The sequence below is a fragment of the Trachurus japonicus genome, chromosome 11, assembly GCF_045865225.1.
Source record: "Trachurus japonicus isolate A0001 chromosome 11, Traja_1.0".
Taxonomy (NCBI): domain Eukaryota; kingdom Metazoa; phylum Chordata; class Actinopteri; order Carangiformes; family Carangidae; genus Trachurus; species Trachurus japonicus.
Window position 1 is genome coordinate 26,016,755 of NC_140917.1, and position 71,372 is coordinate 26,088,126.

General features: G+C 41.0%; 6 protein-coding genes and 1 long non-coding RNA gene across 8 annotated transcripts in view; 4 read left to right on the top strand and 3 right to left on the bottom strand.

Moving 5' to 3' along the window:
• Positions 1-10,033, top strand: part of rapgef5a (Rap guanine nucleotide exchange factor (GEF) 5a) — a 58,335-nt gene extending 48,302 nt beyond the window's left edge. Inside the window, exons 12-26 of one of the 2 annotated variants that reach the window (XM_085792012.1) lie at positions 250-328; positions 421-565; positions 2,223-2,314; positions 2,419-2,449; positions 2,763-2,841; positions 3,133-3,282; positions 4,464-4,573; positions 5,391-5,513; positions 6,597-6,775; positions 6,878-6,968; positions 7,059-7,109; positions 7,229-7,316; positions 7,431-7,495; positions 8,514-8,568; positions 9,803-10,032. In XM_085792012.1, the coding sequence (XP_085648138.1) occupies positions 250-328; positions 421-565; positions 2,223-2,314; positions 2,419-2,449; positions 2,763-2,841; positions 3,133-3,282; positions 4,464-4,573; positions 5,391-5,513; positions 6,597-6,775; positions 6,878-6,968; positions 7,059-7,109; positions 7,229-7,316; positions 7,431-7,495; positions 8,514-8,568; positions 9,803-9,921 (1,457 nt within the window). In that variant the 3' untranslated portion in view covers positions 9,922-10,032. Of the gene's footprint in view, positions 1-249; positions 329-420; positions 566-2,222; positions 2,315-2,418; positions 2,450-2,762; positions 2,842-3,132; positions 3,283-4,463; positions 4,574-5,390; positions 5,514-6,596; positions 6,776-6,877; positions 6,969-7,058; positions 7,110-7,228; positions 7,317-7,430; positions 7,496-8,513; positions 8,569-9,802 lie in introns of both variants that reach the window. The other variant, XM_085792013.1, reaches the window with a different exon arrangement.
• Positions 10,034-16,112: 6,079 nt separating this feature from the next.
• Positions 16,113-16,534, top strand: LOC146978947 (lactose-binding lectin l-2-like). The gene has a single exon (XM_085790239.1). The coding sequence runs from the start codon at positions 16,118-16,120 to the stop codon at positions 16,532-16,534; it is 417 nt and encodes a 138-aa protein (XP_085646365.1). The 5' UTR covers positions 16,113-16,117.
• Positions 16,535-22,121: 5,587 nt separating this feature from the next.
• LOC146978948 (uncharacterized) lies at positions 22,122-23,879 on the bottom strand. The gene is made up of 3 exons (XM_085790240.1): positions 23,769-23,879; positions 23,510-23,683; positions 22,122-22,775 (listed from the first exon to the last, which is right to left on the bottom strand). The coding sequence occupies exons 1-3, from the start codon at positions 23,826-23,828 to the stop codon at positions 22,122-22,124; spliced, it is 888 nt and encodes a 295-aa protein (XP_085646366.1). The 5' UTR covers positions 23,829-23,879.
• Positions 23,880-46,488: 22,609 nt separating this feature from the next.
• On the top strand, positions 46,489-46,941 carry LOC146978949 (lactose-binding lectin l-2-like). Its single transcript, XM_085790242.1, has one exon. It carries the CDS (start codon positions 46,525-46,527, stop codon positions 46,939-46,941), a length of 417 nt encoding a protein of 138 aa, XP_085646368.1. The 5' UTR covers positions 46,489-46,524.
• Positions 46,942-55,591: 8,650 nt separating this feature from the next.
• LOC146978950 (uncharacterized) lies at positions 55,592-57,347 on the bottom strand. Its single transcript, XM_085790243.1, has 3 exons — positions 57,237-57,347; positions 56,978-57,151; positions 55,592-56,245 (listed from the first exon to the last, which is right to left on the bottom strand). Exons 1-3 carry the CDS (start codon positions 57,294-57,296, stop codon positions 55,592-55,594), a joined length of 888 nt encoding a protein of 295 aa, XP_085646369.1. The 5' UTR covers positions 57,297-57,347.
• Positions 57,348-67,722: 10,375 nt separating this feature from the next.
• LOC146978951 (uncharacterized) lies at positions 67,723-68,422 on the bottom strand. The gene is made up of 3 exons (XR_015036978.1): positions 68,295-68,422; positions 68,041-68,214; positions 67,723-67,860 (listed from the first exon to the last, which is right to left on the bottom strand). It is a non-coding gene; the product is annotated as an uncharacterized LOC146978951 (long non-coding RNA).
• A 2,665-nt stretch (positions 68,423-71,087) lies between these two features.
• The window catches only part of LOC146978952 (galactose-specific lectin nattectin-like), a 617-nt gene continuing 332 nt past the window's right edge, over positions 71,088-71,372 (top strand). Inside the window, exon 1 of the mRNA XM_085792018.1 lies at positions 71,088-71,372. This exon is cut by the window's right edge and continues 332 nt beyond it. Within this exon, the coding sequence (XP_085648144.1) occupies positions 71,137-71,372 (236 nt within the window). The 5' untranslated portion in view covers positions 71,088-71,136.

Below are 71,372 nucleotides of genomic sequence, written 5' to 3' on the forward strand. Positions count from 1 at the left end.
AGAAAAATGTTGATTACTACTGTATGGCCAAAAATGAGTGTTGGATCAAAAAAACAAAGCAATGGACTGAAAGATGGTAAAATGATCCGTATAGCAACTCATTTTATCATCATAAATGTTTTTTACGTTGGTTGACATAAAGAGGAAACCATTCAATAGGCACAAAGAGGCAAAGACAGAAGATAAGAGACATCAGTGTGACTTAACTTCCACAACTAGACTAATCATCAAGTGTTTCCTGTGTTTCAGAAATGTTGCTGGATGACTTCCTGTTGACCTACCTGGTGTTCATGTCCACTAACGACCTCTGTCAGGCTCTGCTGGGACAATATCCTTACAGGCAAACGCTTACAAACATATCTCACACTCATCTTTTAAGTGTCCACCCTAAACCCATTTTGCCTCCTTGACCGCTCTCACCTATAGCAGCGCCCGCTGCAGGGGTCAGGAGGAGGGCAAGGACGCCCTCTTTAGGAAACGTAAAGTGCTGCAGCTGGTGTCCCACTGGAGCAGGCTTTACAAGGACTTCCTCAAGGAAGAGGAGCACGTCAGGAGCTTCATGAAGGTGCGTCACTACTGGTTTCATCAGCACATTTTTTTTAATCTCTTCTTTCTGTCCGTCTGTTGTATTTGAAACAATTCCTCTGGTGTCCTTTTCCACTGAAGAACATCAGAGGGGTCGTTCATCTTCATATGTATCTCTCTTGATCTGAAATGGGGTTTTGCACAACAGGACATCTGAGCTGCAAAGTGTGTGTATGTGTCTTCCCTGATCTCCTTGTTAGCTGCATCTCCTATTAAACTGAACAGTTTTGGAGCCGGCAGGGGGAACCTTGTTTTTATCTCATCCTCTGACAAAGGACCAAACAATAAGGCAGAGAAGGAAATCCAGACACTTTCATGATGTAGCTTATGAATAGTGAGGTTTGATCATTATATTTGGCTTCATGTTTTTCATGTCTGTGTGAAAACTCATAGTGTACCACTGATCATATCACTGATGTACAAAACACAGTATATACAGAGAACAAACATGCAGATTTTCACTGACACACACATGTATTTATTCTATATACTTAACATGATCACATGTGCACACATCCACACACTCACCCACTACAGCTGCATACACTCACCAGTCACTCTTCCCTCTGTAACCCGACAGCTCCATTGCTCAGTGCGGGGGTTGCCATGGAAACCAAAGTGCGAGGGTTGGCATGGGTATAATCTCATATGGAGTGTGTAACCCAGGTGATAGTTGCCTAGTAACAGAGGAATGAGAGGGGAATTGGGATGGGATGCTATGGTGGGTCAGTGACAGCGATAAGCAGGTGGAAGTGTCTTTGGTGTGTGTGTGTGTGTGTCTGTGTGTCTTCAAGTTGTTACTGTTTCTTCCCCCTGAGCTTTCATGTTACATACTAATGCTCTGCCATGCACACAGTCTAGCACAACACAGTGTGCCTACTCATTTAAGTACAAGGCACAAAATTTGTGTCATGTTTTTTTAATGTCATCAACCTACGCAGCACTTGACGGTACTCGGTAAATGAGCTGCTCAGAGTAGAATGTTAATGTCATGTCGTTTTGTTTTGTTGGTTCAGATCATCTTCTTAATCTCAATTGATGTAGTCTTTTCTTTTTTTGCATTTATTGCTCATAAAATGTGATCTGACGTCCATCGTCTTAGAAATATAGACAAGCTAATAAGACAAAAACGCACACAATCTTTCATATTTTTTTCAAATGCACCAGTTAAGCATTCCCAACACGAGGAAGTACCCGGTAATTGGACCCATGGACTTAATAACCGGTCGAATCTCCTTTGGCACCAATAACCAGTAGCTGCGCAAAGTTCAAACAGAATTTTTGACCATTTTTCAAAGCTACCTCAGCTCAGCCATATTTTGATGATGTCTGAATGTCTGCTGTGAACCTCTGGAGGGCAATCCATCCACAGAATCTCTTCTGGCCCAAAAGGCAAAATGTCTTTGTGGGAAATGATTTGAGTGAGCCAGGCCTGTAAAAAATGCTTGCCTGTTCAGATGTTTGTGCTATCCTACAGATTGTTGTACGAGATGGTTGTAATGAGCAGCTAGTCAGCTAGTATCTGTGGATCCAAAAGCTTAGAGCAGCCAAGGACCATTCAAATGTTTTTCATTTAGATTCTTTACTACTACTACACTCAGCAAATGTTAATCGATGTTTCTTTTCTTTTCTGTCAGACTCTGTACAGGTGTGTTTTAGAAGATCTGTATGAGTTCCCTACACTGGAGAAAGATCTGAAGGAGTTCCAGAAACTTCTGCGTCGCAGACAGTAAGTGGCTTTGTTTGTCTCTGCAAAGGGCCTTTGTTGACTCTTTTCTTCCCCATGCTGATTACTGTAACATCCCTCCTCACTGTTGTGCTTGTTCCCCATAGCACTGTGGATGACTGTCCTCCAAACCAAAAGGTAAGATGAAAAGAGTTGAAATTCTTGATTTCCTGTGTCTGCTGCAACAGTTTCTGTACTTAAATTAGTCATTCACGCTAATAGTAAAGTAATGGTTAAGAAAAGTATTAATATAAGTAGTTAGTATAGATAAGTATTTGTAGTCATAGTCATGCTTACAGTATAAAAGAGGCAACTTAAATCTATAGAGGTGCAACTATGATGATTACTGTAAGTTTGAGCTGTACAGGCGATGACAGTGATACTTTCAGTGCATTGCAAAATTCACTGCTATGCATCTTCATCTTCCCTCTGCTCTCTCTCTCTCTGTCAGAGCAAACAAATGTATCAGCAGTTGAGTCTGAAGGAAAACTGTTTACAGCTCCGAAGTCCACAGACTGAGACCAGAGATGGTGAGTAACAGACACAAGCACATGTGCACATATACATATACACATATACACACTGGCCAGCCCAGGATTGTACACAATTATGCATAATGACGGTCTGGAAGTTTTAATTTCAGCGCGCACATGCTAATTGTTTAAATACAGTGTGGCCAAGTTTCTTTGTGTGCTTGAGTACTTGACAAAAATGAACTCCAGTTTTTCTCAGTAAACACTTGAGTCTTCTCTGTCTCTGCTTCATTATTCAGCACGTGTGCTGTAAGCATTCACAGTGAATCTTTTCAATGTGTTTCTCAGTTATCTGTTGCGTTCACGTGAGCACCGACTCCTACCTGAGCGTCCACACGCAGCCATCACTGGAGGCCCACGAACTGCTGAGGATTGTGGGTCAGAAGATGGACAGACCGGAAGAAGACATGGTGCTCGCCGTGGTCTCACAAACTGGAGGTACAGTAGCCACACAGACAAATGCATGAACAAAGTAACATAGGTCTCCAGTTCCCTCATCATTTCTACACCAGTGGTTCATGTATACATATACATGCATTATATTGTCTTATGCTGCGTCATAACAACTCAGAGGTCGGAATTCCCAACTCGGAAATTTCCGATTTCCGACATCATTGCGTTCACGCTGCAGGAACTGTGAAGAAAAGAAACATGGATACCTGAAGGAAGTTTGGCGTATTGTGGCTCAAAGCTGAATACGAAAAATAAATGCAGCAGTAAATGATGTTTATTTTGGAGGAGAGGAGACGCTGCAGACGAGCACACATATAATGTTACAGCCTTGATAACAATTAAACTTTATTTCCGTCACATACGAGGAACACAATTTCACACCATACAACAATCACAGCTTAATAATAACATATTTCATATAGGCTACTGCAATAATACACAAAAAATATGCATTCAAACCTCAACAAATAACTTCAAATGTCTAAATTCTAACTGTTGAAGACGAGGGCCGCCATGTTTTGATGTTGTCGTGACGTCAAGTCGGAGCTCTGATATGATACCCGAGTTTCTGACCTGTAATTTCCGAGTTCGACGCCGTTCAATTCATTTTTTACAACTCGGAGCTCGTTTTTTTCCGACTTCCGAGTTGTCTTGAACGCAGCATTATTATAAAATGATGCTTGATCCCATTTAAGGAGCATAAAGCCGAGGTGGGGTCCACGCAGAGATCATGTTTTCACATGATCTCTGCATGGACCCCACCTCGGCCTCAGGCAGGGGCCTTCTGAACCCTTTGACCACCCCAATCCACCCCACCCCCCACTGCAGCATATATTCATTATTACCTGTAGCTACTAACCATTCATACACTGCTGTTAGCTATTTCAGTCATCACAATTATCTCTTTTTATTTATTATAGCCATTTAATACTTAGCTAACTGTTAAGGCTTCTCTGCTTACCTCCATTACTCATTTTAATGCACTCTCAATCAAAACTATAAATAGGTTTTTCTTTTTCTTTTTCACTAATCAAATTGTAATTTTTAGCCAGGTCAGTCAGTGGTTGTCATGCTCTTAGCAAGTGCTCCATTTTGGGACTCACTGTTGTACACTTTTGGGGCTAGCTTGTCATCATGATTCTGCTTCTCTTCTTTTCTTTATATAGTGGTCTCTGCAGAGCGGAGGGTGTTACAGCCCAGTGACTGTGTGTACTCAGAGTCTCTGACCCCACAGGGAAAGCTTGTGGCCTGTCGCAGGGATCTAACTGAGATCTTGGTATGTAAATGCACTGTTCTGTTTGTGCCTCTGTCATTCTGCAACATTTCATATTTCCACATGTATCATTTCCACTGTTAGAGGCAAAAGGTTCAACGTGGAGGCTTAAAGTAGACCACCATCTCAGATTATTTGAACGTTTGCTGTCTCTCATATCTTTAGCTGCTTTTTTATCATCTTCTGGCTAAATTCAGCATGAAAATAAATATTCAAATTCCCCAACTGACATATTTTCACAGTGTTACAATGAGTCATGCTCTATAAGCAAGCTGGAGAGACTCAGGGCAGGTGGTGATTCTTATTAACTTTGACTCAGTGGGAGAGAACGGGACGGCAGGATTGGATGGTGCTGTATCAGGGTCAAGTGTTACTCTGTAATGGCTGTTTTTTTCAGAGTGCAGCTTCAGTTGTGAATCTTAAAATAATTTTTACACTAATGGGCATTTGATAAACTGCATTTTAGGGATTTTGTTTATCTTTCTGGAGTTGGTGTCACTTATCAGACTAGCAGAATTGTTAATTTGATGACCTGTGAGCACAGTTAGACACAGGAATCAATGCTCTCCCCTCTGGTTTTAGTCCTACCTTTGTAGCTCTGTGTTTTATTCTTTCTTTTGAATGATGGATTGTGTTGGAAGCCTCCAACAGCCTCATTTTTCTGTAATTTATTATGACTGAGATGTTATTTATCATATTTTATCTGTAATTGGCCCTATTTCTGTGTACTGTGGACAGTACATGCGTGTGTGCAGTTTATATTCTTAACACACATGATACAGAGTTGACTTACATTTAACTTCTCTTTGTGTCCATGCAGCCTCCTTTAACAGACAGCGCTGAGCTAAGCAGGAGGCAGGTACGACTCTTAGGCATTAACACCTGGGACGTGGCAGCTGCTCTCACGCACCTGGACTGGAGCCTTTTCAAATCCGTCCACGAGGTAGGCACTGTCTCGCACACACAAATATATGCATGGGGTGTGTGTATATACGTACAGTAGGGTATTAAAAAATACATTCTCATGACAGATTGCTGGGACATAAGCATTAAAGATGCAAATGCTTTCCCAGACTTGGCGTGAGCGTGAGCACAGAAAGTCTCTTTGCAACAGAGTGGCTTCCAGGAAGAGCTGAATATTGTTTTGAAAAGCAGAGCAGAGCATATATGTTTGATGTCACTGCATCTTTAGGGAATCTAGAAAATGCTTTGTGCTGTTTCCTCTGTTTTATAAGATTGTGTTTTGATTTTGATTGGACAAAATGGGCGATATTATCGTGTCATGTGGGCCTCTGGGAATTTATAAGTACCATTTAATAATCACATACTTAAAGGTAGAATATGTAGGAATCCCCCCATCTAGCAGTGCGGTTGCATATCAAAACGTATTCTTGACGTTGCATTCAGGTGAAATCGGCCAGACGTCAGACAGACAACAGACGCTGCATGTAACAGGATAAACAAGCGTCTATGTAAACAAGTGGTCCGCCAGCACGAGGCAAAACAATACAGGTGACAATATGTTGTCATGGTGATGTGGTATTGTTTACCTGACCCACGTTTTACCATCTTTTGAGTAAAATGACATCCGGTTGGTTTGCCGACAGCCGACTGCCTGACTGCACCTGAATGCAACACCAGTGCCTCCGTCCTTCCTCACACTACACAGTGGTGACAGTTTTAACAGGCCGAGCCCACAGCTCCGCTGAGTTTCCGTGGTTACCTACGGTCACGCTGCCACTCAACGTAAAAAATGGCGATGCAACATGGCCGCCTCGGTTCGGTGCGCCCCCCTTTGTATATTTGTAACGACTTGTAACAACTCATTCTAAGGTACCAGAAAGCTTTCATTTGTATGCGGCTGTGATTCCACTTCAGTGAAATACGTATTTATGAAAGCAGTATTTGATTTTTGCTAATAAAAAGTGACATACTGGGGCTTTAAAGAGAGTAAGATGTTTTAGGGTGTGTTCCCGTGAAAAGCTTGCCATCTTTCACCCACACTTCACCGCTCTCTCCCACGCAGCAAGAGTTGGTGTATTACACTCTGAGCCGGGCTCCTGGTAGCGGCCACACGGCGGCGCTCTCAGTCCTGCTCCAGCGCTGCAACGAGGTCCAGCAGTGGGTCATGTCCGAGGTGCTCATGTGTGTGTCTCTCAACAAGAGAGTACAGCTGCTCAAGAAGTTCATCAAGATCGCTGCTCAGTAAGAACTCACACACACGCATGCACGCACACACTCCAACATGTCACCTTGATGTGTTTGTTAAATCCACTTGTGTATGCTGATGTGTTTTTATCCTTGTAGTTGTAAAGCCCAAAGAAATTTGAACTCTGCATTTGCCATCATCATGGGTCTTAACACAGCAGCTGTCAGCCGACTGAACCAAACCTGGGAGGTAAGTGTGTGAGTGTGTGTGGGCTTTTGTGTATTTATACACCCATGTTGTGTTTTGAATCTTAAACCTGACCAAACGTCTTCCTTTCAGAAATGTCCGGGCAAGTTCAAGAAGCTTTTCTCAGAGTTGGAGCTCATCACGGTGAGACAGAGTCAGAGATACAGCATCTGCACTCGCTCTTCGAACCTTTAGATTTCTAGTCCGTTTCTCATCCATTTCCTTTTACCCTGTTTTTTCTCTCTTCCTCCATCTTTCTCCAGGACCCATCTCTGAACCACAAAGCCTACAGAGAGGCCTTCAAGAGGATGAAACCTCCCAAGATCCCTTTCATGCCTCTTCTTCTGAAAGGTATCATCTCCAGCTCCTACACACACACACACACACACACACACATACAGCAAGACTTGTTTTTTTCTTTTTTCTTTTTGAATGACACAGCTGTCCCCTGCTCTAATATCTTAGATATCACCTTTATCCATGAGGGAAATAAGACCTTCCACGACAACCTGGTCAACTTTGAGAAGCTGGTGAGTGCACTCAGTTCTGGAGTGTTTGCGTTTTTGTTTCAAACTGTTTTTTAAATTTTACCATATCGTATTCATCTAGTAACTAAGTTGTATAGATGACAAGATGAGACAGTCACACTCTAAATTAAGTTAGTTTGATGATCAGTTGGAGATGCACAGTAGTCAGAAAATGGTCATAAAACCAGGGAAATACTGATCTATATGTAAGAGTATCCAGTCACCTGGTAAAGTAAATACTGCTTTTGTTATTGAAGCTTCAGCTAACTGTAGACAAATCTGCCAATGGCTTTCTCAGTCATTCAGTTCATTGTTTGGTGCATCAAGTCTCAGAAAACCACCCTTGAGAATTCCTCCCTCGCTCGACTTATTCATTTTCCAACTTTTATTTTACAAACAAAATCACATATTGGTGTACTGGACAAATCCTCACATTTGAGACGCTGGTATTGACTTTTCAACCTTTGGCTTTTTTTCCCCCTTTCTTGAAAAAATGATTAATCAGTCATGAAATTGATTTTCTAATCAGTTCAAATACATTAATCAACTACTGTGTGATACTGCAGATGTTTATTTTTTAATCTTCTCGTCATATTCAGCAGACACAATTTAAAAGCAGCCTTTTTGTTCAAATGTCTTTTTACCTTGGTTGAAACAATGAAGGTGATAGTTCAAATCTGTTTCAACAACTTTATCTGAAACAGGAGAATCACTGTGGGTGGTGTGGAGAGAAAGTGGATGATGCATTAAAAAAAAGAATAATTAAAATAAGTAGAGAGGGACACATGAATCAGTTACTAGTGACAGAGAGGAGGAGGAGGACGGTGCAGGTAGAGATTTAGGAGAAATACTGACTGTCATGTTTTTTTTGTTTTTTTTTAACCAGTCAACTCACAATCACTAGAAAACCGCTGATGCGCGTTGCGTTCAGGGACAGTTTTTCAGCAAGCAGACTCTGTATTTACTATGTATTTACCTTGAAAACGGCTCACGTTTCGTAACGTTCCATTTCCACCCATAGCACATGATCGCAGACACAGTGAGAATGATTCGCCACTGCCAAAGCGACCAACCAGGTCAGTCTTCTTGTATTTGATGAGTTTGATGGAGGGAAACCAAGAAATTCCTTTAGCCTCCACAATGATCAGTCACAGGGGTTGTTGAGCTGCGCTCCGCCGTTTTCTAAAAAGTTTTTATAGCTTACACCGACAAATAAAGGTAAACGAACAGTATGCTTTCAATGACTTATAACAGTCCATAACAAATGCTATGTTTGAAACAACCAACCTTTAAACATTCAATTACATTCACATCAGTGCAGTCATCACCCTGTCGTAACACCATTACATGTGAGAAAACGGTCCCATGACCTCTTGAAATTATCAACATCATCATTGATTCTGGCCAACATGTGTTCGTATGATACAACTTTTCTAACATTACGTCGAGAATCCATTTTTTGTGGAGAGGATGAGCTTTTCCACACTCTGAATTATTAAAATAGCTGTAACAGCCCCTAACTTTATCACCACAAGGTGACATTTTGGTATGTTAGGCAACTCTGTTTGGTGCAGGTAGAGATTTAGGAGAAATACTGACTGTCATGTTTTTTTTGTTTTTTTTTAACCAGTCAACTCACAATCACTAGAAATGATCACTGATGCATCTGTTTTCACACTTTCCATCAAATCCACTTTGATTATCATTTGTCATTAATTTGTCTTTTATCCCTCTGGCCTCCTTTATATGTTTTCCTGAGTGATGTAACGCGTTTTCTTTCCACCCAACAGCACATGATCGCAGACACAGTGAGAATGATTCGCCACTGCCAAAGCGACCAACCAGGTCAGTCTTCTTGTTTCTGAGTGAATGGAGTTGCTCCAAATGATCCTGACATCACACAATGATCAGTCACAGGGGTTGTTGAGCTTCATTGTCTCCCCTTTTCTGACACAATGTTGTGTGTTGATGTTTTTGGCCCTTTCATTGTGAGTAATCTACCGCCATCTGCAGCCGAGTCGGTGCACTGCAGCTGCGTCTCGTCTCTCCCACACAGTTCTCGGTTACAGTTTCCAAGCAACCGTTTCCAGACAGTCTTTTTTTTTCTTTATATGACCATAATAGAGTCTGTGTTTATAGCCCACGTGTGTGTGTGTGTGTGTGTGTGTGTGTGTGTGTGTGTGTGTGTGTGTGTGTGTGTGTGTGTGTGTGTGTGTGTGTGTGTGTGTGTGTGTGTGTGTGTGTGTGTGAACGAGTGTGTTCCGGAATCTGTGTGACTGACGCACATGTTTTGTGTCTTCCGTCTCTCAGGCAACGAGGTTATCGGGGTCGACAGTGCGGAGGTGAGGGCGAGTGTTAACTACCTGCACATCATCGACAATCAGCAGACTCTTTTCGAACTGTCACACAAACTGGAGCCACGTGCTTGAACGCACACATACACACATACACACACGCTCACAAACACACACACACTGGACACCGGAATGGAAATGCTAGCAGAGGACGCTTTGTACAGCAGAAATACCATGCACTCACACACACACACACACACACAGCAACAAAATCACACTATGAGCAGTGGTGCCAAGTGGACAATGAGATGCCATGTGCTCAGACCAACCCACAAAGACACAGAGCTGCATGCTGCCTGTTCTCTGAAGGCTTTATGGCACTGAAACATGTGCTCACAAAGGATTTCTAAACTCCATACACGCTCTGAAAACTGTCTACAGGAAGAGATTCTGCACAGCAAGACTGAGATTTGCCAAACTGAGATGGAGAGTAAAGGAGGCTGTAATTAGTTTGTACAGTATCTATTGGACTGAATATGCCCTTGGTTTTTGTTCTCGTGATGAGCCTTTGGTTATTTATAAGCCTGTTCAGCAGGTTGAATGTTCCTTTTTTCCTTTCAGTCTCATCCATCCCCCTGTGGTCAACAAGGACTTCATATCCTCGTCATCATTTCAGTTACAAACACAAAAAACAAACAACCGTGGTGGAGTTTGACACATTTCTCAACCTGATGGCTGAAATCTGCACCCATAGACGGTCTCATATTATTTCAGCTGCATACCACGTATCTGCCTCTTGACGCATGTATAAGCAGGGTACATGCTCTAGTGATGTGGGTGTATGATGTGGAGCTTTTTTTTTTTTTTTTTTTGGTTATTGTGCCGTAACATTATTATGTAACACAAGCAGCAGCCAGCACTGGAGCAGTGTCATACCTACAACGTTTTTTTACCTTTTGTCACCGAGCCGCCACCGAGTGACTAACGATGAGCAGCCTCGGTGAGCGACGAGAGGTTTGACAGCAACGGTGTGTTGTAGGTGACAGGTGAAGGAAGCACAGCGAGGGGTTTTCACCGACTGACTGTGAGGTTTGAAACACTACAGCTCTCCTCAACGTGCCAGAGTTCAAAAGCTGTGGATCAATAGTGAATAGTTATTCCGTTTTAAAGTCCTGGTCGACTTTTAGCCAAACACTCCTCGTGCACTCTTCTTCTCTATGATGTTTTTGTGAGAATAGATAATGATTATTTTACATTGTGTATATAATATGGACCTATACATTTTTCAGTGCCAAATGTCACAATGATCTGACAGCATAGATGTGCTGTACTTCACTGGTCTTGGTTTGTTCAGGGGTCTTTTTTTGTTGTTGTTGTTGATGTTGTTGATGATGTTGTTGATGATCACAGAGTTTCTGGAATGAAGTGTGGTCTTTGATCATGTAAAGCATTCCACCCATCCTAGGTTGCTACGGAAACACAGCCGCATCATACACACAGACTTTTCTTTTTTAAACCGTAACTTCTGTATATTAACAGATTGTCAGAGCACTGCACCACAGAGCTTTAAGTAATAGCTTTATTCTACAAAACCATGTCCATGAGTAGACGCCATCACTGATGATTTGTTCCTTCTGACTGAAAAGATATCTTCTTTCAAAAGTGGTTGTGTTTAAAACGAGGTGATCCACCTCAAGGGGCTTTTCCTTTAAATAAAGTTGATACAAACTGTCTGTAAAAACTACCACAGGGTGTGGACAGAATAATGGAAGCACAGGCACACAGACTTCAGCCACTGTTATTTAAGTAACATGCTGGTGAGAATTTCACAGCTTTGGTCAATTATCATCAATTATTCAACTTTGGGTCTTGTGATTTTTGGCCCGTATAGGAAAAATGTTCTTTCTTGAATCCAACCTGGCAACATATTCATCTGTAATACCCAGTCTTAATACAACTCATTCTCTGAATCATTCAGAAACTATAAATGACAAATTAAAGAAAAGAAAAGATATCCGAGAGAACCATGAGCACACACTCTGTGTTTGAAGGACCGTATTAGTGTTTGTATTATTTTGTCTTTGCCCTATATCAGTTCATGCAGTCACTTTGGTGGTACATTTCTAACTGAGTAGGAGGAGCCATGCAAGGGTGGGATTCCTAAATGTGATGTAGTGATGCATGACTCGCATTGTTTAGATAGTGATAACGCATGGGGGGTGGGGGGTGGGGGATGTAATGTGCAATACAGTAGAATTGCTGTTACCACAAGTGTTTGTCGTCATGGTCATCACTTCAACACTAAGCCTTTCTGAGCACAGACCATAGTGATTGAGTAACATAAGGGAAAGCCTGAATTTTACAAACTCTCCTAGTGCCAAAAGCATCTTCAGCTCATTACAAGAAGGGATATATGATGAGCTCTATGTGAGGACTCACTTCAAACTTGTTTTGTGTGTTTGTATGTGTTACCAATAGCTTAGTCATTGCCTCTGCATTAAAAACTCTTTCAAAGACAAACTGTAACCCACTGTTGTTAACAACACTTTGTGCAGGTGCTGTGATACTGAATGTGCAGCCATATAGTCAACCACATTGATGAGTTCAAACAAGTAATAATATTAATACTACAAACTACTATTCATATTACATAAATCATTTAAAGATTAAAAAAGAAGAAAAAAAAGATATTCAAATCTGATCATGGTTTTCTCCTTTGAAGAACGACGCCTATGTGAGTGGTGGATTAAAAAAGTGCATTCATTCATGCTTTTCTGTTTCTAAGAAAGTTGTTTAAAATTTACAGTGGATTTGGTTTTAAAACCACTTTTGGAAACAGTAATGGGATGTTGTGTTTATTGTCTGGTATTTACAATACAGCTTTATAGTTGCGTAACGTTTGCCAATGTTAGCTAAATCTGACCAGACAGAATGAGAAGGAGTGGACTGAATTCATCAACATGTCTCATTTCTTGTATTGTTATTAGGAACACTAATTCTCTACAAGTGGCATTTTAAAGATGCTTAAAATGTGCTTCTTAAGCAGTGAAAGCTGATACAACAGGAGCTGTGGTCTGTTCATATTCAGTGTCATAGGAAGGCCTTGTGGTTGTCGTTTTTACTATAAACTTGAACAAGACACACATGCACAGACACATCTCTGCTCATTGTGTCCTAACAGTAGATTACTTATGCTATATTAGTTATTTATTGTTTATTTATATATTTCTGAGGTGACAGAAGGCCTCAGTTTAAGGTTCCCCCGTGTGGAGGTGAACATGAGGAGAAAAGATGTTTGTGGGTTGAGGCTGCACTGCTGGAATGTACAAGTACCTGTTGTTGTGTTTTGTGGCCACTAGAAGGCAGCAAATGAGTGAGTCAATGTGATGACGCTCATCTTTTACTGCTGGTGTCAAACACTTCAAACAAGTCAACAGGAGGCTGGACTAGGTGTTTAATCAGCCATTGTCATGACTGTGTAAAGTTGTGGGGTTTTTTTGTTTTTGTTTTTTTTAAAAGAAATGTTTAAATTTTGTTTGCATGTTAAATAAAATTTAAAAAAAAAGTTCACAATGAGAAAGAGGTAATATTGAAGGCTTTGTACTATTGTAATATTGTTGATGTGTAAATACATGCCAATGTTGGTATGTTGTTATTTATCTGTTGTAAATGGAAAAAAAAAATCAATCACAAAGCAATATGTCTCCCCTTGTGTCCCCTCGACCTTCGAACAGCTGAAGCCACATGTCTTTTCTAAAGCTGCGTTTTACTATGTCAAGATTTTACTGAAAATGAATAAATTATAGGTTTTATGTGACATCTCCAGGTGAGTTGATGTTTTTCTTTTTCCTTGGATTGTGTTCAGATAGTGTGTGTTGGTTCCCTGTGCGTCTCATCAGTGATATCAGCAACAGTTCAGTTAAAGAAGCATTAACTGGGGACACTGTTATCTTTATAAATAAAACTTAACCTACTGTTCTGGAAGGTCCTGAAATAACAAAAGTATAATGACCCCAGTCTAGTATCAGCCCATGCAGCATAATATATGACAACAATTCTAAAGTGCAGTATTATTTATAGTGAGAAAATGCAGTAATGAAAATTCTCTGTGACACATTAGTCTCTAGTTTCTCATTAGGTTTTTCCACTGAAGCTTTCAGTGCATTGAAAGTCCAATGAAGAACAGTTCTTACTGCTCTTTGTTTTCTTGTTTTCATTCTGGTTAACATGGAGCCACACTCACCAGCTATTTCAGAGCTGTAGGGAGGTGAGACTAAGGGCCCTAGTTTCTTGGCGCAGCGCAGGTGGCGCAAGGTAGCGCAGCTGGTCTAATGCAAGTTTCGACCAGCGCAGCCTAGCGCAAAGTCAGATTGGAAGATTGGCAGATCACGCTGCGCTGAGATAGGCGTGGCCGCGCAGCAGGGGGAGGCGTCACAGATTCAGCTTGGTGCAGTGGAAGTTTTGTGCGAAAATGTCCCGCCGAGGTTGCGCTGAAAGCTCGCCACCTCCAACCAGGTCTACTCTCAGCGCAGGGCGAAGCGCAGCAGGTGCAGTGGAAGTTTGGCTGACTGACCTGCAGTGCACACACGTCACCAAGACCTCACAGGCAGATCTCCACAGTTCCAGACACATTTCAATGCAATAAATATCCACAATAACCACTATTTAATGCAACTAATGGAATCAACACGTGAATTTATATCTATATAGATTGTCCCGTCACATCTGACGTCAGATCAAAGCAGAGATCAAAGGCTGTCGGTGCTTAAAGGAAACTCCACCTGAATTAACACAGCAGGGACGAACTGGCACTGAAAAGCAGCTGTGGATGTCCCAAGCAGGACTGTGAGGGTGGATGACTGCATGTCGCTGCCATACCACTCTGCCCTTGTCATGATCCCCTTTATTTATTTATTTATTTACTTATTAATTCATTAGCGCGTGCGACCGCATCACACAGCCGTAATGAAAAACAAAACACAAATCATTATCTCTCTTAGTCCACCACAACAGCCTCGGTATCAGATAGTCAGTATATAGCCTACTACAGTATACTCAGCATCTCTATCACAGAAAAAAAAGAGAAAAAAAGAGACGGACAGAGAGAGAGAGAGGGAGAGAGAGAGCGTCCTTTACGCTGATTTCATGGTGTTTGTTCATGTTGTGATTAGTGTAGCCTACACCTCTCATCTTGCTTACACAGGGTTTGAATAAATGTGAGTTTCTTTATTAGTTTATTAGTTGTTGTTTCTTACATTGGGCAGCCGTTCTCAGTGTATCAGATCAATCCTGGTTAAGTATATTAGTAAACTCATTATTCGGTCACTCTGAGCTCGGACCTCCGGACCAAAACAGCTGTTTCCTCCTGGGAGAGGTTCGGCCTCTGGCGTCGCTGTCTCCTCCGTCCATGTCCAAGTATAAAATGACAAACTTGCAGCGCGCATCACCCGCCGCGCAGTTAAAGGTGAGGAGAGGAGCTCCTTTGATTGGTGAAGATCTGACTCGGCTGTGTCAAACCCACTCCACGCCTTTCTCTCCTCCTCCTGTCTCCCTCCCGCCCTCTCTCCTCCCTCTTTGCCATTTGCGCCGGTGGGAGGGACGAGGGGAGGTCTTGCGCTGGTCTAAGTCTGACTGCGCGGCCCACCAATCTTGCGAAATGGACCTGGGCCACACCCCGTTGGCATGGCGAAGCTGCGCTGATGTTAGACTTCACCTGGTCTAAGAAACTAGGGCCCTAAGTGCTGAACAAGTAGAGAGATCACACAGGAATGGGTATAGTAGATACTGTATTAAATAGTCCAACTCTGTCCTCCTGATGTCTTCAAAGCCAGGTGTTCACAGTCCCAGTAGAGATCTATCCTTTATTTGTTGAATAAACAGGAAAGCCAGATCAGCCTATGAAACCTGACTGAATGTGTCCAGTCCCTGAGGTTGGCAACCCAATAATCACAAACAGTTGGGCCTTTGTCCAAGCCAAATCTTTTAGTGATTAATGCTGTAACTTTATGGAATGACACACTTACATTGACATTTCCAATACTACTGACCTGCTCACATACTTGAATTTCTTGTGACGAACCTTTGAGCAAGATTATGATAGAGGTCATTTGAGGTGAGCAAATGAGCAAGTATCAACATGTTATCGTATGTTCTGATACCGTGTGGTTCTGCACAGATGACAGTTTTTGGCAAGTATACTTGACCAATAACATCGCAGCAAAATGTCAGACACCCTCTTGAAAAAGCATATAAAAGAAAGCGGCCTGTCAGCGGTGCAGATCAACTCCAACCAACACATCAACTCCTCGATCTGCTCCAAGGAGATGCCATCATGATCCTGCTCCTCTTCCTGTTTGGTCTGGCTCTGGGTGCTGAGTCTCCTTCAGGTGAACCTGAAGTGAAGCTCCATCGTGGAAGCTGTCCCATGTTCTGGTACAGCTTCAAAGACCGCTGCTACCAGTACGTTGCCTCACGTATGACCTGGGCTGATGCAGAGCTCCACTGTTTGTCAGAGGGAACCAACCTGGTGTCCATCCACAGTCAGGATGAAGATGATTTCGTCAAATCCTTGATCAAGAACTTTGATCCTGCTCAGGGACTCACCTGGATTGGACTCAGTGACACACAGAAGGAAGGGTCATGGATGTGGTCTGATGGGACTAATAGGCTATATTATTTCAAAGGCAGAATGAACAGTCGTGCTCAGGTGCATTTCACTGGTCTGGCTAATCCACCAGACCTGACATAGAGGGCCCTAGTTTCTTGGCGCAGCGCAGGTGGCGCAAGGTAGCGCAGCCGGTCTAATGCAAGTTTTGACCAGCGCAGCCTAGCGCAAAGTCAGATTGGAAGATTGGCAGATTGCGCTGCGCTGAGATAGGCGTGGCCGCGCAGCAGGGGGAGGCGTCACAGATTCAGCTTGGTGCAGTGGAAGTTTTGTGCGAAAATGTCCCGCCGAGGTTGCGCTGAAAGCTCGCCACCTCCAACCAGGTCTACTCTCAGCGCAGGGCGGAGCGCAGCAGGTGCAGTGGAAGTTTGGCTGACTGACCTGCAGTGCACACACGTCACCAAGACCTCACAGGCAGATCTCCACAGTTCCAGGCACATTTCAATGCAATAAATATCCACAATAACCACTATTTAATGCAACTAATGGAATCAACACGTGAATTTATATCTATATAGATTGTCCCGTCACATCTGACGTCAGATCAAAGCAGAGATCAAAGGCTGTCGATGCGTAAAGGAAACTCCACCTGAATTAACACAGCAGGGACGAACTGGCACTGAAAAGCAGCTGTGGATGTCCCAAGCAGGACTGAGGGTGGATGACTGCATGTCGCTGCCGTGTTGAGATACCACTCTGCCCTTGTGATGATCGCTTTATTTGTTTATTTACTTATTAATTCATGCGAGCGACCGCATCACGCAGCCGTAATGAAAAACAAAACACAAATCTTCATCTCTCTTAGTCCACCACAACAGCCTCGGTATCAGATAGTCAGTATATAGCCTACTACAGTATACTCAGCATCTCTATCACAGAGAAAAAAGAGACGGACAGAGAGAGAGAGAGAGAGAGAGAGAGATAGAGAGAGAGAGAGCGCGTCCTTTACACTGATTTCATCCCGCATGTTTGTTTATGTTGTGATTAGTGTAGCCTACACCTCTCATCTTGCTTACACAGGGTTTGAATAAATGTGAGTTTCTTTATTAGTTTATTAGTTGTTGTTTCTTACATTGGGCAGGGGTTCTCAGTGTATCAGATCAATCCTGGTTAAGTATATTAGTAAACTCATTATTCGGCCACTCTGAGCTCGGACCTCCGGACCAAAACAGCTGTTTCCTCCTGGGAGAGGTTCGGCCTCTGGCGTCGCTGTCTCCTCCGTCCATGTCCAAGTATAAAATGACAAACTTGCAGCGCGCATCACCCGCCGCACAGTTAAAGGTGAGGAGAGGAGCTCATTTGATTGGTGAAGATCTGACTCGGCTGTGTCAAACCCACTCCACGCCTTTCTCTCCTCCTCCTGTCTCCCTCCCGCCCTCTCTCCTCCCTCTTTGCCATTTGCGCCGGTGGGAGGGACGAGGGGAGGGGCTGCGCTGGTCTAAGTCTGACTGCGCGGCCCACCAATCTTGCGAAATGGACCTGGGCCACACCCCGTTGGCGTGGCGAAGCTGCGCTGATGTTAGACTTCACCTGGTCTAAGAAACTAGGGCCCAAAGACTTAATCCAGGTTTCAATGGATAGACACTGTGTCTGTGCTGCTCTACCTACAAAGAAGTTCAGTTAAAACCATTTTGTCAAACATTCCAACATAAATTTGGTCACTTGCATTTAGCTACCTCCAGTGGCTCATCAGTGGCTTACGATTATGAATGCTTTTGACTAATGCTTTTGACTTTTCCTTAGTGGAGGCAGTATTTGTTTAAATGCTAACATAAATGAATATGTGATATAATATATACAACTTGAAAATTTCCTCTGGGAAATTTTGATTGGGCCACAAGGGGCTACTGCTGGGCATAACATCTCTGTCAACATGGGAATCAAACCCACGACCTTAAGGTCAAGACAGAGCTGATCAGACACATGATCATCTTTCACTGAGCTCTGATATGGAGAAGCTGTGTGTGTGTGTGTGTGTGTGTGTGTGTGTGTGTGTGTGTGTATCTATTTAATCACATGATGTTACCTGTGTGTGTCAGTGTGTGTGGGAGTGTGGGAGAGGAGTGCGTGCATACGCGCGCATGTGTATGTTACCTGTGTGTTTTGGTGTGTGTGTCTGTGTTACGGCCCCAAAGCAAAAGAAACAAAGGCTCAAACCGAAAACAGGACCACCGGTTACCTACACCCCAAACTAAAATGACAAAGGCCAGCGGTACACTACCACATGAAGGGGGAAAATACATTTACATTTACATTTACATTTACATGCATGCTGCTCTCTCTACATTGAAACCCCTGGATGCACTTTATCACTCCTCTCTTCGTTTTATTACTGGAGATGTGCTCCGAACCCATCACTGTGTTCTTTATAATAAGGTTGGCTGGCCATCCTTTAGTGTAAGGAGGGAACACCATTGCATGGTTTTTATTTACAAAGCTTTACTTGAAATATTACCTGTTTATCTTACTAGCTTAATCTCACTTAGAATTTGTAACTTGCACACTCGTTCACAGGACACCTTGGTTTTACAAATTCCCAGTATCAGGACAGAATTGGGGAAGACTGCCTTTCAGTTTTATGCCCCCCAAAAGTGGAATAACCTACAAAATTGTCTTAAACTGGATCATCTTATTTCCTTAGATAGTTTAAAAAACTTATTATCGAATGTTTTACAACCTGTATGTAATTGTGAATCATGACCTTGTATATTGTATAATTGCGTTTTTGTAATCAGGGCGTCATTGAAAAAGAGAGCTCGCTCTCAATTGACCTTCCCTGAATAAATAAAGGAGAAATGAAAAAAAAAACGCTTGGAACGAAACGCAGAACGGAAAACAAAAGAAAATCTCCTCCCGCCGTGATCATGTGGGTGTGTGTGACCCTCTAAATACTCCCTCCCCTCCACTGAGTGGAAACAGCGCTCAGGTGTGTGTGGCATCCACACAGGAGGAGGAGCCGACAGAGAGAAGAAGGCCAGGACGCGCAACATAGGAGACAAGGGCACATGATTCTCTCCCTCAGCCTGGGGGGCTATCGTCACTGGCAACCACCTCAAATTGCTGTGGTAACCTCTGAGCCTCAGGCCAGAGCTCATTAAAGGGATAGTTCACCCAAAATTCAAATTTCACTCATTATCTACTCACCCTCATGTCGACTAAGGAGAAGGCACGGAGGACTCTGAAACTTCTCTCAGCCTTCTCTGAGTTACAGCGGGGCTCCGTGCAGCACTGCATGTCCATATGACGGTTGCGAATGGGCCTCACTTTTCTTCTTCCAAAAAGACACACCAAAAAAACATCCAAATACCTCCATACTGCTCGTCTGTAATGTCCCTCTTGTATTGAAGCCCCAACATGAGAAATCGTTCCGGAAAAAAATTAAATAAGTAGGTTTTAAGCTTGTTTGTACCAGAAGCTCCCAGTGTCTCAGTTCACTGCTTTGCCTGTGTCTGTTCATGGCTCCGCAAATCGCGTGAGATTTGCACAGACACGTTGCTGTCAGTGACTCAATGTGGGACATCCTCAGATACAGCTACACCTGTGCACATCATTAAATCCAGACACTTCAAACACTTCAGAGCACAGTGATCATATTGCACAACCAGCCTTGCCTTGATATCAGTAGCAGTAAGAAGAGGAACAAGCTAAATCATTTCATTTAATGCCACACAGAGCTGTGCAACTTTTTGACTACGGTGATTTCTGTTGCTGAAGACGTATGACGCTCATCTTTTCTTCTGCACAACATCAGAATCTGAAAAAAATAAGATGAAATGAAATGAATAAACTAGTGATGATTGTAATATATCAGGTGCTCTGTGATCAACACCGTGACATCACCTAAGTCTGTGTAAATAATCAGTATGATTGAACTAGCAGGCATCTGTGATATTTTTGTTAGGATAATAATAAACACTGAAAGAGCTTGAAGACACTGAAGTTATTCACCAGGCTCCACACAGACAGAAACAATCAGTCTTTTTTATTTTTTTTCCTGCTTGCCTGAGCAAAGAGAACATGGTGTTAACAGGTACCTGACTGCAGACATCCTGGTTCTCTGTCACATAAAAAGAAGAAAAAAAGCAGTGATGGAAAAGGGTCAAAAAGTAAAAGCATTAAAGAGTCTTCAAGTATACTGTATCTCTCTCTCTCTAACTTTAACAAACTCAAACTGCAAAACTATACTAAACTAGACAAAAACAACAATCAAATATTTCTTCTGAAAACCCCACAGGTTGAAACCATTATCAAATATTTAGTCAAGAAGAGGGAAAACTGTAAAGGACACATACTGTAGCCTACAGGCCTGCAGGTAAACGTGTCTTTTTAAAAGGTCTACACACATCAGCATTTGATGTTAACGACACAAATGTTAATCGAATGTGTACGTGCACAAAATAAGATCACAACCCTTGTGTTTCTGAAGACTGGATAAATAGGCCTAAATGATGGCTACTTGTGCGCACTGGGGAAAGAAAAGGGAAAAAAACACATTTTCCCCCCAAATTGAGGAAAGAAACACACAGGCCTAATCTAAGAGGCTAGATGTCATTAGGCTTAATAGCCTAATCGAGCATTAATCTTCATAATTGAGTTTCTGTATTTTTATTTATTTATTTTTAACTGTAGACCTAAAAAAATGATATTGACAATATGCTATTGGTAGTCAGTCGTGAACTGCTGCACCTTTGTGACTAAATAACAAGGCTGTCACCAGATAAATGGCTGCGTAAAAATAGCTAGGCTACAATATAGAAGAAGACGATGGATTAACAGTGTAACATAAATGGCGCTGTGATCCTCAAGTTCCTTCTCAAACAGTCTGTTGATTACAGTCAGTTAACTCTTACAATTCATTTATAATTATAGACTACAGCTTTAGCCTATTTCTTTGCTCTGGGTTAAAATGGCCCAATATTGTGAGTCTATCACAGTACATACCACCTACATTATGTCATTTGACCAAACCACAATGAATTTGGCTACTCGAATAACTAAAAAAAAAAAAAAAGTAGGCTTTTTAAGTGCTGAGCCAACACGACACTGTTCCCAAACAACCTCAAACAGAAATAAATAGCCTATTATAAAAATACCAGTCACACCACAGACTCATCAAGCTCCCATCAGACATAATAAATGTTAATAAAACCCGATGATTAGTATCTCAGACCTGAATACAAGAGTAGTGTAGCACTGTTTTCTCATCAGCTATGATGATGATGATGATGATGATGTGAGGAGGCCAAAGTAAACTCCTGTTTGATTTATTTTATTGCTATCCATCCTGAGTGTGAATCCTTCCATTTACCAGGCTGCTGTGATAGTTCATATCTGATCTGAGGTGAGTTTGCGATAAGTAAAACATCATCAACAAATCATCAACTTTGGTTTAGTTTTATTATCATCAACATGATCAACATAGTTTTTAAATCATCCATTTGCTTCATTAAAGACGTTAACACACATTTAGTTTATAACCACTGACATGGTCTTCACTGTTAGTGAGTACATGAGTTCACATCACATGTAGCTGGAGCAGCAGTGATCTATCAGTGGAGGATCTTTTATGATTGATTGACTGACTGATTGGTTATATTGACTGACAGCTATATCAGACCACTTTATACTATAGAGATCACAGTCAGTTAACTTCAGTATTCCTTTAGACTATTCATTCTGTGGAGTAGTAGGTCGGAGTGCGCCATTCCTTGAATTGAACTGTACGTAGTGTTTCTTTAAGGTATTCAATCATACTCTCTCTGTTCTTTTGCCTGTTCTGAGGTGTGTACTCAAAATCTTCTCTTCTGGTTTGTTTTTTAACTTCTTGCTCATTCTTAAGTAGATTGCTCAGGCTCTCAGCTTCAGCACAGTTGCCATAAACCCAGCCTTTTATTTCATAAGTCCGCAAACCAAACAATTCCCCACATGATTTGCAAGGATCCATTTTATCTCCAGTGGACAGACTATAGGCCTGGCATTTGACACCCTCTTTAAGTGTGATTGTCCCATCAAAATATCCATTGTCATCTGTCCCTTTCCCTTTTCCTTTCTTTTTTTCTCTCTCTTTCTTTTCCCTTGAGTAGGCCATCACTGCTTCAGCTACATAATCATCCCAGTTGCTCAAACAGGCAGCAGCTATCACAATTCTTCCAGGATTTGGACCTGTAGTGGACATGGAGACTCCGTAGTACTTGTTAGCACTGTTGGGAGGCTGAGAGACACACATGGTGGAGGAGACCGGAAACGTTGGTTTCAGCATGCGGGCGATGTTCATCAGCCTCTGCTTTATTTGGTTTTCATTCTTTGGTCTCTCCATCTTCACAATCTGGAAGTAGTTACACATATGACGATTTTTACACAAGACTAATGGAGGGTCTTTTTTCATGTTTTTCTTCTGTCACAAAACTCAACGACTCAGCAGCAACAACAACAACAAAAAACATATTAAATATTAATCATATTTTAAGGCTCAAATAAAGAAATTAGCCACAAATTAAAAGTAAAAAGAACAAAAATGTGAGTAAAAAAACAAAACAACTTTGTGCCTACAGTAGATTGTCTGTGGATATTTTGGTGTTTCCTTTAACCTGCGTTGTGTAGGCATTTTAGCTAAATTTTTATCAAACTTTCATTTGATAATCATTTTTGGAGGTTTTGACAGTCAGATATTAATATTGTTCACACATGTGTAAGTCTGGTAAAAAAAAAAAAAAAAAAGAAGAAGAAAGAAAAGAAAAGAAAAAAAAGGTGACCAGTAATGACTTTTCAATAGAGCTAAATGTGTTGCTGTTCATTTCAAGTTTGCACCACTTTACATACTGTTACCATATGTGTCAATCAGTCTGAGCTGTGGAAGGTTATTAATGATGTAGGTTTGCAAGCATCTGATAGTGAATTGTTTTGATATCTGTTGTTAGCCTCTCAGTCTTCTGTAAACTACTTTATATTTTATTTACTTGTATAAAAGGTGCTGTACAAATGATGTCTGATTACTGTAAAAGGCAGGAAAAATGAAGTTCTACAGTGTAACACACAGTCCATACTAGATCAATATCTTACCATGTCCATGACACAGGAGAATGGACTCCGCTTAGGGAGCTGAGTGGAGTAAAACTGAAGAGGCTGAGGGTATTTCTTCTTCAACTCTGCCAATATGTCGTTGTCATTGATGAATTCCTCTGGGGTGTAGCGGATCTTGTTGACTTGTCCCAGGAAGAAGATGCAGTGAAGTATCTGTTTAGCGACACACGTATTTAATGACACTTAATAATCATAAATTGACATATGAAATTTAAAAATAAAATCCCAATTTACCCACCTCATCCACTAAATGTTTACTTCTTGGAGTTTGGTTACACAAATCCACCATCATGTCCATGATGTTGAAGGAATTTTCTCTAACAGCATTTTGATCTGTCAGGAATTCTTCTTCTCTAAAAAATGACAATCGACTTTCAGTATAGTGTTGAAGAGCCATAAACATGTTAGAGCAGTAAGAACTTTGAGTGTCAATCAGCTCACTCACCTTGTTGGCTGTGCCGTTGCCTTCAGTCATCAGGGGAAAATACATGACAACGATAAAATAAAGACAGAAATAGACAGAAATAAAGTCAGGATTGTATCACAGAGTTTAGTGGTGACAGTGTCAGTGCCAGGAAAAATCTGCTACTCACCATTGCTGCAGTGTAAGAATGAAAGAGAAAGTAAAGTCAGTGCTGTATGAGGCAGCGCCCTACACTGATACCATGTTATCCCAGTAACACAACCAGCTAGGCTATATACTGACAAACCAGGACTTTGACATGTGATAAGCATTCTTAGGAGAAGTTCAGTTAAACCCCAAACATGCATTTGATTAAAGGTCTTCTCTGCTCTGTTTCTTTTGGCCCAGTACAATGCCATTATCTGTGGTAACAGCTTTCCTGTGTTGATCCTATTATACAGTACTGTAGAGGCTAAACCTAAAGCTTAAAGCCACTGAGGGCTGCTAGAACGGGTTAACTTAAGATTGACGCGCTTGCCGGCCACTGAAGGAGACAGACGACTTCCTGGTTGGGTACTTTGCAATGCTTCTTTATTTTTCTCACCATAACGATCATACGCAACATCCATTACCGGTGTGAACAAAAGTCCATCATGCACCATTTCCCAAGCTGACTCGCCTGCCGTAGCGTGGCGGAGCAGAGCGGTCGAAAACTGTTAGCTCTTCCGACTAGCAACACCTGAACCCGGAAACACTAGTTCCCACCTTTGTAACCCCTCTTCCTGGTGCACTGAGGACACCTACTGGCCCCTCACAGACACACCCCCAAACACAGAAATGGCTCATACATACCGGCCCCTATTGTAATGGCTAACAGACATACAATTCTTTCCAAATACACATTAATGAGCCATAAAAAATGAATACAATAAGCACAATTTACCCAATATAGTTTCATGTAACTCATTCAAGGCCATAGATCTATTACTCTTTAACCTCGTGCAGCAAACAAAGTTTTGTCACAGGACGCTCAATAACACTGGACTTTGTCTGCAGACGCACTGAGCGCACCAGTCCCCTCTTGTCACGAAAAGCCTCCAAGACCTTTCCTAGTGGCCATGAACCTCGTGGAGCTGTAGTATCCATTATGACCACAATATCCCCAGGCTTGAGATTCTTCTTTTCCTGGTTCCATTTTTGCCTCTCCTGCAACAAAGGTAAGTACTCCCGTACCCATCGTTTCCAGAAAAGGTCGGATATGTATTGAACCTGTCTCCATCTTCTTTTTACATAGAGATCATGTGGTTCAAACAGTCCAGGGGGTAAAGACGGTTTCCCTTTAAGGAGCAGAATATGATTGGGAGTGAGCGGCTCCAGATCGTTTGGATCGTCCGAGAGTTTGGTGATGGGCCGGTCGTTCAAAATGGCCTCGGCTTCGCACATTACAGTTTGAAGCCCATCGTCGTCCAATCTCTGCTGTTTAAGCACGGAACTCAAAATCCTCCTCACGATGCGGATAACCCGCTCCCAGACTCCACCATGATGTGAACCTGCTGGTACATTGAAACACCAATTAACTCCATCTTTCCGCAAAGCTCCTTGAATTTGCCCATGATTCAATGACGCCAGAGCCTCCCTTAACTCTCTCTCTGCTCCGATGAAGTTGGTCCCGTTGTCGGATCGGATGAGAGTGACTTGACCTCTCCTGCAGATGAAACGGCGAAGGGCATTAATACATGCATCTGTATCCAAAGAATTAGCCACTTCCAAGTGGACAGCTCTGCAGGCGAGACAGGTGAAAATCACACCATAACGTTTAGCTGTTCCTCTTCCTTTACTCACAGCAATAGGTCCGAAATAGTCGACCCCGACATTGGTAAATGGTGGATGGTCCGGCAGAATCCTTTCCTTTGGCAAATCTGCCATCTTTTGCTCCATCGCTCTTCCATTGTACCTCCTGCAGAAACCACATTCCGTTATGACCTTTCTCACGGCTGCGTTGGCGCTTGTGACCCAATACTTTCTTCTCATTGTAGACAGCGTGTGATTACGGCCACTGTGACCAAGCTGCTTGTGAATGTACTTTATAATGAGAGTGGCAACCTGCTGATCCTTGGGGAGGATAAGTGGATGTTTTGTTTCCTCCGGCAAGGAGCCTCTCGTCAGCCGCCCTCCAACTCTCAAAACCCCCTTGTCCAGATATGGATCCAGCCTGTAGATAACACTCTGCCTGCTCACAGTAGCTCCACCAGATGACAGTGCAGCAATCTCCTCTGCAAATCCTTGTTGCTGGGAGTACTGGATGATAGCAAGCTCCGCCTCCCAGAGATCCTTTGCCGACAGAACTTGTCCTGCTGGTGACTGAGGTCTTGATTTGGTGGAATTGGAGGCGTCTGCCTGTCTCCTCCTGCTCTGCCTTTCCAAGAGAACGCCCTTCAGCTTAAGAAACCAGGCGACAGACACTTTCAGCTTCATCCAATCTGAAAAATATGCCATCAGCCGTCCAGTGGCCCCAGGCGAATCTTCCACATGGATGACATTCACCATGGCTTCCTTTTTTACCTCTATGTCATCTAGAGCTATCACAGTCTCTACAACACTTGCTGGCCACTCGTCCTCCGGTCTGCACAAGAAGCTTGGACCCTTCATCCAACTGTTGCTTTGTATGAACTCTCCAACTCTTGCCCCTCTGGATGCAACATCGGCGGGGTTTTCCTTAGTGCTTACATACCGCCACTGCGTAGCTTTAGTGGCTCCTCTGATAGCCGAAATCCTATTGGCCACAAACGTATGGAAGCGCTTGTCCTCATTTCTGATATATTTCAGCACCGAGGTGCTATCCGTCCAGAACGCTGATTCTTGAAGCTGGAGCTTTAACTCTGCTTTCAGCATGAGGTCAACACGAACCGCCAGAACTGCAGCAGTCAACTCCAGCCGAGGAATAGTGATGGTCTTTAAAGGTGTAACTCTCGCCTTTCCCAGTAGGAATGCAACATGGATGTCATTTCTGTTGTTCTGAATCCTGAGGTAAGTGACGGCTCCATACCCTGCTTCGCTGGCATCCGAAAAATGATGTAGCTGAGCATGCGTAGGATGTCCAAAGCCCTTAGGTTTAACACACCTCTCAACCTTAAACCCAGACAGCGCATCCAGGTCCTCCATCCATCTAGTCCACTGATGCAAAATGTCCTGGGGTATGGTCTCATCCCATCCAACTTTCCTCCTACAAAGCTCCTGCATCATGATTTTGGCGGGCAAAACAACTGGTGCAAGAAATCCGAGAGGATCGTACACCGAACTGGAGACAGATAACATTCCTCTTCTGGTGCAAGTCTTTTGCTGGATCTCCATCCTGAAGTTAAATGCATCTGTCTCAACACACCACTGCAGGCCGAGAGCTCTCTCCACTGGAAGTTTATCCCTATCCAGGTTAAGCTCACTCAGCTCTTTAGCTCTGTGTTCCTCTGGCAGAGTTTGCAGCATGGTGCGATTGTTGCCGATCCACTTGGTGAGTGTGAAACCTCCCCTTTGACAGAGCGACATCAGATCCTTGACCATGGTACTGGCTTCCTCTTCAGAGCCCATGCTCTTCAGACAATCGTCAACGTAAAAGTTTTCCTTGACTGTTTGAGCCACCGCAGCTGGAAAGTCGGACTGATTGTCCTCTGCTGTTTTTCTCAAAGCGAAGCTGGCACAGCTTGGAGAGGACACCGCGCCGAACAGATGAACAGTCATCCGAAACTCGGCCACCTGCTTGGTTAAATCTCCGTTTGGCCACCACAAGAAACGCAAAAAATCTCTGTCCTCCTCCACGACCTTGACCTGGTGGAACATTGATTGTATGTCGCCCATAATTGCCACTGGTTCCTGTCTGAACCTTATGAGGACTCCAAGCAATGTACTTGTAAGATTTGGGCCTTGCAAGAGCTGCTTATTCAGTGATGTTCCCTTGAATGCCGCACCACAGTCGAAAACCACCCGCAGAGCCTTCTTCCTTGGATGATATACGCCGTGGTGGGGGAGATACCAAATCTTGCCACTGGCCCTTTCAAGCTGCTGTGCAGGTACTTGTTCTGCATAACCTTTGCTGATCATCCCATCCAGGTAGGTTTTATACTCCTCATAAAACTCCTCATTCTTAAGGAACTTCCTCTTCAGACTCAGCAACCTTTGTTTCACCACAGAGAAGTTGTTGGGCAGAGACACGACGTCCTTCTTAAAGGGCAGCCTTAAGCTGTAGTGACCTTTGTTGAGCGATGCAGAATTTTCCGCCATCTCCATGAACTTAACGTCCTCTCTTGAGAGTCCCTTCTCCTCTGTGGCTCTCTCGTTAAAGTCATGGTTGTACTGCTCACTCAACATTTGTTCCAACCGGCTCACCGAAATCCTGTTGACGCTTACTGAAGGGTGCTTGACTTCCAAGCTGCTGCCGTTTCCATGCACAGGACCATTAATGACCCAACCCAGCGCTGTTCTTATAGCGTATGGGCCTTCCCCTTGGCTATTTACGACCTCCCAGGGCTCCAACATCCTGGGAGCGTTGCTACCAATCAACAAATCGACGTTAGCCATTAAACTGGGGATTTTTACCTCTGACAGGTATGGCCATTTTGCCAGATCCTCTTCCTTCACAATGTTGTCCAGACTTACAGGCATCTTCTTCTGAGTCAGGACTTCAGGCAGTTTATAGAAAAGGTTGTTTTCCAAGCCAGATACCTCCAGGCTAGACAGTGAATAAGCTGGGACGACCCTTTCCTGTCCCATGGTTTGAAGGAGAAAACTGGTTCGTCGACCAGCAATGTTGAGTCTTTGCATGAGGTGCTCCGAACAAAAGGTGGCTGTGCTGCCAGGATCCAAAAAAGCGTATGTGCTGATTACACGATCACCTTTGACAGACTTAACTTGGACTGGAAGGATGGAAAGAAAACAGCGATCGTCTCCGGCCCCTGTATGTCCACATGTTTGATGAGATGCTGATGTCACAGGCTCCTTGAACCTTGAATTCGCTCTGTCTTTGTCCCTTTTGTCAACATGGAGCACACTGGGATGATTCTGGCCACAAACCCTGCAGACCAAACGTTTGTCGCACTGTCGGCTCAAGTGCCCAGCACATAAACAGCCGAAACAAAGCCCCTGTTCCTTTAGGAAGCTTATTCTATCTCTGTGCTTCTTTCTTGTAAACTGTTGACATTTTTCCAATAAATGATTTCCAGAACAAAACACACAGGTTGACTTCATTAAAGAGCCATGTGATGATGTACCTCCCTTTAAATCCCTGGAGCTCTCAGCTGATTGCACAGGTACAATTGTGGTGGCAAAACTATTTCCTCTGATTTTGTTTAGTGGTTGCGATTTCATCCTGCTGATGGCTTTGATGCTAGATGATCCAGATGCCACATCACGAATGTCGCCGAAAAGAGGGTCAGATATGATTTTAACCTGTTTTTCAATAAATGCAACCAGGTCTTTAAAAATTGCTCTTTGTCCAGAATTTTCCAATATGTCATGTGCGACGATCCTCCACCGCTCCCTCAGTTTGTATGGCAATTTAGACATGACAGCTCTCATGTTAGTTGGAATATCCAATTCTCGAACGTACTTTAGCTTCTCCATGACGTTACAACATGACCGCAGGAACAGAGAATAGTTTTGCAGTGTATTTACATCCTCTGCCTTTACTGTAGGCCAGGCCAAGACCTTTTCAATGTATGCGGTGGCGATCTTAAACTCATTACCGAAGTGTTGTTGAAGTAACAGTTTTGCCTGAGAATAACCATACTCTGGAGCCATATGCTGGCAACTTCGAACCAGTTCCCGTGGCTGTCCTCTTGTAAATTGTTCGAGGTAATACAGACAATCACCTCTGCTGACCTTCTGCTCCACACCTTGCTCGAATGCTCTCTGGAAGGAAATGAACGTAAGAGGGTCTCCGTCAAATACGGGAATGTCTCTTGCTGGCAATAGCATTAAACGTTGCTGGTATACGAGGGCTGATGTTATTTCGTTCTGCTTTTCCATTATAGCACAAATGCTTCCAAATTGTCTTTCTTCCAGTGGCTGAGCGTTCAACAGTGTGTGTCCCAAAGGCTGTGTAGATGCATTTAATGGAGTTGTGGAATAAACATCTTGCACGTTTGGATCCATCCACCCACTGGTGCATTGCTGGCTAGCCTCCCTTGCTAGCATAGCGGCTGGTGCTGGGTTGAATGTTGGCAATGACCAATCCTGTGACAGCTGTTTATTCTGATTTACAGGTCTGTATGCCTTGGCCATTGGGTTGAGCTTGGTAAGTGTCGTTTTGGTTTTCTTGTCCAGGTAGGAATTCATTGCATTTGTTGATGACTTAGAAACACTTTGGATGTCAGAGGCCTGCAAGACTGCTAGCTTAGCAGTGGATGCGGCTAGCTTGGTTTCCAACTCGAGCTGTTCCTTTTTCCTTTTGAGCTGTTGTTCTTGTTCCTCCAGAGCATGCATTTTCTGTAATGCTGCAGCTTGAGCGAGCAACGCAGCTCTTTCGGCCTCTGCTTTAACTCTTGTTGAAGAGGCGGTGCTTGACCTTCCACTCCTTGAGCTTTTTCTGCTTGAGTGTTTGCTTGCCACATTTGAAATACTGTCCTCTGGGTTCACATCATCTTTGTCATCATCGTTGTAAACCTTTAATGTATGAGCAGCACCTGGTAATGTTTGCTCAACACCTGATAACCATTTGTTCACATTAGAAATAAATTCATCATTGCATATCATTTTTGCTTTGAACCATATGTCATGTTTTTCTTTTTCATCCTCTGGTAAAATACCCATCAAAGAACCATGAATACCCTTGGCTTCATCACACAAATCAACAAGATCATGAAGAACATATTGTACCTTTAATTTATCCTTGTTTTGCATGAGCATTTGCATATCTTCTCTTAATTTACCCGCTTTGTTTAGTTTAGCTTTCCGAGTTTTTTGCAACCTTTCAAGCTTTTCGGCAAAAGCCTTTGCAGTTAATGTTACAACACGTTTTTCTTTGTCTTTTAGCACACCAACGCCATCACTGTTAATGTTTATTTCAGCTGGATGCATGATGGCCTCAATGGGCTCTTCCGATGTTTGATCCATGATGCTTTCCCCAAGAAACAAAGTTTTTAAGTTCGAGTTAATTACCCTCCCTCTTTGACCACCAATGCATTGGATTTACGCCCCTGGGATATAGTAAACAGCTGTGCGCAAAAACATAAATGGCCATTCATAAATTTGTAGCGCTACTACTCACGGTGGGCGCCATGGTGATCCCGTTGTGGTTGTGCTGCGCTGCCGGCGTATGGAGCTCTCAGCTCCCGGTGTCCTCGGTGTAGCTGCTCCAACGGCGACAGGTGCTGGATGCTAACAGCGTTAGCATGCGACGGCGTCCTCCGGCCGGTCCCCGGTGTCCTCGCGCTGGCTTGGCGTGGCTCCAAACAAAGCAGATGCTGTGGCTAACAGCGTTAGCATGCGACGGCGACCTCTGGTCGGTCCCCGGTGTCCTCGCCTTGGCGTGGCTCCAAACGAAGCGAGTGCTGGGTGCTAACAGCGTTAGCGGATGTCGACTTCATTCCTGTCATGCAGCGGCGCCCTCTCGCCGCTTCGGATGACAACAGGTAGGCTCACGTAGGTGCAATGTTCGGTAATTAGATGCTTGTGGCTTCTCTTTCCAGGGCGATGAAGCACGATCATTAGCAAGTTTTCGACTTAAATGTAGAGGCTAAACCTAAAGCTTAAAGCCACTGAGGGCTGCTAGAACGGGTTAACTTAAGATTGACGCGCTTGCCGGCCACTGAAGGAGACAGACGACTTCCTGGTTGGGTACTTTGCAATGCTTCTTTATTTTTCTCACCATAACGATCATACGCAACATCCATTACCGGTGTGAACAAAAGTCCATCATGCACCATTTCCCAAGCTGACTCGCCTGCCGTAGCGTGGCGGAGCAGAGCGGTCGAAAACTGTTAGCTCTTCCGACTAGCAACACCTGAACCCGGAAACACTAGTTCCCACCTTTGTAACCCCTCTTCCTGGTGCACTGAGGACACCTACTGGCCCCTCACAGACACACCCCCAAACACAGAAATGGCTCATACAAGTACAGTGATTCTATCAATTTTGATCAGATCCAACTACACCCTAGGCCTCCTATCAGCTCCAGCATGGTCAGTATAAACTCAGTGTAAAGTATTTGGATGCTGTTGAAATCAGACAGAGATAAAATGTAACTTCATCATTGTTAAGTGGAATACGTCTCTGCTGTGGTATCACAGTGTATTGAGTAAATCACTGTCAACCAAAAAGTTCTTTCTATGCAAACATTTTTCTTTTAAATGCATCACTTAAACAGTAACACCATTGGGTGTATTCATTTTCTGTAAGTTTAACAAAATGAAACTATCAAGTTTTACCTCTGGCCACAGTGCTGCCCGTTTGTGATTGGCTCAACACTCAATTCAAGGCTGTGCTTGTCCGTTGGGGGTTACGGATAAAGTTGCGGCATTTTCTTATTTTCACAGAGTAATTTAAGGTCTTTGCACTTTGTATGCTCCTTGGACAATACATTTTCTGCCTGCATTATTCTGTTTTTCACAGGCTTTCAAAGGACATTTGCCTGCAGTAACTCTTCTAGTTCAAAATGTGTACATTTGAATGTGCGAATTTGAGGTTGACTTAGGTGAACAGTGAACATTTGACAATAAAAGTTGTGTTTTAGAGTATCTCTACTTGTGTGTTTTTTACATACAGTTTTGCAACAGTATTTCTTTGTTCTACATTTAATTGTGTGTTCTACCTCTTTGCAGAGCACTGAGCAAACAGCCGACTGTCGATGCTTTGTCCTGAGAGGACTTCCAGTCATTCTTGGGGATGATGTTCTTTAAGAGCAGTTTGATGAGTGATGTTTTTTGGTTAGTGTTTGAATTTCACATACTGTATCACACTGTCCAATACACTACCTACTATCACAACATGGGATCTACACCACAATAGTCACCTACATGAACACACACACAAAATAGGCTCTAACAGTTTGATTACACAACATTACCTTAAATAAAACCATACTGAATTATAAAAATCACAGTATCAAAGAAGGCCATACAGCTGATTGTAGACAAATTGCTGTTAACCTGAATAACCTCTTTTTGTCTTGTTTCTCCCACTATGTTCATAGTGTCTTACAGTAATGAGGGAGACTTGTGGACGTTTCAATGGGAATCCTCTGCTATGAGGCTCTTCAAGTCAGTATCTCTTTATTCAAGCAGTGCACAGGATCTCACACAGAGCCGGCCCAAGGCATAAGCAAACTAAGCACCTGTTTAGGGCCCAGTGACTATTGGGGGCCCCCAAAAGGCAAGTAACTTTTTAAAATTGTAGTGCCTAACTTTTGTCGATCCTTAGAGAAACACTGCGTAATTACAAAAAACCTTAATTATTGTTGCATTTCAAATTGTTGTTGCACTTTTCTGTTGCTTGCAGTGTATTTAGTAAAACCAAAAAATTTAAAAAGCAGATGATGTGTTTACAGTAAATGCATTGTCTGTTGGTTTATTTTGTTACTTTTAGTCGACCTAGCTGACATTCAGTATCCCAGTATTATATCAATTTGCAGATAAAATGTAAATCAACCCCAGGCTTCACTTTTAGCTGAATTTGGTGCCATTTCAGAATAAAAACCTTAGATGGGTAAAAACCTTCCAGGATATGATGATTCGTAATGGCAGAGTAAAAAATGAAATAGTATTATTGACAGTAGAGGGCACCTATTGGCTATCTTAGTTATAGTAGGCCATATATTTGCCTGAAATGTCTTTAAAAAAAAATCTCTGCTTGAAAAAGGTCCTGTGGACCGAAACGTTGTCTTTTGCAAGTGACTTGACAGTGTGCGGGAGACCCTTTTTTCCTTTGTTCACTCCTAACCTATGCTCCAACGCACCTGTTTTTCAAGATTTTTTAGGTGTGCATCAGCCTCCACACCTTGACAGTAGAGGGCACCAAAATAAAGATTTTGCTTAGGGCCCCATGGAGGCTTGGGCTACATGGTCGTGGGAGAGGAACTCCACAAACAAAGAAATCTCTTACCAATTAAAACTGGACAAAGCCTTCTCACACAACTTCTCTGCAAAACAAGACATATAATTTACAAGAACATGAACATGTCATATTTTTCCATCAGAGGACAACAGAGCTGCAAGCCCAGCATCGCCACAACTAAACCCCTCAGGAATAGGAATCATCCTAGAGGGCAGCCTTGTCATGGAAGCACTCAACAATGTGCCTCAAGTAATGTGCCTCTTGTTTGGTTTTACCTAGGCACCCCACACTGCTAAATTTAGGTTGAAGTATACCTCTAAAGGTTCGAAAGCTGAAGAATGAGCTTGTAGTGTAAGACATGTCTGCTCATGGCACAACTCTTCATGTGTCCATGTCTGGATTTTTGCACAAATACATTGCACTGACTGGAGCAAATAGTTGCAGTTGCTTCTTTGTATGCGATTCTTCTTGTAGCACCAACTCTGGTGTTCTCAATGCTGCTCTTCTTAATGCCTGCTTTATTGTGCGACAAATAAAACATACAGTTTTTCCTTTTGCACTTGCAGTATGCTTAGTATTGTTGTTTTTTCCGAACTTGAAAATTGTTCGCGGAGCAAACAATAAAAAAAAAAAACTGTGCACACAGGAAGAATTTGAAAACAGAGAATAGGCAACCTAGCCTAGCCACCCACAGCAGCATAAACATGGCATTCTGAGGCGACACATTGCACAGCCTTCAGTAAATGAATAAATACATATTAATTGGAGTGGAGTGCCATTTACACTATATTTTAGCATTAAGAGTCCTGATGGAAGTTGGAAGTCATAATGGACAATGTGGGTTGGGTCAGACACTATTTTCTTCCCCTGTCTGGTAATACTGTAGACATTTTGGTCATTTTATGAAAACAAGGCCTTACTGTTATTTTCATCTGGTATTTCACACAGAGCATCATTTTACATATTTGTTGCTTTGTGTTTCAATAAAATAAATGAAATGTACTGCGTTGTGTGGTCATTGACAAAACAAACAAACAAACTAGAATGTGTATACAGGTAATAACTCAGAAAATTAGAATATCGTGAAAAAGTTCATTCACTTCCCCATGATTGCGAACTGTACTGAACCAGACAGAGAGCTTTTAAAGGCTCAGGAACCCTTTGCAGGTGTTTTGGATTAATTGGCTGACGAGGCTGTGACAATTTGAACTACAACATTGAACTTTTTCACGATATTCTAATTTTTTGAGACTCTGATTTTGGGGTTTTCATAAGCTGTAAGCCATAATAATCAAAATTCTAACAAATAAAAGCTTGAAATATCTTGCAATGCCTGTTATGAGTCTAAATAATATATTCATTTCACCTTTTAAGTTGAAATACTTATATTCTAATTTTCTGAGTATTACCTGTATGTAAGTATTTGACTTTTAATGTTGACTATACTTGAAAAAAATATTTTTTGCTACTGTCAGTTACTTAAACCATTTGAGGCAATTGCTTGACACAAATGGTGTATCAGCTAATATCCAGGTTCACAGTAAGCAGGTGTTATAGAAGTAGAGGAGAAAAAAAGAAAAGACATTGGAGAAAATTGTGTAGATCAAGACAAGGACACAGACACAAATAGGTCTTAATTATTTTTTGTAGTTTAAGTCAGCACATGCCAGTGTGAGTATATGGCACAAAATAAGCAGCAAAGTTTCTGAACAGCAGGAATTCAAATTTCAATGACATGAAGCCAGTTTTGTCAGTGAGGCAGTTTTTTATTTTCATGTGGGTAGTGTTTTCCTGCTTCCCTTGTAGTCAGTGTTCTCTGGCTTTTTTGTCACAGTCCATAGAAATACACATTCACTCACTTGCAAATTACACATGTTTAGCCCTGTGTTAGCCAGAGGCAGGTGGAAATGTCAAACTGTTGATGAGGGACTCAACCCTTATTTACAGTGGCAAACATTACTGTATCAAACCTTTATCAATTTTGCCAAAACATTTTTTTTCATCATCTGACAAAATAAAGTATCACATGCAGGATTGGAAAATGTGACATTTCATACAGAGAATGCATTTGATTTTGATTATATCTGTTGATTGCCTTTTAAATGAGGAATGATGAAGTCTTTGGAAGCACATCCTTTATTTTGGGTAACACCAGAAGCTATAGAGAAAAAAAAAGAAAAGAAATGATCACATGTATATCAGGTATTCACTATATGAGGCTGTTTGTCTCTATATCTTTGGGCCTTTGTAAGTGACTTAAGATTTTTGAGCACTTCATTTCACTTTAGGAATTATGCTTTAATTTTTAATACTATAATGTCGATATCTAGTATCACATCCAAACACCCACCTATCTGTGTCAATCAATCAATCAATCAATCAATTTGTTTATTTCGGGCATGTCAATTTAAATCATCATCATCACACCTCATCATCAAATAATACAATACATGGCCGAAAGGGAAAAGCGGGAGAAGCAAAAGCTTATCTAGTCCCGCCCCCATTACCCACAGAATAAGAATATTTGTCATACATACATATCTTTTTGCTTTTTTCTTCTTTTCTTATTATTATATATATATATATATATACATACATACATACATATATATATATATATACATACATACACACACACTACATTTTGATGTAACATTCTTTTACTTATGACATTTTGACATAACATGTTACGGTAGTAGATAGTATACAGATCATAACATAAATTTTTTTTTTTTTTTACATTTTGATATAACATACTTTTACTTATGACATTTGACATGACATGTCATGACGTGTCCTGCTCCTTTGAGATTTGCCAAGAACGCAGACTTTTTTGATTTCACCAGTTTTTGATGGTCTTGCTCCAGCTTCCTTCCCACTGGGCCCTTCTTCACCTTTTCCCAGTCCTCCTGAGTCTAGATCACAGCAGAAACATAAACATTTGTCAGCACAGGCGATCAGTCATTTTCATGAGTCCCTGTGAATGATGTAACTTCTCACCATATTTTTGAAGGCCTCTCCACGGTAATAGTTTGTGGATGATGGATACTCCATTCCCTCATCAAACAGCTGCTTCAGGCCTGAAGCCACCAGATGCAGGGCCTCTCCATCGTAGGCGTACACCTTTTTGTCCTCACAGGTCATCACAACAAGCTGCTCACATGAACATAAGGTGCCCCCCACCACACCTAAAACCTCCATCTTTACTACAGTGGGGAGGAAGAACTTCCCCCACGCGTTCACCTCATCATGGTTCCCTCTGTACATGGTGTCTTTAAGCTCTGCTTTCTTCAATACAGCACCAGCTGGCTTCTTTAGTTTTATAGTAATCTCGTCTGTCTGTCTGGTCATCAGTCTCGCGTAAGCTGCTTCTGCAACATGAGAAGAGAAATATGTGAAATAATGAATTATGAGCAACGGAGGTATCATGATGTGTGGGTAAAAAAAAAAAAGTGTAGTCAACCTTCTGCTCCATCTCCCCGAAGACGATCAGGCACACTGAAGGATGGAAGAGACAGGAGGTAAAAAAAAAAAAATTAAAAAAAGTGGAGACAGTGAACAAGATGTAAAAGTAGCCTATAGCATGTCAAGCATGAGTTACAGCCTCTACAAGGAAACTCCATAACTTCGAAGTCTGAGTGGATTCTCTTTTTTACAGTCAACCAGATATATCATGGCCTTTTCTATTTCACAGGAGAAATATACAGGTACATCCATTTTAACTTCAGTTAATCCCACATACATTTACAGAACACTTTTCGTTTGAGGAGAACATATGAATTTCTGTGGTGGTGACAAAGAAGTCTGGTGAGGTATCTTCATAATATCAAACAAATTATTTACACAACAGCTGTGTTTTTATCTGGTTCAGACAAACTGACCCATTAAGGATGAGTATCAATTTGTGATCTTCCATAATTCATTTAAGTTCCTGCATGAGGTTTAATTATTACAAGTAGCTAGTGGTTCTGTTGGGCCACCAAATATTCGCAGGTGAATGTTGTTTTGATGTGCCCGTTTTTATTTGTTTCCCTGAATAAAGAGAAAATGGTTTTTACAAGTACCTGACTCCAGCCATCCTGAATGGGTCACCTAGAAAAAAACAAACAAAAAACAAATCAATGATGGAAAAAAGGTCAAATATTTAATCTGACTAGTGCTGCTGTTAGAATTAACTTGATCAACTCCGTAAACTGCATCACTTCATCACCTACCACAGCTTCCTACAGAGCCTCTACCAGAGATAAACCAAGAGGAGTTCACGGACCGACGGCAGAACACACTGTTCATTAGACTCACCCTTCACAGAGTTAAATAGTGTTGCTCCGAGTGACGACGACGCTCCGCACCGTGAGTCGGCGATGTTCGACTGTTTCCGCTGCAGCTTCGTCTACTCTGTTTTCCACGTTTTATTTTTTTCGATAGAATCACGTGATTGATGACAACCCAAACTGCTCACATGATAGAAGGCTGATAAGCTATCCCACCTATGACAGCAGCTGTATTTTTGTCTCTTTTAAACAACATGACAATGTAAAAGAGGGCCTGTCGTCTTCACCAGAGATGGCAAAAGTACCCAGATTCTTTACTTGAGTGGAAGTAAAAGTACCTGTGTAAAAAACGACTTAAGTAAAAGTTAAAGTACTGATCCAAAAAGTAAAAAGTAGGCTACAGGCTCTGAAATTTACTCAAAAGTAAAAAGTATTTCCATTACACGATTCACTGCAAAGCAAATAACCACATGATAATTCATCTTGAATCCATTTCATCAATGTTATTGTTTAAACAAAAATTGTTCACATAGCCTAAGTTTACCTGCCGGACACAAAATGTATCCTAATGTAGCTACTTCACTAATGGTCAATCGTAGGCATTTGTATTGTAGCTACACTTCAGGTTTACACATCACACTTATGAACATTACATTTTGGACCAGGACTGGCTTCTAAACTGTGGTGTCACAAATCATGCTCGTAGTCCCAATTAATAATCTTGTGGATTGAGACACTTTAGGGGGGTTATTATTTATGGCCCTTTTCCACTAGCGCGACTCGGCTCGACACGTCTATTAGATTTGTTTGGGGTTTTTTGTTGGGTTTTTTTGGCTTTTCCACTTGAACTCAGCTCAAGTCGAGCTGTAATTTTATTTTGCCGTAAATTTATTTTGCCATGGAAACCCTGATATATTAAAAAAAAGTAACGAGCATTTTGGGGAAATGTAAGGAGTAGAAAGTACCGATATTTGCGTTAAAAATTTACTGAGTAAAAGTAAAAAGTTGTCAGAAAAATAAATACTTCTAAAAGTACAAAGTACCTGACAATTCTACTTAAGTACAGTAACGAAGTATTTGTACTTTGTTACTTGCCATCACTGCTCTTCACATAGTCACATCTCTGTTAAGGGGTTTCTTGGGAGTTTTTCCTCAGTCGTGGTAGGGCAGAGGATGTTGTTATGATGCTCTTTGAGACAAACTGTTTGTTAAAAAATGTGTGTCTGGTGAAACGAAATGTAAATGATCATGTGAAGAAGATTACCCTAGAGGGACAATAAAATGTCTAAAGTCAAAAGTCAAAATTGTTGTGAACAGTAAACATTGAAAATAATAGTGACAGGTAGAATATCCAATAATTAACTACACATCTTGACAGCTGTACTTTCAGATAGGCCTACACTAAACTCTCATCTCTGGAACAATAAAGTTCCCACATTATGGAAAGAATCCACTATTGTTCGTGGGGCAAAGGTCCCATGAAATGATTATCGTCCTGTGGCCCTCACCTCAGTGGTGATGAAGAGCTTTGAGCGTATAGTGAAAAAGAGCTTGCTTGCTTTTTTTTTTTTAAAACATGTTTTTATTTGAAGAAATGAACATTGATCACAGATATTCAACATACAACATTTTTCTTATTTTCTTTCCTCCCACCCATCCCCATCGTGCTGCCAATATGAAAAAATAAATTAAATAAATGAATAAAATAATGAAAATAAACTTGTGAGTGAGAAGCACACCTCAAATGTTATACTAAGAAAGTTATAGGTATGAAAATATATACACGATTAAAATAATACTGTAATACAAAATAAATAAATAAAGATAAAGAAAAATAAATGAAATAAAATAAGAAGCAAATAAAAACAAATCAATAAGGGAAAAAGTGGACATCAAGACAGTACAAATAGGTTATTTTCCTTTTTAAAACTTGTAATCTTGTGGGAGAACTGCAAGTTTCTCAAAATAAGATAATAGAGGGGCAAGAGCTTGCTTGCTATGACGCAGACTGTGATCGATCCACTTCAGTTTGCCTACCAACCCAGGAAAGGGGTGCAGGTGACATTGAATTTAGTTGTCAGGCACCTGGAAGGCAGGAAAACACACATACAGTATGTCTGTATGTTTTTCTGATTTTTCATCAGCCTTCAACTGTATGCAGCCTCTTGTCCTTACTCACAGGCTTTCAGAAATACCCAGTGTTGATTTAGGATGCTGGTTAGTTGATTTTCTGACGACTAGGCCTCAGAGAACTTAGTGTGTCTGACTCTGAACTTTTGCTGCAAACCAAGTTGCCCTCCGGGGACATTAAAGATTTTCAAATCAAATCAAATCAATGGAGGTTTCGCCCAGACTGGAACAAACTACTTTGTATTGTGCCTTTGATTATTTGTAACTGAATCAATCACCTATAATTGAATTTGATCATGTGATGGCTCTCTCTCTTCTCTATCTTTAGTGTTTTCTTAACACCTCCTATCAGCATACTGTACTGTAGGCCCACAGAGCACAATGTGGATCCCCTGGAGATGTTCCACGTCTGATGGTCTCAGTGCAAAGTACAAAGGTTTAATTTGTTCATTGTCATGTGAAATACCATGTAACATCCCTATTGATGTCATGTGTGATTTAGAAGTGTCTTCGTTCTGGTTGGATATTCAAGGGAAAGAGGAATGGCCTGACCTTTGAATTGATCTGTTTACCACAACTCCCAATGGTCGAGTGTTGTCTGTTTCTCAAGAATTGTTACTATTCACTATAGTTTGCTCACGTTGTATGTCACAATAAACTGGAATCTTAACCACTCGTTTCTAATATTGCCTTGTTCAGAGTTTTATTCTTGTATACACACACATACACACACACACACACACACACACACACACACACACACACACACACACACACACACGCACATATAGTTGATTTATGTATTTCTGAGATAACAAAACGTTGTTCAGCCATGTGGAGGTGCTCATGTGAGAATAAAAATGTTTGTGGGTTGAGGCTGCACCGCTGGAATGTATGTATGTGTTGTTATATTTTATGGCCACTAGAGGGCAGCAGACGAGTGAGTCAGTGTGATGATGCTAATCTTTTCCTTTGGTTCCTTTGCATTTCCGTTGTCACATTTTTATCTGAATAGTAACTGTTTCTGATCTCTGATGAGTGTCAGGGATGTTCAAGATGAAATTCTATGAAATACTATGCTTATGGCACTAGAAGAGGTATTGATATCCCAGATTCCCAGCATTAGCTATCATCAACAAAATGCTCTATCATCTACATCTATTGATTGTTTATTATGTTTTGTGTCAACTCATTGTTGTCAACTAATATTTTCATTAAGTCTTTTACTTAGGTTTTAATGTTGTTCTTTATCTTATAATGGTCCTTTATTAATGTCATTCTTAGTTATACTGATGTTTTAAGTAGGGATGCACCGATGCATCGGCTGAACATCGACATCGGCCGATGTTCGGCTCGTTGACTGCCATCGGCCATCGGCAAAAAAAGATGACATTCACCGATGGCAGTGGCCGATGTTTATGTTGGTTTAAATGCCGCATGAACGCTGTGCTCGGGAGGAACCTTTCTTTTTTCTTCCTTTTTTGGGGGGGGAAGATATCTGTTCGGATCAATATCTTCAGTTCGGCACACATGTGATCCGCGGATTGATTTTTGAAAAAAGAGTTGCGCGCATGTTTAATAAACACACTTGTTAAGTGCAGCGCGGTCATGGCGAGCGGAGGAACGGAGGATCTTGAACGCCCCTCGTCATTTAAATCCCCTGTATACACCCGTTAGAGAGGAACTCGTCTGGTCGCTTTTTTTTCCTCTAACCTCCGCCTGGCCACGTGTTTGTGTTTACACCAGTTTACACCGACGCCAGCGAGAAATCAATAAACGGAGCGGTGGATTACGTAACTGTCATAAACATTACGTTACGCAGCGCGTCTGTGTCGCGGTGCCACAGAGACCAGAGCTGGGACACGGGGGGCGGCCAGGTAGACTACTACACTGATGTTGCAACGAGAGAGACGCCAGGTGAAGGCAGAGAGCCTCCGTTCTCACTCGTTACCAGTCACAAGTCATGTAGTTAACTATCACAATTACTCTGGGGCTTTTTAATTGAGGTAAACATGTAGCATAGCCACAGGAGAAATCCTGATTAGTTCCTCTTTCAGTGTATACAGAAAGTTTTAGTTCATCAACCGTTTGAAAAAAAAACCTTTCATCATTCTGTCTCTGTGTTACTGCAGATAAAGGGGGTCAGGGAGAGAAGTCTAAGTAATTTGACATATTTGAGCATTTTATATAAAAAAAATAATGCTATAGTTACTTTTCCTGGTAACTACTTTTACCATATAGCAACTCTAATACTAACTCTAGGCCACTGTAAGTGTTTTAAGGTTATGTCAACTAAAAATTGTTTCATAAATTTGTCTAACTGAATTTGTGCTCATTAAATAATAATATGATGAAGAGCTGAAAGACTTTTAAAATAGTTCAGTAGGCTAATGTTTCTGTGGCACCAAATACGGAATAAATAACAAAAAGAAAAAACATCGGCATCGGCATCGGCCATCGGCCAAGTTGTTATTTTAAACATCGGTATCGGCATCGGCCCAGAATTTCACAATCGGTGCATCCCTAGTTTTAAGGTCATTTTTTGTCTTGACTCTAGTCTTTTGCTTATGTTTTTTATTGTAATTTACTGTCCGGCATTTAAGTCGGAGGATCTGGGTTCAAACCCCTGACCACACCACAGTCCAAACACATTAGGGTTGAATGAATGAATGCGCTGCCATCTAGTGGTGAACAGGAAGCAGCTACCACAATGATTAGCAGAAATGGAGGCTCTGTAGTACCTAACAGGGAGATTGGGAGGCTGAGAGACACAGATCTTGGTGGAGACCAGAAACTTTGGTTTCAGCTCTCTGAGGATAGCCATCAGACTCTGCTTTATTTGGTTTTCATTCTCTTGTCCTTTCTGCTGGACGACCTGGAAACAGTGACACATGTTATCAAGATGTTACAGCTGCAAACTGCCACTCACTGAATCTTTTGTAAAATGAAGATTATGTAGAAGTGAGGGAACATTTCATACATACATTCACAAACATTTGTGAATTGATTTTGTGTGCTATAGTGCTAAATTGTCCATATTAGATCAATATCTTACCATGTCCATGACACAGGAGAATGGACTCCTCTGAGGAAGCTGAGTGGAGTACAACTGAAGAGGCCGAGGGTACTTTGCTCTCAGCTTTTCCAACATCTCCTTGTCACTGATGATTTCCTCTGGGGTGTAGGGGATGTTGTTGACTCATGCCAGGAAGAAGATGCAGTGAAGTATCTGTTTAGCAACATGTTAATTTATTACCATAACATTACATGTGAGATTCTTTTTTTTTTTTTTCAAATTCACCAACCCACCTCATCCACAAAATGTTTACTTCCTGGAGTTTTGTGACACAAATCCAGCATCATCATCATGATGTCAAAGGCATTTTCTCTCAGATCTTGATCTCTCAGAAATTCTTCCTTGCTGGAAATGAGAATAATTTTAAAGAGTCATAAACATGTTACAGCAGTGACAGCTTGTAGTGCAGCAGAATCAGCTCACTCACCTCATCAGGGGGAAAATACATGAAACAATTAAATACAACACAGACGACAGAAACAAAAGCAGGATTTCAACACAGAGTTTACTGGTAATAATAAAGCCGCTACTCACCATCGCTGCAGTGTAAGAGTGAAAGAGAAAGTAAAGTCAGTGTCCAGTAACAACCAGCCAGCTGTGGACTGCTGGTCAAACACGTATTATTTATCCAGAAATGTAACTTCAGTGCGATGCGATGGTTACACCTGCTGGTGAAACAACAAAACAAAACAACAAAAGATAAACCAGCACTTATATCCAGTTACATTTTAAAGTTAATATATGTAAGTGAGGGGTCTCAGCACACCTGAAGATGCAGGTGCGTAGGAGGAGGGCATAACCCAAAATACAGAGTTCAGAAGAAGCTCCCATTCTTCTGAAAAGTTAATATATGTGAAACAGAGCTTGTTTAGAATTATAGAATATATTTCCATGAGTTTCCATAGTACCAAAATGTCTAAGGGTCCTTGCAGGCTATGGTGTAGTAGTTATAATAAAGGGCAAATGATATTATCCTTTGCCCTTTATGCATCTAAGTTATCTAAACTTTAATGGCCTCACATCAGGACGTTAAGTCAGAGTATTTGCTTTGGATTCATTGTGTTCATGTTGTGTGTTACACAGGTACTTAACTCCTGAATCTTTTTTTGCCTCTTTCTTTGTGGTTTGGATTTTTTTTTTTTTTTTTGTCAGAGCGCAAACGGCTTTATATCTGACATCAGATTTACAGTCAGATCTTTTGAGAGCTCTTTATTATGAATGAGGTTGAGCAGAGCCAAGATTCCTGTTTGTATGACTGTTCATCCTAGCAGTGGATGTTTGAACCCTTCCACCTTTCAACCTGTTGTCTCATTATGCTTCATCTGTCATCTCACTCACACATACATTTACTTATGCCACTGTGAAAAAGTTGATAAAATGAAAACAAACCATCAGCTTTGGTTAAGTTTGGTTTTATTAACATCAATATGATCAACACAGTTTTTGCATCATCCATTTGCTTAATTAAAGACATTACACATTTAGTTTATAACCACTGACATGATCTTCACTGTCAGCGAGTACAAGAGTTCACATCACATGTAGCTGGAGCAGCAGCGTCTATCAGTGGAGGATCTTTTATGATTGATTGACTGACTGATGGGTTATATTGACTGACAAGCCATTGATTAACCACCAGGGGCCCAGCACCATAAAGTGATAATAAAATAGAAGAATATAGTAGTGCATCAGCATAAATTGTTGACTTTGCATTGCATGCCACAGTGTAGCCTATGGTTCACTTTTCTTCCATACACAGTAATTGCCTGCTTATGGCAATGGTGGTGATATTCAAGAATTTCAAATTATAGCACAATTACACACACACACACACACACACACACACACACACACACACACACACACACTGGTTTGAAGTTAAGTGTCCCCTATGATGATGTTTGCATGCTCAAGACCAGCGATATTTTCTTCACTTCACACATTGAAACATTTAATAATTTCTCTGTAAATTCTGTGACAGATCTATTGCACAAAACTATGTGAAACATTTGTGCATCTGTCAATAATGAGGCCATTGTACTTCTGTACTGGTTCATGCAGAGGCCTGATTTGTTAGTATAGAAATATTATGCTCTTGATGATGACAGCAACTTTGTGATCATTGCTTTGGGGTGGGCCCTTGAGTCTTGTTGCCCAGGGTACAGAAAAGTATTAATATGGCCCTGCTGACAGGTATATCAGACCACTTATAGAGATCACAGCCAGTTAACTTCAGTATTCCTTTAGACTATTCATTCCGTGGAGATACATGAAAATCCTCTGTGACACATTAGTCTCTAGTTGAGGTTTTTCCACTGAAGATTTCAGTGCATTGGCAAAAGATGATTCTGATCATGTTCCAAAGTCCAATGAAGAACAGTTCTTACTGCTCTTTGTTTTCTTGTTTTCATTCTGGTTAACGTGGAGCTACACTCACCAGCTATTTCAGAGCTTTAGGGAGGTGAGACTAAGTGCTGAACAAGTAAAGAGATCACACAGGAATGGATATAATAGATACTGTATTAAATAGTCCAACTCTGTCCTCCTGATGTCTTCAAAGCCAGGTGTTCACAGTCCCAGTAGAGATCTATCCTTTATTTGTTGAATAAACAGGAAAGCCAGATCAGCCTATGAAACCTGACTGAATGTGTCCAGTCCCTGAGGCTGGCAACCCAATAATCACAAACAGTTGGGCCTTTGTCCAAACCAAATCTTTTAGTGATTAATGCTCTAACTTTATGGAATGACACACTTACATTGACATTTCCAATACTACTGACCTGCTCACATACATAACCTACTTGAATTTCTTGTGACGAACCTTTGAGCAAGATTATGATAGAGGTCATTTGAGGTGAGCAAATGAGCAAGTATCAACATGTTATCGTATGTTCTGATACCGTGTGGTTCTGCACAGATGACAGTTTTTGGCAAGTATACTTGACCAATAACATCGCAGCAAAATGTCAGACACCCTCTTGAAAAAGCATATAAAAGAAAGCGGCCTGTCAGCGGTGCAGATCAACTCCAACCAACACATCAACTCCTCGATCTGCTCCAAGGAGACGCCATCATGATCCTGCTCCTCTTCCTGTTTGGTCTGGCTCTGGGTGCTGAGTCTCCTTCAGGTGAACCTGAAGTGAAGCTGCAGCGTGGAAGCTGTCCCATGTTCTGGTACAGCTTCAAAGACCGCTGCTACCAGTACGTTGCCTCACGTATGACCTGGGCTGATGCAGAGCTCCACTGTTTGTCAGAGGGAACCAACCTGGTGTCCATCCACAGTCAGGATGAAGATGATTTCGTCAAATCCTTGATCAAGAACTTTGATCCTGCTCAGGGACTCACCTGGATTGGACTCAGTGACACACAGAAGGAAGGGTCATGGATGTGGTCTGATGGGACTAATAGGCTATATTATTTCAAAGGCAGAATGAACAGTCGTGCTCAGGTGCATTTCACTGGTCTGGCTAATCCACCAGACCTGACATAGAGGGCCCTAGTTTCTTGGCGCAGCGCAGGTGGCGCAAGGTAACCCAGCTGGTCTAATGCAAGTTTCGACCAGTGCAGCCTAGCGCAAAGTCAGATTGGAAGATTGGCAGATCGTGCTGCGCTGAGATAGGCGTGGCCGCGCAGCAGGGGGAGGCATCACAGATTCAGCTTGGTGCAGTGGAAGTTTTGTGCGAAAATGTCCCGCCGAGGTTGCGCTGAAAGCTCGCCACCTCCAACCAGGTCTAATCTCAGCGCAGGGCGAAGCGCAGCAGGTGCAGTGGAAGTTTGGCTGACTGACCTGCAGTGCACACACGTCACCAAGACCTCACAGGCAGATCTCCACAGTTCCAGACACATTTCAATGCAATAAATATCCACAATAACCACTATTTAATGCAACTAATGGAATCAACACGTGAATTTATATCTATATAGATTGTCCCATCACATCTGACGTCAGATCAAAGCAGAGATAAAGGCTGTCGGTGCGTAAAGGAAACTCCACCTGAATTAACACAGCAGGGACGAACTGGCACTGAAAAGCAGCTGTGGATGTCCCAAGCAGGACTGAGGGTGGATGATACCACTCTGCCCTTGTGATGATCGCTTTATTTATTTATTTACTTATTAATTCATGCGAGCGACCGCATCACGCAGCCGTAATGAAAAACAAAACACAAATCTTCATCTCTCTTAGTCCACCACAACAGCCTCGGTATCAGATAGTCAGTATATAGCCTACTACAGTATACTCAGCATCTCTATCACAGAGAAAAAAGAGAAAAAAAGAGACAGACAGAGAGAGAGAGAGAGAGAGAGATAGAGAGAGAGAGAGCGCGTCCTTTACACTGATTTCATCCCGCATGTTTGTTTATGTTTTGATTAGTGGAGCCTACACCTCTCATCTTGCTTAGCCTACATAGGGTTTGAATAAATGTGAGTTTCTTTATTAGTTTATTAGTTGTTGTTTCTTACATTGGGCAGGGGTTCTCAGTGTATCAGATCAATCCTGGTTAAGTATATTAGTAAACTCATTATTCGGCCACTCTGAGCTCGGACCTCCGGACCAAAACAGCTGTTTCCTCCTGGGAGAGGTTCGGCCTCTGGCGTCGCTGTCTCCTCCGTCCATGTCCAAGTATAAAATGACAAACTTGCAGCGTGCATCACCCGCCGCACAGTTAAAGGTGAGGAGAGGAGCTCATTTGATTGGTGAAGATCTGACTCGGCTGTGTCAAACCCACTCCACGCCTTTCTCTCCTCCTCCTGTCTCCCTCCCGCCCTCTCTCCTCCCTCTTTGCCATTTGCGCCGGTGGGAGGGACGAGGGGAGGGGCTGCGCTGGTCTAAGTCTGACTGCGCGGCCCACCAATCTTGCGAAATGGACCTGGGCCACACCCCGTTGCCGTGGCGAAGCTGCGCTGATGTTAGACTTCACCTGGTCTAAGAAACTAGGGCCCAAAGACTTAATCCAGGTTTCAATGGATAGACACTGTGTCTGTGCTGCTCTACCTACAAAGAAGTTCAGTTAAAACCATTTTGTCAAACATTCCAACATAAATTTGGTCACTTGCATTTAGCTACCTCCAGTGGCTCATCAGTGGCTTACGATTATGAATGCTTTTGACTAATGCTTTTGACTTTTCCTTAGTGGAGGCAGTATTTGTTTAAATGCTAACATAAATGAATATGTAATATAATATATACAACTTGAAAATTTCCTCTGGGAAATTTTGATTGGGCCACAAGGGGCTACTGCTGGGCATAACATCTCTGTCAACATGGGAATCAAACCCACGACCTTAAGGTCAAGACAGAGCTGATCAGACACATGATCATCTTTCACTGAGCTCTGATATGGAGAAGCTGTGTGTGTGTGTGTGTGTGTGTGTGTGTGTGTGTGTGTGTGTGTGTGTGTATCTATTTAATCACATGATGTTACCTGTATGTGTCAGTGTGTGTGGGAGTGTGGGAGAGGAGTGCGTGCATATGCGCGCATGTATGTTACCTGTGTGTTTTGGTGTGTGTGTCTGTGTTACGGCCCCAAAGCAAAAGAAACAAAGGCTCAAACCGAAAACAGGACCACCGGTTACCTACACCCCAAACTAAAATGACAAAGCCCAGCGGTACACTACCACATGAAGGGGGAAAATACATTTACATTTACATGCATGCTGCTCTCTCTACATTGAAACCCCTGGATGCACTTTATCACTCCTCTCTTCGTTTTATTACTGGAGATGTGCTCCGAACCCATCACTGTGTTCTTTATAATAAGGTTGGCTGGCCATCCTTTAGTGTAAGGAGGGAACAACATTGCATGGTTTTTATTTACAAAGCTTTACTTGAAATATTACCTGTTTATCTTACTAGCTTAATCTCACTTAGAATTTGTAACTTGCACACTCGTTCACAGGACGCCTTGGTTTTACAAATTCCCAGTATCAGGACAGAATTGGGGAAGACTGCCTTTCAGTTTTATGCCCCCCAAAAGTGGAATAACCTACAAAATTGTCTTAAACTGGATCATCTTATTTCCTTAGATAGTTTTAAAAACTTATTATCGAATGTTTTACAACCTGTATGTAATTGTGAATCATGACCTTGTATTGTATAATTGCGTTTTTGTAATCAGGGCGTCATTGAAAAAGAGAGCTCGCTCTCAATTGACCTTCCCTGAATAAATAAAGGAGAAATGAAAAAAAAAACGCTTGGAACGAAACGCAGAACGGAAAACAAAAGAAAACCTCCTCCCGCCGTGATCGTGTGGGTGTGTGTGACCCTCTAAATACTCCCTCCCCTCCACTGAGTGGAAACAGCGCTCAGGTGTGTGTGGCATCCACACAGGAGGAGGAGCCGACAGAGAGAAGAAGGCCAGGACGCGCAACATAGGAGACAAGGGCACATGATTCTCTCCCTCAGCCTGGGGGGCTATCGTCACTGGCAACCACCTCAAATTGCCGTGGTAACCTCTGAGCCTCAGGCCAGAGCTCATTAAAGGGATAGTTCACCCAAAATTCAAATTTCACTCATTATCTACTCACCCTCATGTCGACTAAGGAGAAGGCACGGAGGACTCTGAAACTTCTCTCAGCCTTCTCTGAGTTACAGCGGGGCTCCGTGCAGCACTGCATGTCCATATGACGGTTGCGAATGGGCCTCACTTTTCTTCTTCCAAAAAGACACACCAAAAAAACATCCAAATACCTCCATACTGCTCGTCTGTAATGTCCCTCTTGTATTGAAGCCCCAACATGAGAAATTGTTCCGGAAAAAAATTTAATAAGTATAGGTTTTAAGCTTGTTTGTACCAGAAGCTCCCAGTGTCTCAGTTCACTGCTTTGCCTGTGTCTGTGCAAATCTCGCGCGATTTGCCCAGTTCATGGCTCCGCAAATCGCGTGAGATTTGCACAGACACGTTGCTGTCAGTGACTCAATGTGGGACATCCTCAGATACAGCTACACCTGTGCACATCATTAAATCCAGACACTTCAAACACTTCAGAGCACAGTGATCATATTGCACAACCAGCCTTGCCTTGATATCAGTAGCAGTAAGAAGAGGAACAAGCTAAATAATTTCATTTAATGCCACACAGAGCTGTGCAACTTTTTGACTACGGTGATTTCTGTTGCTGAAGACGTATGACGCTCATCTTTTCTTCTGCACAACATCAGAATCTGAAAAAAATAAGATGAAATGAAATGAATAAACTAGTGATGATTGTAATATATCAGGTGCTCTGTGATCAACACCGTGACATCACCTAAGTCTGTGTAAATAATCAGTATGATTGAACTAGCAGGCATCTGTGAAATTTTATGTTAGGATAATAATAAACACTGAAAGAGCTTGAAGACACTGAAGTTATTCACCAGGCTCCACACAGACAGAAACAATCAGTCTTTTTTATTTTTTTTTCTGCTTGCCTGAACAAAGAGAACATGGTGTTAACAGGTACCTGACTGCAGACATCCTGGTTCTCTGTCACATAAAAAGAAGAAAAAAAGCAGTGATGGAAAAGGGTCAAAAAGTAAAAGCATTAAAGAGTCTTCAAGTAGGGTGAAGTCAGGTAAAATGGGCCACTTTTTGGTAAACGATTAATAAGACCATCAAAAACGCTATGCATGAAATCCATTGATATTTTTAAAAATCGACATAGGTCTCTTAAATGTTTCTGTGTGAAAAAAAAATTAAAAAGTATAATTATTTTGGAATTATGAGAGTTAAAGTATCGGGATGTTCCCTCTCGAGGTACGATGAAGGTTCAGGTAAAATGGGCCAGCCGTTCAGTTAAATTGGGCCAAGAGAGAACAACACAGTAATTTTAGCAGAAATCATTTAAATTTTAATAATTAATTGACACTACTACTAAACTACAACACTAAACTTAACATTAACAGTGAATACATAAGAGGTTGAAGACATCTTTTAATCTTAAAATGCATTTTAAAATTACACGATCATGTTGTTGCTATGCTCTTTGTTAACTGACTATGTTATAGGCTCTTTTACTGTGTGTGTATGTGTGTGTGTGGCATTATAGATGCCATTTTTTCCCCCACAGTGCTAATGGCACCATGAGTGGTACTGACCAACCTTGGATATATATCTAACTTTGAACATGTTTTGCACCCTCAATTTCTGTGTAACTTCAGTGTGAGACTGTGTTTTGTATGTGGCCCATTTTAGCTGAAATGCATGGCTCAATTTACCATGATGCATTAAAGCTTCAGTTGGTAACAATTATTCAGTCATATTTGCTGGAATTGTCACTATATTCTGATGGTCAGACATTAAATGAGTAATTTAGGACAAAATCCAACTCCTCTGGCTCCACCTACAGCCTGTAATCGTATTTGCCAAAATCCACCGCGCCCGACGATTCTCCACCAGTCAGGTAGAGGGAGCAGGAGGAGCAGCCAATCGCCGCTCCTACACGTCGTGCTATGGATACGGTACATCTTTTTTTTTTTTTTTTTTTTCTCTGTGGGTGCGTTCATGGCTACTTTGTGTGTGTCTGTGTGTGTGTGGGGCGCTTGGCAGAGGTTCATAAAGGGACCTGACGGAGTATTGTCTTGAAATTTCCGACCAAGTCGCGGAGTTTACTTTCACTTTCGTCAACTTACCAACTGGAGCTTTAAGGTAAATTGAGCCACCCACAAAAAATGCATTTAAATTAAAAATAAGTAAGCTTAGCAAGAATTTTGCATTCTATCCAATGGGGGGAATCACAATGTGTATTATAAATCACAATTTTTATTGTAGATCTGTTTTTTTACGGAGTTATCAACCTTATCAGTTTCAAGTGAAATTTGTTTGCCAGGCCACTTTTCGCACACTTCTCCTCAGCAGGCTGGATATAAAGCATTGTCCCACCCAAAACAGCAACCAGAGACCACTCAAATCAATTGTTTTTTTTCAAGTACAGTTGTAGCAACAATTTGAAATCATTTACAGCCATTGCCTGTTAAAGGGATAGTTCAACATTTTGGCAAATTGGCCCATTGCCATAATCGCTATAGTCATAGCAGTAGGTTCATTACCTTTAATTGTCGGTGCAAGCTGTTTTTAGAACGGCGGAGCGCAGCAGCTGGCTGCTCAGAGCTACGCTATGGAGGCTAAAGGAATTTCTTGGTTTCCCTCATCAAACTCATCAAATACAAAATCCCAAAACTCCACAGCCCTTTTGTAGACAAGTTGTGAGCTGCACAACCACCACGCTATGAGATAATGACGGAACGATACGAAACGGAGCCGTTTTCGAGGTAAATTCATACAAAACCGCTGATGCGCGTTGCGTTCAGGGACAGTTTTCCAGCAAGCAGTCTCCGTATTTACCCTGTATTTACCTCGAAAACGGCTCCGTTTCGTTTCGTTCCGTCATTATCTCATAGCGTGGTGGTTGTGCAGGTCACAACTTGTCTACAAAAGCGCTGTGGAGTTTTGGGATGTTGAATTTGATGAGTTTAATGAGGGAAACCAAGAAATTCCCTTAGCCTCCATAGCGTAGCTCTGAGCAGCCTGCTGCTGCGCTCCGCCGTACTGAAAATAGCTTACACCTACAATTAAAGGTAATGAACCTACTGCTATGACTATAGCGATTATGGCAATGGGCCAATTTGCCAAAATGTTGAACTATCCCTTTAAAACTTAAAAAGCTAGGAGGCTCAATTTACCTGATGTCACCCTACTGTATCTCTCTCTCTCTAGCGAAATTCCGGCGTAAGTGTAAACCATGGTCAAACACACCGTAACACAGAGTTAGACCCCCCCTCGAGAGATCAATTTGCCCGACCGCTACATTCACGAGATCCACCAACTTCAGCAAATACCGCAATATCACCACACACGGCGCTCTCCGGATCCACTGTCTGACCGCAACCAAAACGCCACCATTTGCCCAAAATAATGCTCAGAACTGCACCAAATGTCATCAATAGTACACACAGGGCATGTAGTACGAGTTGTCAACATCTGCTAGCTTTGCCTGTTTTCTTTAGCAAGGAGATGCAACTCAACTCAACTCACCTACTTCTCCTCCTGGAGCGGCTTGTTGGTGAGGAAGCCCTGACGAGTCGATCACCGAGTGCACCGGCAAAAAACGTAAATTTAAAAATGCTCATTTGCGCCTATATCGTGGCCAGCACTCGATAATAATAGTTATAAAGTGATATGCAAGATAAAAAAAAAAAAAACTCTGATTGTATTTCCATGAGGTAATTGTTGATTGAGCTGCGGAACTCCGGTGCACTCGGTGATCGACTCGTCAGGGCTTCCTCACCAACGAGCGGCTCCCGGAGGAGAAGTAGGTGAGTTGAGTTGCATCTCCTTGCTAAAGAAAACAGGTAAAGCTAGCAGATGTTTGACAACTCGTACTACGTGCTGGGACCCTGTGTGTACTATTGATGACATTTGGTGCAGTTCTGAGCATTATTTTGGGCAAATGGTGGCGTTTTGGTTGCGGTCAGACAGTGGATCCGGACAGCGCCGTGTGTGGCGATAATGCGGTATTTGCTGAAGTTGGTGGATCTCGTGAATGTAGCGGTCGGGCAAATTGATCTCTCGAGGGGGGGTCTAACTCGGTGTTACGGTGTGTTTGACCATGGTTTACACTTACGCCGGAATTTCGCTTTAACAAACTCAAACTGCAAAACTATACTAAACTAGACAAAAACAACAATCAAATATTTCTTCTGAAAACCCCACAGGTTGAAACCATTAGGCCTATCAAATATTTAGTTAAGAAGAGGGAAAACTGTAAAGGACACATAGCCTACAGGCCTGCAGGTAAACGTGTCTTTTTAAAAGGTCTACACACATCAGCATTTGATGTTAACGACACAAATGTTAATCGAATGTGTACGTGCACAAAATAAGATCACAACCCTTGTGTTTCTGAAGACTGGATAAATAGGCCTAAATGATCGCTACTTGTGCGCACTGAAAGAAAAGGGGAAAAAACACATTTTTCCCCCCAAATTGAAGAAAGAAACACACAGGCCTAATCTAAGAGGCTAGATGTCATTAGGCTTAATAGCCTAATCGAGCATTAATCTTCATAATTGAGTTTCTGTATTTTTATTTATTTATTTTTAACTGTAGACCTAAAAAAAATGATATTGACAATATGCTATTGGTAGTCAGTCGTGAACTGCTGCACCTTTGTGACTAAATAACAAGGCTGTCACCAGATAAATGGCTGCGTAAAAATAGCTAGGCTACAATATAGAAGAAGACGATGGATTAACAGTGTAACATAAATGGCGCTGTGATCCTCAAGTTCCTTCTCAAACAGTCTGTTGATTACAGTCAGTTAACTCTTACAATTCATTTATAATTATAGACTACAGCTTTAGCCTATTTCTTTGCTCTGGGTTAAAATGGCCCAATATTGTGAGTCTATCACAGTACATACCACCTACATTATGTCATTTGACCAAACCACAATGAATTTGGCTACTCGAATAACTAAAAAAAAAAAAAAAAGTAGGCTTTTTAAGTGCTGAGCCAACACGACACTGTTCCCAAACAACCTCAAACAGAAATAAATAGCCTATATTATATATAAAAATACCAGTCACACCACAGACTCATCAAGCTCCCATCAGACATAATAAATGTTAATAAAACCTGATGATTAGTATCTCAGACCTGAATACAAGAGTAGTGTAGCACTGTTTTCTCATCAGCTATGATGATGATGATGATGATGATGTGAGGAGGCCAAAGTAAACTCCTGTTTGATTTATTTTATTGCTATCCATCCTGAGTGTGAATCCTTCCATTTACCAGGCTGCTGTGATAGTTCATATCTGATCTGAGGTGAGTTTGCGATAAGTAAAACATCATCAACAAATCATCAACTTTGGTTTAGTTTTATTATCATCAACATGATCAACATAGTTTTTAAATCATCCATTTGCTTCATTAAAGACGTTAACACACATTTAGTTTATAACCACTGACATGGTCTTCACTGTTAGTGAGTACATGAGTTCACATCACATGTAGCTGGAGCAGCAGTGATCTATCAGTGGAGGATCTTTTATGATTGATTGACTGACTGATTGGTTATATTGACTGACAGCTATATCAGACCACTTTATACTATAGAGATCACAGTCAGTTAACTTCAGTATTCCTTTAGACTATTCATTCTGTGGAGTAGTAGGTCGGAGTGCGCCATTCCTTGAATTGAACTGTACGTAGTGTTTCTTTAAGGTATTCAATCATACTCTCTCTGTTCTTTTGCCTGTTCTGAGGTGTGTACTCAAAATCTTCTCTTCTGGTTTGTTTTTTAACTTCTTGCTCATTCTTAAGTAGATTGCTCAGGCTCTCAGCTTCAGCACAGTTGCCATAAACCCAGCCTTTTATTTCATAAGTCCGCAAACCAAACAATTCCCCACATGATTTGCAAGGATCCATTTTATCTCCAGTGGACAGACTATAGGCCTGGCATTTGACACCCTCTTTAAGTGTGATTGTCCCATCAAAATATCCATTGTCATCTGTCCCTTTCCCTTTTCCTTTCTTTTTTTCTCTCTCTTTCTTTTCCCTTGAGTAGGCCATCACTGCTTCAGCTACATAATCATCCCAGTTGCTCAAACAGGCAGCAGCTATCACAATTCTTCCAGGATTTGGACCTGTAGTGGACATGGAGACTCCGTAGTACTTGTTAGCACTGTTGGGAGGCTGAGAGACACACATGGTGGAGGAGACCGGAAACGTTGGTTTCAGCATGCGGGCGATGTTCATCAGCCTCTGCTTTATTTGGTTTTCATTCTTTGGTCTCTCCATCTTCACAATCTGGAAGTAGTTACACATATGACGATTTTTACACAAGACTAATGGAGGGTCTTTTTTCATGTTTTTCTTCTGTCACAAAACTCAACGACTCAGCAGCAACAACAACAACAAAAAACATATTAAATATTAATCATATTTTAAGGCTCAAATAAAGAAATTAGCCACAAATTAAAAGTAAAAAGAACAAAAATGTGAGTAAAAAAACAAAACAACTTTGTGCCTACAGTAGATTGTCTGTGGATATTTTGGTGTTTCCTTTAACCTGTGTTGTGTAGGCATTTTAGCTAAATTTTCTGTCATTTGATAATCATTTTTGGAGGTTTTGACAGTCAGATATTAATATATACTGTACATATCACACATGTGTAAGTCTGGTAAAAGAAAAAAAAGAAGAAGAAGAAAGAAGGAAAAGAAAAGAAAAGAAAAGAAAGGTGACCAATAATGACTTTTCAATAGAGCTAAATGTGTTGCTGTTCATTTCAAGTTTGCACCACTTTACATACGTGTCAATCAGTCTGAGCTGTGGAAGGTTATTAATGATGTAGGTTTGCAAGCATCTGATAGTGAATTGTTTTGATATCTGTTGTTAGCCTCTCAGTCTTCTGTAAACTACTTTATATTTTATTTACTTGTATAAAAGGTGCTGTACAAATGATGTCTGATTACTGTAAAAGGCAGGAAAAATGAAGTTCTACAGTGTAACACACAGTCCATACTAGATCAATATCTTACCATGTCCATGACACAGGAGAATGGACTCCGCTTAGGGAGCTGAGTGGAGTAAAACTGAAGAGGCTGAGGGTATTTCTTCTTCAACTCTGCCAATATGTCGTTGTCATTGATGAATTCCTCTGGGGTGTAGCGGATCTTGTTGACTTGTCCCAGGAAGAAGATGCAGTGAAGTATCTGTTTAGCGACACACGTATTTAATGACACTTAATAATCATAAATTGACATATGAAATTTAAAAATAAAATCCCAATTTACCCACCTCATCCACTAAATGTTTACTTCTTGGAGTTTGGTTACACAAATCCACCATCATGTCCATGATGTTGAAGGAATTTTCTCTAACAGCATTTTGATCTGTCAGGAATTCTTCTTCTCTAAAAAATGACAATCGACTTTCAGTATAGTGTTGAAGAGCCATAAACATGTTAGAGCAGTAAGAACTTTGAGTGTCAATCAGCTCACTCACCTTGTTGGCTGTGCCGTTGCCTTCAGTCATCAGGGGAAAATACATGACAACGATAAAATAAAGACAGAAATAGACAGAAATAAAGTCAGGATTGTATCACAGAGTTTAGTGGTGACAGTGTCAGTGCCAGGAGAAATCTGCTACTCACCATTGCTGCAGTGTAAGAATGAAAGAGAAAGTAAAGTCAGTGCTGTATGAGGCAGCGCCCTACACTGATACCATGTTATCCCAGTAACACAACCAGCTAGGCTATATACTGACAAACCAGGACTTTGACATGTGATAAGCATTCTTAGGAGAAGTTCAGTTAAACCCCAAACATGCATTTGATTAAAGGTCTTCTCTGCTCTGTTTCTTTTGGCCCAGTACAATGCCATTATCTGTGGTAACAGCTTTCCTGTGTTGATCCTATTATACAGTACAGTGATTCTATCAATTTTGATCAGATCCAACTACACCCTAGGCCTCCTATCAGCTCCAGCATGGTCAGTATAAACTCAGTGTAAAGTATTTGGATGCTGTTGAAATCAGACAGAGATAAAATGTAACTTCATCATTGTTAAGTGGAATACGTCTCTGCTGTGGTATCACAGTGTATTGAGTAAATCACTGTCAACCAAAAAGTTCTTTCTATGCAAACATTTTTCTTTTAAATGCATCACTTAAACAGTAACACCATTGGGTGTATTCATTTTCTGTAAGTTTAACAAAATGAAACTATCAAGTTTTACCTCTGGCCACAGTGCTGCCCGTTTGTGATTGGCTCAACACTCAATTCAAGGCTGTGCTTGTCCGTTGGGGGTTACGGATAAAGTTGCGGCATTTTCTTATTTTCACAGAGTAATTTAAGGTCTTTGCACTTTGTATGCTCCTTGGACAATACATTTTCTGCCTGCATTATTCTGTTTTTCACAGGCTTTCAAAGGACATTTGCCTGCAGTAACTCTTCTAGTTCAAAATGTGTACATTTGAATGTGCGAATTTGAGGTTGACTTAGGTGAACAGTGAACATTTGACAATAAAAGTTGTGTTTTAGAGTATCTCTACTTGTGTGTTTTTTACATACAGTTTTGCAACAGTATTTCTTTGTTCTACATTTAATTGTGTGTTCTACCTCTTTGCAGAGCACTGAGCAAACAGCCGACTGTCGATGCTTTGTCCTGAGAGGACTTCCAGTCATTCTTGGGGATGATGTTCTTTAAGAGCAGTTTGATGAGTGATGTTTTTTGGTTAGTGTTTGAATTTCACATACTGTATCACACTGTCCAATACACTACCTACTATCACAACATGGGATCTACACCACAATAGTCACCTACATGAACACACACACAAAATAGGCTCTAACAGTTTGATTACACAACATTACCTTAAATAAAACCATACTGAATTATAAAAATCACAGTATCAAAGAAGGCCATACAGCTGATTGTAGACAAATTGCTGTTAACCTGAATAACCTCTTTTTGTCTTGTTTCTCCCACTATGTTCATAGTGTCTTACAGTAATGAGGGAGACTTGTGGACGTTTCAATGGGAATCCTCTGCTATGAGGCTCTTCAAGTCAGTATCTCTTTATTCAAGCAGTGCACAGGATCTCACACAGAGCCGGCCCAAGGCATAAGCAAACTAAGCACCTGTTTAGGGCCCAGTGACTATTGGGGGCCCCCAAAAGGCAAGTAACTTTTTAAAATTGTAGTGCCTAACTTTTGTCGATCCTTAGAGAAACACTGCGTAATTACAAAAAACTTTAATTATTGTTGCATTTCAAATTGTTGTTGCACTTTTCTGTTGCTTGCAGTGTATTTAGTAAAACCAAAAAATTTAAAAAGCAGATGATGTGTTTACAGTAAATGCATTGTCTGTTGGTTTATTTTGTTACTTTTAGTCGACCTAGCTGACATTCAGTATCCCAGTATTATATCAATTTGCAGATAAAATGTAAATCAACCCCAGGCTTCACTTTTAGCTGAATTTGGTGCCATTTCAGAATAAAAACCTTAGATGGGTAAAAACCTTCCAGGATATGATGATTCGTAATGGCAGAGTAAAAAATGAAATAGTATTATTGACAGTAGAGGGCACCTATTGGCTATCTTAGTTATAGTAGGCCATATATTTGCCTGAAATGTCTTTAAAAAAAAATCTCTGCTTGAAAAAGGTCCTGTGGACCGAAACGTTGTCTTTTGCAAGTGACTTGACAGTGTGCGGGAGACCCTTTTTTCCTTTGTTCACTCCTAACCTATGCTCCAACGCACCTGTTTTTCAAGATTTTTTAGGTGTGCATCAGCCTCCACACCTTGACAGTAGAGGGCACCAAAATAAAGATTTTGCTTAGGGCCCCATGGAGGCTTGGGCTACATGGTCGTGGGAGAGGAACTCCACAAACAAAGAAATCTCTTACCAATTAAAACTGGACAAAGCCTTCTCACACAACTTCTCTGCAAAACAAGACATATAATTTACAAGAACATGAACATGTCATATTTTTCCATCAGAGGACAACAGAGCTGCAAGCCCAGCATCGCCACAACTAAACCCCTCAGGAATAGGAATCATCCTAGAGGGCAGCCTTGTCATGGAAGCACTCAACAATGTGCCTCAAGTAATGTGCCTCTTGTTTGGTTTTACCTAGGCACCCCACACTGCTAAATTTAGGTTGAAGTATACCTCTAAAGGTTCGAAAGCTGAATAATGAGCTTGTAGTGTAAGACATGTCTGCTCATGGCACAACTCTTCATGTGTCCATGTCTGGATTTTTGCACAAATACATTGCACTGACTGGAGCAAATAGTTGCAGTTGCTTCTTTGTATGCGATTCTTCTTGTAGCACCAACTCTGGTGTTCTCAATGCTGCTCTTCTTAATGCCTGCTTTATTGTGCGACAAATAAAACATACAGTTTTTCCTTTTGCACTTGCAGTATGCTTAGTATTGTTGTTTTTTCCGAACTTGAAAATTGTTCGCGGAGCAAACAATAAAAAAAAAAAACTGTGCACACAGGAAGAAATTGAAAACAGAGAATAGGCAACCTAGCCACCCACAGCAGCATAAACATGGCATTCTGAGGCGACACATTGCACAGCCTTCAGTAAATGAATAAATACATATTAATTGGAGTGGAGTGCCATTTACACTATATTTTAGCATTAAGAGTCCTGATGGAAGTTGGAAGTCATAATGGACAATGTGGGTTGGGTCAGACACTATTTTCTTCCCCTGTCTGGTAATACTGTAGACATTTTGGTCATTTTATGAAAACAAGGCCTTACTGTTATTTTCATCTGGTATTTCACACAGAGCATCATTTTACATATTTGTTGCTTTGTGTTTCAATAAAATAAATGAAATGTACTGCGTTGTGTGGTCATTGACAAAACAAACAAACAAACTAGAATGTGTATACAGGTAATAACTCAGAAAATTAGAATATCGTGAAAAAGTTCATTCACTTCCCCATGATTGCGAACTGTACTGAACCAGACAGAGAGCTTTTAAAGGCTCAGGAACCCTTTGCAGGTGTTTTGGATTAATTGGCTGACGAGGCTGTGACAATTTGAACTACAACATTGAACTTTTTCACGATATTCTAATTTTTTGAGACTCTGATTTTGGGGTTTTCATAAGCTGTAAGCCATAATAATCAAAATTCTAACAAATAAAAGCTTGAAATATCTTGCAATGCCTGTTATGAGTCTAAATAATATATTCATTTCACCTTTTAAGTTGAAATACTTATATTCTAATTTTCTGAGTATTACCTGTATGTAAGTATTTGACTTTTAATGTTGACTATACTTGAAAAAAATATTTTTTGCTACTGTCAGTTACTTAAACCATTTGAGGCAATTGCTTGACACAAATGGTGTATCAGCTAATATCCAGGTTCACAGTAAGCAGGTGTTATAGAAGTAGAGGAGAAAAAAAGAAAAGACATTGGAGAAAATTGTGTAGATCAAGACAAGGACACAGACACAAATAGGTCTTAATTATTTTTTGTAGTTTAAGTCAGCACATGCCAGTGTGAGTATATGGCACAAAATAAGCAGCAAAGTTTCTGAACAGCAGGAATTCAAATTTCAATGACATGAAGCCAGTTTTGTCAGTGAGGCAGTTTTTTATTTTCATGTGGGTAGTGTTTTCCTGCTTCCCTTGTAGTCAGTGTTCTCTGGCTTTTTTGTCACAGTCCATAGAAATACACATTCACTCACTTGCAAATTACACATGTTTAGCCCTGTGTTAGCCAGAGGCAGGTGGAAATGTCAAACTGTTGATGAGGGACTCAACCCTTATTTACAGTGGCAAACATTACTGTATCAAACCTTTATCAATTTTGCCAAAACATTTTTTTTCATCATCTGACAAAATAAAGTATCACATGCAGGATTGGAAAATGTGACATTTCATACAGAGAATGCATTTGATTTTGATTATATCTGTTGATTGCCTTTTAAATGAGGAATGATGAAGTCTTTGGAAGCACATCCTTTATTTTGGGTAACACCAGAAGCTATAGAGAAAAAAAAAGAAAAGAAATGATCACATGTATATCAGGTATTCACTATATGAGGCTGTTTGTCTCTATATCTTTGGGCCTTTGTAAGTGACTTAAGATTTTTGAGCACTTCATTTCACTTTAGGAATTATGCTTTAATTTTTAATACTATAATGTCGATATCTAGTATCACATCCAAACACCCACCTATCTGTGTCAATCAATCAATCAATCAATCAATCAATTTGTTTATTTCGGGCATGTCAATTTAAATCATCATCATCACACCTCATCATCAAATAATACAATACATGGCCGAAAGGGAAAAGCGGGAGAAGCAAAAGCTTATCTAGTCCCGCCCCCATTACCCACAGAATAAGAATATTTGTCATACATACATATCTTTTTGCTTTTTTCTTCTTTTCTTATTATTATATATATATATATATATACATACATACATACATATATATATATATATATACATACATACACACACACTACATTTTGATGTAACATTCTTTTACTTATGACATTTTGACATAACATGTTACGGTAGTAGATAGTATACAGATCATAACATAAATTTTTTTTTTTTTTTTTTTTTTTACATTTTGATATAACATACTTTTACTTATGACATTTGACATGACATGTCATGACGTGTCCTGCTCCTTTGAGATTTGCCAAGAACGCAGACTTTTTTGATTTCACCAGTTTTTGATGGTCTTGCTCCAGCTTCCTTCCCACTGGGCCCTTCTTCACCTTTTCCCAGTCCTCCTGAGTCTAGATCACAGCAGAAACATAAACATTTGTCAGCACAGGCGATCAGTCATTTTCATGAGTCCCTGTGAATGATGTAACTTCTCACCATATTTTTGAAGGCCTCTCCACGGTAATAGTTTGTGGATGATGGATACTCCATTCCCTCATCAAACAGCTGCTTCAGGCCTGAAGCCACCAGATGCAGGGCCTCTCCATCGTAGGCGTACACCTTTTTGTCCTCACAGGTCATCACAACAAGCTGCTCACATGAACATAAGGTGCCCCCCACCACACCTAAAACCTCCATCTTTACTACAGTGGGGAGGAAGAACTTCCCCCACGCGTTCACCTCATCATGGTTCCCTCTGTACATGGTGTCTTTAAGCTCTGCTTTCTTCAATACAGCACCAGCTGGCTTCTTTAGTTTTATAGTAATCTCGTCTGTCTGTCTGGTCATCAGTCTCGCGTAAGCTGCTTCTGCAACATGAGAAGAGAAATATGTGAAATAATGAATTATGAGCAACGGAGGTATCATGATGTGTGGGTAAAAAAAAAAAAGTGTAGTCAACCTTCTGCTCCATCTCCCCGAAGACGATCAGGCACACTGAAGGATGGAAGAGACAGGAGGTAAAAAAAAAAAAATTAAAAAAAGTGGAGACAGTGAACAAGATGTAAAAGTAGCCTATAGCATGTCAAGCATGAGTTACAGCCTCTACAAGGAAACTCCATAACTTCGAAGTCTGAGTGGATTCTCTTTTTTACAGTCAACCAGATATATCATGGCCTTTTCTATTTCACAGGAGAAATATACAGGTACATCCATTTTAACTTCAGTTAATCCCACATACATTTACAGAACACTTTTCGTTTGAGGAGAACATATGAATTTCTGTGGTGGTGACAAAGAAGTCTGGTGAGGTATCTTCATAATATCAAACAAATTATTTACACAACAGCTGTGTTTTTATCTGGTTCAGACAAACTGACCCATTAAGGATGAGTATCAATTTGTGATCTTCCATAATTCATTTAAGTTCCTGCATGAGGTTTAATTATTACAAGTAGCTAGTGGTTCTGTTGGGCCACCAAATATTCGCAGGTGAATGTTGTTTTGATGTGCCCGTTTTTATTTGTTTCCCTGAATAAAGAGAAAATGGTTTTTACAAGTACCTGACTCCAGCCATCCTGAATGGGTCACCTAGAAAAAAACAAACAAAAAACAAATCAATGATGGAAAAAAGGTCAAATATTTAATCTGACTAGTGCTGCTGTTAGAATTAACTTGATCAACTCCGTAAACTGCATCACTTCATCACCTACCACAGCTTCCTACAGAGCCTCTACCAGAGATAAACCAAGAGGAGTTCACGGACCGACGGCAGAACACACTGTTCATTAGACTCACCCTTCACAGAGTTAAATAGTGTTGCTCCGAGTGACGACGACGCTCCGCACCGTGAGTCGGCGATGTTCGACTGTTTCCGCTGCAGCTTCGTCTACTCTGTTTTCCACGTTTTATTTTTTTCGATAGAATCACGTGATTGATGACAACCCAAACTGCTCACATGATAGAAGGCTGATAAGCTATCCCACCTATGACAGCAGCTGTATTTTTGTCTCTTTTAAACAACATGACAATGTAAAAGAGGGCCTGTCGTACTCTTCACCAGAGATGGCAAAAGTACCCAGATTCTTTACTTGAGTGGAAGTAAAAGTACCTGTGTAAAAAACGACTTAAGTAAAAGTTAAAGTACTGATCCAAAAAGTAAAAAGTAGGCTACAGGCTCTGAAATTTACTCAAAAGTAAAAAGTATTTCCATTACACGATTCACTGCAAAGCAAATAACCACATGATAATTCATCTTGAATCCATTTCATCAATGTTATTGTTTAAACAAACATTGTTCACATAGCCTAAGTTTACCTGCCGGACACAAAATGTATCCTAATGTAGCTACTTCACTAATGGTCAATCGTAGGCATTTGTATTGTAGCTACACTTCAGGTTTACACATCACACTTATGAACATTACATTTTGGACCAGGACTGGCTTCTAAACTGTGGTGTCACAAATCATGCTCGTAGTCCCAATTAATAATCTTGTGGATTGAGACACTTTAGGGGGGTTATTATTTATGGCCCTTTTCCACTAGCGCGACTCGGCTCGACACGTCTATTAGATTTGTTTGGGGTTTTTTGTTGGGTTTTTTTGGCTTTTCCACTTGAACTCAGCTCAAGTCGAGCTGTAATTTTATTTTGCCGTAAATTTATTTTGCCATGGAAACCCTGATATATTAAAAAAAAGTAACGAGCATTTTGGGGAAATGTAAGGAGTAGAAAGTACCGATATTTGCGTTAAAAATTTACTGAGTAAAAGTAAAAAGTTGTCAGAAAAATAAATACTTCTAAAAGTACAAAGTACCTGACAATTCTACTTAAGTACAGTAACGAAGTATTTGTACTTTGTTACTTGCCATCACTGCTCTTCACATAGTCACATCTCTGTTAAGGGGTTTCTTGGGAGTTTTTCCTCAGTCGTGGTAGGGCAGAGGATGTTGTTATGATGCTCTTTGAGACAAACTGTTTGTTAAAAAATGTGTGTCTGGTGAAACGAAATGTAAATGATCATGTGAAGAAGATTACCCTAGAGGGACAATAAAATGTCTAAAGTCAAAAGTCAAAATTGTTGTGAACAGTAAACATTGAAAATAATAGTGACAGGTAGAATATCCAATAATTAACTACACATCTTGACAGCTGTACTTTCAGATAGGCCTACACTAAACTCTCATCTCTGGAACAATAAAGTTCCCACATTATGGAAAGAATCCACTATTGTTCGTGGGGCAAAGGTCCCATGAAATGATTATCGTCCTGTGGCCCTCACCTCAGTGGTGATGAAGAGCTTTGAGCGTATAGTGAAAAAGAGCTTGCTTGCTTTTTTTTTTTTAAAACATGTTTTTATTTGAAGAAATGAACATTGATCACAGATATTCAACATACAACATTTTTCTTATTTTCTTTCCTCCCACCCATCCCCATCGTGCTGCCAATATGAAAAAATAAATTAAATAAATGAATAAAATAATGAAAATAAACTTGTGAGTGAGAAGCACACCTCAAATGTTATACTAAGAAAGTTATAGGTATGAAAATATATACACGATTAAAATAATACTGTAATACAAAATAAATAAATAAAGATAAAGAAAAATAAATGAAATAAAATAAGAAGCAAATAAAAACAAATCAATAAGGGAAAAAGTGGACATCAAGACAGTACAAATAGGTTATTTTCCTTTTTAAAACTTGTAATCTTGTGGGAGAACTGCAAGTTTCTCAAAATAAGATAATAGAGGGGCAAGAGCTTGCTTGCTATGACGCAGACTGTGATCGATCCACTTCAGTTTGCCTACCAACCCAGGAAAGGGGTGCAGGTGACATTGAATTTAGTTGTCAGGCACCTGGAAGGCAGGAAAACACACATACAGTATGTCTGTATGTTTTTCTGATTTTTCATCAGCCTTCAACTGTATGCAGCCTCTTGTCCTTACTCACAGGCTTTCAGAAATACCCAGTGTTGATTTAGGATGCTGGTTAGTTGATTTTCTGACGACTAGGCCTCAGAGAACTTAGTGTGTCTGACTCTGAACTTTTGCTGCAAACCAAGTTGCCCTCCGGGGACATTAAAGATTTTCAAATCAAATCAAATCAATGGAGGTTTCGCCCAGACTGGAACAAACTACTTTGTATTGTGCCTTTGATTATTTGTAACTGAATCAATCACCTATAATTGAATTTGATCATGTGATGGCTCTCTCTCTTCTCTATCTTTAGTGTTTTCTTAACACCTCCTATCAGCATACTGTACTGTAGGCCCACAGAGCACAATGTGGATCCCCTGGAGATGTTCCACGTCTGATGGTCTCAGTGCAAAGTACAAAGGTTTAATTTGTTCATTGTCATGTGAAATACCATGTAACATCCCTATTGATGTCATGTGTGATTTAGAAGTGTCTTCGTTCTGGTTGGATATTCAAGGGAAAGAGGAATGGCCTGACCTTTGAATTGATCTGTTTACCACAACTCCCAATGGTCATGTGTTGTCTGTTTCTCAATAATTGTTACTATTCACTATAGTTTGCTCACGTTGTATGTCACAATAAACTGGAATCTTAACCACTCGTTTCTAATATTGCCTTGTTCAGAGTTTTATTCTTGTATACACACACATACACACACACACACACACACACACACACACACACACACACACACACACACACACACACACACACACACGCACATATAGTTGATTTATGTATTTCTGAGATAACAAAACGTTGTTCAGCCATGTGGAGGTGCTCATGTGAGAATAAAAATGTTTGTGGGTTGAGGCTGCACCGCTGGAATGTATAAGTATGTGTTGTTATATTTTATGGCCACTAGAGGGCAGCAGACGAGTGAGTCAGTGTGATGATGCTAATCTTTTCCTTTGGTTCCTTTGCATTTCCGTTGTCACATTTTTATCTGAATAGTAACTGTTTCTGATCTCTGATGAGTGTCAGGGATGTTCAAGATGAAATTCTATGAAATACTATGCTTATGGCACTAGAAGAGGTATTGATATCCCAGCATTAGCTATCATCAACAAAATGCTCTATCATCTACATCTATTGATTGTTTATTATGTTTTGTGTCAACTCATTGTTGTCAACTAATATTTTCATTAAGTCTTTTACTTAGGTTTTAATGTTGTTCTTTATCTTATAATGGTCCTTTATTAATGTCATTCTTAGTTATACTGATGTTTTAAGGTCATTTTTTGTCTTGACTCTAGTCTTTTGCTTATGTTTTTTATTGTAATTTACTGTCCGGCATTTAAGTCGGAGGATCTGGGTTCAAACCCCTGACCACACCACAGTCCAAACACATTAGGGTTGAATGAATGAATGCGCTGCCATCTAGTGGTGAACAGGCAGCAGCTACCACAATGATTAGCAGAAATGGAGGCTCTGTAGTACCTAACAGGGAGATTGGGAGGCTGAGAGACACAGATCTTGGTGGAGACCAGAAACTTTGGTTTCAGCTCTCTGAGGATAGCCATCAGACTCTGCTTTATTTGGTTTTCATTCTCTTGTCCTTTCTGCTGGACAACCTGGAAACAGTGACACATGTTATCAAGATGTTACAGCTGCAAACTGCCACTCACTGAATCTTTTGTAAAATGAAGATTATGTAGAAGTGAGGGAACATTTCATACATACATTCACAAACATTTGTGAATTGATTTTGTGTGCTATAGTGCTAAATTGTCCATATTAGATCAATATCTTACCATGTCCATGACACAGGAGAATGGACTCCTCTGAGGAAGCTGAGTGGAGTACAACTGAAGAGGCCGAGGGTACTTTGCTCTCAGCTTTTCCAACATCTCCTTGTCACTGATGATTTCCTCTGGGGTGTAGGGGATGTTGTTGACTCATGCCAGGAAGAAGATGCAGTGAAGTATCTGTTTAGCAACATGTTAATTTATTACCATAACATTACATGTGAGATTCTTTTTTTTTTTTTTCAAATTCACCAACCCACCTCATCCACAAAATGTTTACTTCCTGGAGTTTTGTGACACAAATCCAGCATCATCATCATGATGTCAAAGGCATTTTCTCTCAGATCTTGATCTCTCAGAAATTCTTCCTTGCTGGAAATGAGAATAATTTTAAAGAGTCATAAACATGTTACAGCAGTGACAACTTGTAGTGCAGCAGAATCAGCTCACTCACCTCATCAGGGGGAAAATACATGAAACAATTAGATACAACACAGACGACAGAAACAAAAGCAGGATTTCAACACAGAGTTTACTGGTAATAATAAAGCCGCTACTCACCATCGCTGCAGTGTAAGAGTGAAAGAGAAAGTAAAGTCAGTGTCCAGTAACAGCCAGCCAGCTGTGGACTGCTGGTCAAACACGTATTATTTATCCAGAAATGTAACTTCAGTGCGATGCGATGGTTACACCTGCTGGTGAAACAACAAAACAAAACAACAAAAGATAAACCAGCACTTATATCCAGTTACATTTTAAAGTTAATATATGTAAGTGAGGGGTCTCAGCACACCTGAAGATGCAGGTGCGTAGGAGGAGGGCATAACCCAAAATACAGAGTTCAGAAGAAGCTCCCATTCTTCTGAAAAGTTAATATATGTGAAACAGAGCTTGTTTAGAATTATAGAATATATTTCCATGAGTTTCCATAGTACCAAAATGTCTAAGGGTCCTTGCAGGCTATGGTGTAGTAGTTATAATAAAGGGCAAATGATATTATCCTTTGCCCTTTATGCATCTAAGTTATCTAAACTTTAATGGCCTCACATCAGGACGTTAAGTCAGAGTATTTGCTTTGGATTCATTGTGTTCATGTTGTGTGTTACACAGGTACTTAACTCCTGAATCTTTTTTTGCCTCTTTCTTTGTGGTTTGGATTTTTTTTTTTTTTTTTGTCAGAGCGCAAACGGCTTTATATCTGACATCAGATTTACAGTCAGATCTTTTGAGAGCTCTTTATTATGAATGAGGTTGAGCAGAGCCAAGATTCCTGTTTGTATGACTGTTCATCCTAGCAGTGGATGTTTGAACCCTTCCACCTTTCAACCTGTTGTCTCATTATGCTTCATCTGTCATCTCACTCACACATACATTTACTTATGCCACTGTGAAAAAGTTGATAAAATGAAAACAAACCATCAGCTTTGGTTAAGTTTGGTTTTATTAACATCAATATGATCAACACAGTTTTTGCATCATCCATTTGCTTAATTAAAGACATTACACATTTAGTTTATAACCACTGACATGATCTTCACTGTCAGCGAGTACAAGAGTTCACATCACATGTAGCTGGAGCAGCAGCGTCTATCAGTGGAGGATCTTTTATGATTGATTGACTGACTGATGGGTTATATTGACTGACAAGCCATTGATTAACCACCAGGGGCCCAGCACCATAAAGTGATAATAAAATAGAAGAATATAGTAGTGCATCAGCATAAATTGTTGACTTTGCATTGCATGCCACAGTGTAGCCTATGGTTCACTTTTCTTCCATACACAGTAATTGCCTGCTTATGGCAATGGTGGTGATATTCAAGAATTTCAAATTGTAGCACAATTACACACACACACACACACACACACACACACACACACACACACACACACACACTGGTTTGAAGTTAAGTGTCCCCTATGATGATGTTTGCATGCTCAAGACCAGCGATATTTTCTTCACTTCACACATTGAAACATTTAATAATTTCTCTGTAAATTCTGTGACAGATCTACTGCACAAAACTATGTGAAACATTTGTGCATCTGTCAATAATGAGGCCATTGTACTTCTGTACTGGTTCATGCAGAGGCCTGATTTGTTAGTATAGAAATATTATGCTCTTGATGATGACAGCAACTTTGTGATCATTGCTTTGGGGTGGGCCCTTGAGTCTTGTTGCCCAGGGTACAGAAAAGTATTAATATGGCCCTGCTGACAGGTATATCAGACCACTTATAGAGATCACAGCCAGTTAACTTCAGTATTCCTTTAGACTATTCATTCCGTGGAGATACATGAAAATCCTCTGTGACACATTAGTCTCTAGTTGAGGTTTTTCCACTGAAGATTTCAGTGCATTGGCAAAAGATGATTCTGATCATGTTCCAAAGTCCAATGAAGAACAGTTCGTACTGCTCTTTGTTTTCTTGTTTTCATTCTGGTTAACGTGGAGCTACACTCACCAGCTATTTCAGAGCTTTAGGGAGGTGAGACTAAGTGCTGAACAAGTAGAGAGATCACACAGGAATGGATATAATAGATACTGTATTAAATAGTCCAACTCTGTCCTCCTGATGTCTTCAAAGCCAGGTGTTCACAGTCCCAGTAGAGATCTATCCTTTATTTGTTGAATAAACAGGAAAGCCAGATCAGTCTATGAAACCTGACTGAATGTGTCCAGTCCCTGAGGTTGGCAACCCAATAATCACAAACAGTTGGGCCTTTGTCCAAGCCAAATCTTTTAGTGATTAATGCTGTAACTTTATGGAATGACACACTTACATTGACATTTCCAATACTACTGACCTGCTCACATACATAACCTACTTGAATTTCTTGTGACAAACCTTTGAGTAAGATTATGATAGAGGCCATTTGAGGTGAGCAAATGAGCAAGTATCAACATGTTATCGTATGTTCTGATACCGTGTGGTTCTGCACAGATGACAGTTTTTGGCAAGTATACTTGACCAATAACATTGCAGCAAAATGTCAGACACCCTCTTGAAAAAGCATATAAAAGAAAGCGGCCTGTCAGCGGTGCAGATCAACTCCAACCAACACATCAACTCCTCGATCTGCTCCAAGGAGACGCCATCATGATCCTGCTCCTCTTCCTGTTTGGTCTGGCTCTGGGTGCTGAGTCTCCTTCAGGTGAACCTGAAGTGAAGCTGCAGCGTGGAAACTGTCCCATGTTCTGGTACAGCTTCAAAGACCGCTGCTACCAGTACGTTGCCTCACGTATGACCTGGGCTGATGCAGAGCTCCACTGTTTGTCAGAGGGAACCAACCTGGTGTCCATCCACAGTCAGGGTGAAGATGATTTCGTCAAATC

Excerpts from the sequence above, each read along its gene's own strand:
- LOC146978947 (XM_085790239.1), top strand. The coding sequence starts at position 16,118 with ATGATCCTGCTCCTCTTCCTGTTTGGTCTGGCTCTGGGTGCTGAGTCT.
- LOC146978948 (XM_085790240.1), bottom strand. The coding sequence starts at position 23,828 with ATGGACATGATGGTGGATTTGTGTAACCAAACTCCAAGAAGTAAACAT. Across the intron at positions 23,684-23,768 it reads GTAAACATTTAGTGGATGAG|ATACTTCACTGCATCTTCTT; the intron begins GTGGGTAAATTG and ends GTCGCTAAACAG. Across the intron at positions 22,776-23,509 it reads TCTCCTGTGTCATGGACATG|ATTGTGAAGATGGAGAGACC; the intron begins GTAAGATATTGA and ends AACTACTTCCAG.
- LOC146978949 (XM_085790242.1), top strand. The coding sequence starts at position 46,525 with ATGATCCTGCTCCTCTTCCTGTTTGGTCTGGCTCTGGGTGCTGAGTCT.
- LOC146978950 (XM_085790243.1), bottom strand. The coding sequence starts at position 57,296 with ATGGACATGATGGTGGATTTGTGTAACCAAACTCCAAGAAGTAAACAT. Across the intron at positions 57,152-57,236 it reads GTAAACATTTAGTGGATGAG|ATACTTCACTGCATCTTCTT; the intron begins GTGGGTAAATTG and ends GTCGCTAAACAG. Across the intron at positions 56,246-56,977 it reads TCTCCTGTGTCATGGACATG|ATTGTGAAGATGGAGAGACC; the intron begins GTAAGATATTGA and ends AACTACTTCCAG.